The sequence below is a fragment of the Juglans microcarpa x Juglans regia genome, chromosome 6D, assembly GCF_004785595.1.
Source record: "Juglans microcarpa x Juglans regia isolate MS1-56 chromosome 6D, Jm3101_v1.0, whole genome shotgun sequence".
NCBI lineage: Eukaryota > Viridiplantae > Streptophyta > Magnoliopsida > Fagales > Juglandaceae > Juglans > Juglans microcarpa x Juglans regia.
The window spans coordinates 35,438,748-35,509,447 of record NC_054604.1 but is presented as its reverse complement, the minus strand read 5'-3'; the positions used below and the strand labels follow the sequence as shown (position 1 = coordinate 35,509,447).

At 34.5% G+C, this 70,700-nt stretch overlaps 10 protein-coding genes across 12 annotated transcripts in view; 5 read left to right on the top strand and 5 right to left on the bottom strand.

The window, feature by feature from the left end:
• LOC121235581 (nucleoside diphosphate kinase-like) overlaps positions 1-749 on the bottom strand; it is a gene marked incomplete at its 5' end in the record, with an annotated part of 1,854 nt that extends 1,105 nt beyond the window's left edge. The window contains one exon of the mRNA XM_041131923.1: positions 540-749. Within this exon, the coding sequence (XP_040987857.1) occupies positions 540-749 (210 nt within the window). The remainder of the gene's footprint in view (positions 1-539) is intronic.
• A 1,902-nt stretch (positions 750-2,651) lies between these two features.
• LOC121268899 (transcription factor MYB41-like) lies at positions 2,652-4,843 on the bottom strand. Its single transcript, XM_041173168.1, has 3 exons — positions 4,574-4,843; positions 4,233-4,362; positions 2,652-3,665 (listed from the first exon to the last, which is right to left on the bottom strand). The coding sequence occupies exons 1-3, from the start codon at positions 4,704-4,706 to the stop codon at positions 2,801-2,803; spliced, it is 1,128 nt and encodes a 375-aa protein (XP_041029102.1). The 5' UTR covers positions 4,707-4,843; the 3' UTR covers positions 2,652-2,800.
• A 14,919-nt stretch (positions 4,844-19,762) lies between these two features.
• On the top strand, positions 19,763-26,432 carry LOC121235941 (diacylglycerol kinase 5-like). 2 transcript variants are annotated; one of them, XM_041132387.1, is made up of 13 exons: positions 19,763-20,063; positions 21,326-21,533; positions 21,659-21,781; positions 21,917-22,045; positions 22,395-22,480; positions 22,581-22,704; positions 24,043-24,091; positions 24,648-24,730; positions 25,036-25,103; positions 25,193-25,264; positions 25,574-25,661; positions 25,801-25,917; positions 26,050-26,432. In XM_041132387.1, exons 2-13 carry the CDS (start codon positions 21,339-21,341, stop codon positions 26,374-26,376), a joined length of 1,461 nt encoding a protein of 486 aa, XP_040988321.1. In that variant the 5' UTR covers positions 19,763-20,063; positions 21,326-21,338; the 3' UTR covers positions 26,377-26,432. The 2 variants fall into 2 exon arrangements, with proteins under 2 accessions (XP_040988321.1, XP_040988322.1); XM_041132388.1 differs by lacking the exon at positions 19,763-20,063 and adding an exon at positions 20,170-20,191.
• A 1,521-nt stretch (positions 26,433-27,953) lies between these two features.
• LOC121236205 lies at positions 27,954-28,471 on the top strand. Its single transcript, XM_041132741.1, has one exon. The coding sequence runs from the start codon at positions 28,149-28,151 to the stop codon at positions 28,413-28,415; it is 267 nt and encodes an 88-aa protein (XP_040988675.1). The 5' UTR covers positions 27,954-28,148; the 3' UTR covers positions 28,416-28,471.
• A 3,708-nt stretch (positions 28,472-32,179) lies between these two features.
• On the top strand, positions 32,180-32,771 carry LOC121234430. Its single transcript, XM_041130364.1, has one exon. The coding sequence runs from the start codon at positions 32,428-32,430 to the stop codon at positions 32,689-32,691; it is 264 nt and encodes an 87-aa protein (XP_040986298.1). The 5' UTR covers positions 32,180-32,427; the 3' UTR covers positions 32,692-32,771.
• A 2,832-nt stretch (positions 32,772-35,603) lies between these two features.
• LOC121234429 (vesicle-associated protein 4-1-like) lies at positions 35,604-38,843 on the top strand. Its single transcript, XM_041130363.1, has 7 exons — positions 35,604-36,045; positions 36,552-36,622; positions 36,872-36,953; positions 37,121-37,239; positions 38,035-38,112; positions 38,200-38,319; positions 38,414-38,843. Exons 1-7 carry the CDS (start codon positions 35,784-35,786, stop codon positions 38,471-38,473), a joined length of 792 nt encoding a protein of 263 aa, XP_040986297.1. The 5' UTR covers positions 35,604-35,783; the 3' UTR covers positions 38,474-38,843.
• A 236-nt stretch (positions 38,844-39,079) lies between these two features.
• LOC121234428 lies at positions 39,080-41,700 on the bottom strand. The gene is made up of 2 exons (XM_041130362.1): positions 40,825-41,700; positions 39,080-39,936 (listed from the first exon to the last, which is right to left on the bottom strand). Exons 1-2 carry the CDS (start codon positions 41,281-41,283, stop codon positions 39,577-39,579), a joined length of 819 nt encoding a protein of 272 aa, XP_040986296.1. The 5' UTR covers positions 41,284-41,700; the 3' UTR covers positions 39,080-39,576.
• A 1,864-nt stretch (positions 41,701-43,564) lies between these two features.
• On the top strand, positions 43,565-44,633 carry LOC121233973 (dynein light chain 2, cytoplasmic-like). The gene is made up of 2 exons (XM_041129757.1): positions 43,565-44,001; positions 44,331-44,633. Exons 1-2 carry the CDS (start codon positions 43,738-43,740, stop codon positions 44,520-44,522), a joined length of 456 nt encoding a protein of 151 aa, XP_040985691.1. The 5' UTR covers positions 43,565-43,737; the 3' UTR covers positions 44,523-44,633.
• A 1,817-nt stretch (positions 44,634-46,450) lies between these two features.
• Positions 46,451-60,605, bottom strand: LOC121234837 (cyclic nucleotide-gated ion channel 4). Of its 2 annotated transcripts, XM_041130954.1 has the most exons (8): positions 60,594-60,605; positions 55,629-56,221; positions 51,995-52,210; positions 50,619-50,932; positions 49,935-50,043; positions 47,489-47,725; positions 47,257-47,343; positions 46,451-47,167 (listed from the first exon to the last, which is right to left on the bottom strand). In XM_041130954.1, exons 2-8 carry the CDS (start codon positions 56,196-56,198, stop codon positions 46,649-46,651), a joined length of 2,052 nt encoding a protein of 683 aa, XP_040986888.1. In that variant the 5' UTR covers positions 56,199-56,221; positions 60,594-60,605; the 3' UTR covers positions 46,451-46,648. The 2 variants fall into 2 exon arrangements, with proteins under 2 accessions (XP_040986888.1, XP_040986887.1); XM_041130953.1 differs by lacking the exon at positions 60,594-60,605 and having other exon boundaries at positions 55,629-56,308.
• A 5,380-nt stretch (positions 60,606-65,985) lies between these two features.
• Positions 65,986-68,246, bottom strand: LOC121234095 (transcription factor ORG2-like). The gene is made up of 3 exons (XM_041129909.1): positions 67,866-68,246; positions 66,796-67,158; positions 65,986-66,339 (listed from the first exon to the last, which is right to left on the bottom strand). The coding sequence occupies exons 1-3, from the start codon at positions 68,160-68,162 to the stop codon at positions 66,211-66,213; spliced, it is 789 nt and encodes a 262-aa protein (XP_040985843.1). The 5' UTR covers positions 68,163-68,246; the 3' UTR covers positions 65,986-66,210.
• Between the last annotated feature and the right edge of the window lie 2,454 nt (positions 68,247-70,700).

Below are 70,700 nucleotides of genomic sequence, written 5' to 3'. Positions count from 1 at the left end.
ATAAAGTAGAACCATGAATGAAGGCTATTCAGATGAAGAAAAATAGGGAAAATCTAAGGGAACACAGGTAAAACCAAAACTAAGTTTACCTAGTATTTACACTTCAGACAGTTATATACAAATGGCTAGATGAAAACTGATTTTGACGATAAGTTTATTATGTATGTCTTGATTTTTCAGTACTCTAGCATGTCACAAAATGATAAATGTAACTAAATTGAATTTACATAGGAAAGGGAAAGAACAGGGGCTGATTAGAGACCCACGGCCCACCACCGCTGCTCCCTTTGGAACAACATCAACAAATTAAAACCCAGATAAAAAAGAAAATTGCATCTAACTAACGCTTGGAGGGAGAATAACCTTGGCAAGATTAATACAAAAGCACTATATCGGTACTCGGGGGTGGAAGCTGTCTGGCCACATCATCATGGGTCTAGATGCTTGAAGAGTCGCGAATGAAATAGAAGAGGAAGACTTAGAAGACCATAAAATGGCAAGAAGAAGATGATTTGGAAATAAGGGTTTGGAAATCTTACCTTGGGGAAGTTGGAATATGTCGCGGAGATCAGTGGAAGGAGAGACGGAGAGGGCACTACAAGAAACAGGGTCTTTCCCGACGTGGGTTGTGCTCGAGGTGAGGTGGCGTGGTGGGGTTGCGGGCGACAGACTGTGCTTACCGGCGTGGGTTGTGCTCGAGAAGGAAGAGTTGGGGAGAGAGAAGGGGAGGGAGCAGGGGAGCGGGGCAATTAGGGCTGGAGGGAAATGACAGGAGAACAAGCGGGCATTTGAATTTTATTAGCTTTTTGCGGCGTCTCCATATCACCGCAAATGCCTAAACCTCGCCAGAAATATGAAAAAGTCATGGTCAACGAAAACAATATCGCTCCAAAAATGCATTTGTGGTGACTAAAAATCGTTGTACATAACCACTTTCACAATCGTAGCGATTAAGTAAGCGTCGCAGAAAAAAATTTAATATTTTGGTAAATTTTTCGTCACAAAAATTGAAAAGTCGTTGTAAAAGACTAATTTTGCATTTGCGGCGATTTGATCCGTCGTAAAAAATATAAAAATCGCCACAAAAAACTATTTTTCAACGTGATGTAAAAAATCCACAACGACGTGAAAAATTGCTACAAATAATAGCTTTTTACAACGATTTTATTTACAATAGACATAAAATCGTTATAAAAAACCTTATTTCTTATAACGAGTGGACATCAATACACACTTAAGGAGATGGCAATGAGACGCAGAGGTATTGGAGGTTGACGACCAGACCATACTTCAAATTGGACAATGAAAGTTCTGCGATGTGGCCCAATAGCGTCGAGTATTCGTGGGCTTACAATTTACTTTTTGTCTTCCTCGACATTTGTGGGCCTTATTCAAAGGATATAATGTAGGCTGTGCAAATTAATTAATTGTTCAATAAATATTATATGACTAATTTTATATATTTATAAATCTTTCTTCGGCTTGAATTTGTTACGTTTAAATAAATAAAACTTGAAAAAAGCTCAATTCAATAGATACATATATCCGAATTAATTATTCACATGATCAACGGATACTTTTTCATTTCGGATATTTTGGATGGTATTAGGTTAGCTTGATCATCTTCCTAGCTAGCTAGCTCTTTGAATTAAGTGTTTGTCAAAATCTTAGATCCATAGAAACCATAGTTATAGCCATGGTAGCAAACCAAACCTAGGCCACGGTCTGATCACGCAACCATAATAATCACCTCAGTCGTAGGAAACGTGCCAGCCGCCCTATATATATATATATATATATATATATATATATAATCCAATATAATATAGGCCCGGCTATATATAGCAGCGGCTCCGGGAACTCACATGTACATTGTCGTCGGGCCTTCGGGTTTGCTTAAGTTTGTCAGCATTAATGTGAGCAAACAAGCGTAGAGGTTAAACCGTGGACGGAACTCCAATACTTTTTCAAACTTCCTTTTCATAATTATGAGTTGACTCTTGGGCACTTTCGCCTCATTTAGTACATGGTATCAATATAAGTTCTTTTTTCAATCTCTTCAAGCTTTTAGACCTTTTGGACTGACAATAAATTAATAATGATACATTTCTCACTCAAAACATAATGTAATAACATTCCTGCATGGATGATTAAATTATCATACATAGTTGAGTAATGGAAATATATTAATTTAATTTTTTAATTTATATTTTAATACTCTCTTTACGTGAATATATCCGATTACTCTTCCCTTAATATATAATTTGATCCGGCCAATAAATATAATAATCAATTGAAATTGAGGATCAGGTGGAAGTTAGGGTCGAAAAACTCAAAATCTCAACTCTAATATATGCATGTTAGGCACCAATTATTCTAAAGGTTTATCTTAAATTATATAAGTTTCAAACTTTTATTCTACCAGAACTTATGTTGCAAAGGCAATCTTTGACACTGATGCTAATTTCTACAGTGAAGTTTCGCCCAAATGCATGCAACATGAACCACGCACCAACGTGTATAATATATGCATGGTTCTGCATTGAAAAGAAAGATAGGAAGAATAAAATACAAGCCTACAAGACAAACTAAAATGATTTTATATATGAAACTCCAAGGATGGAGAAAGAATGCATATTCATTAGTATCGATCGTATGTTGAAGCTGTCATGCAGATTACAACTAAGATCCCAACCAAAACATGCACTAGAAGCAGAATATATTATATATATATATGAAAATGTGATCAGGTTGATGCAGTTGCAAAGTACTGCAGCTTCAAGTACGTAAGCCTGTTGTCTTACATACGCAGTCCACTGGCATTTAAGCTATTTGGTATATTATACATCAAAGAATTGCTGCAGTAACTATCCTCATATTCAGTGCTGCAGTTGGCATAGGTGGTAGCAGCCGATGAATTTAAGGGAGTGGAACTAGATGAAGGTGTTGTTATGAATGAGTCAAAACTGAAACTTGGTACCCGCTCTATATTCTCTGAGTGTAAAACATGGTTTTCTGAGTTAGGGTCAATAATGGAGTCGAACTCTGGAAAATTAGGAATATCACCCATAGCTAAATGATCAGGACGCTCTCCAATATTTGGCCACAAATTTGGTAGAGAGTTTTGGGAGCCAAAATAAGCAAGGTTTGGTGAGAGTTGCTCCATTTTGGCTTGTGTGAGCTGGGGTACTTCGCTTTGAAATGGAGCAAGAGTGCTTGATGATGCAGAGTGTTGAATTTCTTGGATTGGTCGGCTGTGGAGCTGGTTTGCTTGTCCAGAATAAATTGTGCTTGGCTGAATTGGTTGGGAGGACTGGAACTGATGATTTCCAACTAGGGTATTGTCAAATTGGTTTTGCTGGAGATATTGACAAGTATTCATGTCCGTTGTTTTGCGTTGGGATGACAAGCTGAAAGCTGTGACTAGATTTTGAATATTCGGGTTCACAAAAGGTCCGATCCCAAGCAAACTTGGTAGATTGAGTTGAGATGAGTGGTAGAGAGATGAGCTCAGAATCGAGGAGAGTTCGAGAAGATCAAGGCGTGGGGTATGAGTAACTGGATCGATTCCCATTCTCGCCAGCCTCTTTCTGATGTGGGTGTTCCAATAGTTCTTTATCTCGTTATCCGTTCTTCCCGGCAAGTGGGCAGCAATGGCGGACCACCTTCAATAGAGCGCAGAAAGAAACGTTAATTAGAAAACATGGAAGAACACGATTATTGGATGAAAATTACAAGAACCAAGGAAATTACAAAAGTTTTAAATTTGTATACTAAACCATAATTAATTAAGTTTTATTTTACGCTTTCAAGTTAAGATTCGACCATTAAAGTGAACAGTATAATTATACCCTAATTTAAAACTCCAAGAAAGTAAACTTATCCCTTTAAAAAAATTAAAATAATAAAAAGAAAAAGAAAAAAGAAAGTCATATATACGAAACTCATATTTGAGCGCACTAAAACTTTAAATACTTGCCACGAATTCTGGCCTCATGTTGTCATCATTGACGAGCTTGTACACATGATCTAAAGCTCATACAATTTAAAAGCTACCCAAAACAAGAAGTCCAAGAGGTAGGTATTTTTATTTTTTAATAAGCATTTATCGATTGCATAGTTAGCATCTTAAAATCTTCTGTACTTTTATTGCTTATTATAATAAGCAAATAAATGAGCGTGGAAACACAGAAAGTTTGTTGAAATTAAAGCGAGCGAATGAATGTACTCACTTGTTTCCCAAAACACAGTGCAGTTGTATTATGGTCTCTTCTTCTTCAAATGAAAACCTCCCTCTCTTGATGTCAGGTCTCAAATAGTTTGTCCAGCGAAGCCGGCAACTCTTTCCACATCTTTTTAGACCTGATACACAAATGACGACAAACGAAAAACCCACATTTTATCATCGTAAACTGAAAGAAGCAATAATTCAGCCATGAAACCAACAGATGGAGTTAAAAGCAGAAGAAAGCTACAAATTAAACAACTGGGAATTAAATTATCTTTTCACTTAATTTCAATAATATTATTCATGAGTTTCTAATAAAAATGGAGAATTCAGTATTATTTACACCTGCATTCTTCGGAAGGATTCGCCATCTACCGTGCCCATGCTTCTGAATATAATCAATCAGTTTCTGATCTTCTTCTGCAGTCCATGGGCCTTTCTTCAGTCCATCTTTGTCACAACAAGGAGGTTTTCCCATTGTATCTTCACAAAAGTTTGTGATAAATACTTGCACAGATCTAAGAGTGTGTTTCCGTCTATATTTGGAGAGAGACACCGAGGGAGCTAAGAGATTATGAGCTCTAACTGGAAAACAAGTGTTGCTGTAGGTAACCTGTGTTGCGTATGTATAAATACTAAAGGAGGAAGGTGAGGTAAGAAAAGTCAATGGGATTCGGTACCAGCTTTTATACTCTTTAGGAGACGTGTCTTGTTCTGTGGAAAAAATTCCAGGCGCAGTCACGATTTCTTATCTCACTTTCTCTTCCTCTCATCTAAATTATATTAAATGCCAAGCAAGTTCTACTCTCGTAATCAGTGAGATCAGAGAAGAACATTTTTGACCTTAAGGTAACGCAATTATGGTAATTAACCATCGTAAATTGTCATTTATGTGTATCATGATGTGGCAATATGCTATTGGCTGTAGTGGGAAAACATTGAAACCCGTATGGCATGCTGCAGATGTTAGCTCCTCATCTGGTCTGCCTCCATTCTTCTGGACCGGGTCCGTCTGTCTCAGTTTGTAGAACAGTGGATGGCATACACAGGAAATTGTTTAAAAAACGTTGTTGCTATTTGCAGTCACCAAAATCAAATCGTTTCGTACCTGTTTCACATTTTTTGTTTTTTTTTTTTTTTTGTAATTGGATTAGCTGGCACCAACAGTATTTCGCCACGTGAGTACCCGACTGACGTCCCCGTTGACCTCGTAACAGGAACCTCTCTGGCGTCGACCATACCATGCATGCATGCATGGAATCCACGCAATCCGCCCCCCCGCGCCGATCAAGTTGCGTGCTTTAATATGCAGAGGCGGCTCGCTAATTGTCCTCTTGGCTCTTCCTTTTGATTTGATCTTAACTTGCTATGTTTAACTGTTTAAGATTTTAAATAAAAGCCGAGATTTTCTGTTTTCCAAGTGTTGCTTTTTTCTTATCTTCGGAGGGAATAGGGAATATACAAGAGCATGCCGGCCAGTCAATTATGGCCACAAAATCCATTGTTTTTTAATCCATTACGAAACCTTAAGTTATTATTTCAGTTAAAAAAAAATCAATCCAGGACCCCAATCCAACCCAATGGTTTCAACTTTCCCATATATAGGCTACTGATACTTTGATCGAAACCAAACCGAACACTACATGCTAGCTAGCTAGTCCTCCCTACATATAGCACGATGCTGATTGTAGGGTTTCGTCACAATGTGCAATATTAAGCCAATCCTATATTAATGATCTCTTGATAAAGAAATGCAGAAAATATATATAATTTGCACCAATAATCTCTGTATTTTTGAATGGTGGAGAGCTTTCATTTTCTTAAGCACGCAGATCTTTTGTTGATCTTTTCACATCCCAATGATCATGACTTGTATGGGAGGAATTCGAAGCTAATTATATATGCAAGAGCATGCCCCAGTCAATTATATGACTACAAATTAGTGCAACGTCATGTTTTGGTCCATTACGAAACCCAAAATTTCAGTCAAAGATAAATATAAATTCAATTCAATCAAGGGCCCAGGCCAATCCAACCCAATGCATGGTTTCCATCATATATATGCTAATGCTAGTAGTACTGCTACGCTTCAAACCTAATATTACTGAGCACATGCTAGTACTGGTAGTATTAGTACTGCTCCCTAGCTACTTAGAGCGTGATCGATGCTTATCGAAGGCTTTCATCAGCATAATGTGCAGAAATTACTAGGCCTATTGCACTTGCATCAACAATCTCTGAATTTTTCAAAAGTGGAGAGCATAAGATTGAAGGAAGGTAATGATCTACATGCGTGCTAATGACTGGTTATTATATTAATTAATAATAACTAGTTGATCTATAAAAAAATATCATTAATTACTTGATCTCATATATGTTATTATTATGTAATATATCATTAAGTTCAAATTATCAACTAATTAATTAATTAATTAATTAATACATCGAATTAAATTATATGCCTTTGACTAAATGTTTTATATTATTTTCGCACATCACGCATGACGCGCGCGCAACAATATTATTTCTACGACTAATAATTATAGAAGCTGGGCTAGCTTTTACATAGTGATCATCTTATTATAAGAGCATTGGGTTAGTCTAAAAGTTTGGCCAGAATCTTAATTTTTGACTATAATATTAGTTTTTGACTAGGTGAGTCCACATTAGACTAGTCATTATAAAGTTAAAATAATAATATAATATAATTTTTTTTATTTTTTTATTTTTATTTTTTTTGTAAATATAATTTATATATTTCTTAAATCTTCATGCTTTGTAGAAATAATGTGTCTACTCTATCAATTAGTAGAAATAATGTGCATGTTATGCATGTTTTACCATTTAAAGAGAGAGTGAAGTGATGAAATAATTAAATATTACTTTCCATTGTTAATAGTAGCTAGTCATGTTTGGAATGGATTTAAGATTTACTATTCATAAAATCTTAAACTTTAGATCATTAACTAGTCCAATATAAAAGTTTTTTTTTAACATCTAACTAAAATTTAGACTTACATTAACATTTAACTAATCTTTACCAATGCTCTTAGAACAAGTCATTAGGTTCCCATTTAATCATGTCATGTTAGCGTGAAGAAACCACAGTTCATCCTATGCATTGGATCGGTACGTAAAGGGTTTTATCATAAATTTTCATTCAGAGATATTAATACAGAAAATGAAAGATCCATTCCAGGAGTAATAAAAGCCATATTTTCTTGGCGTATATGGGATTGATTTGGACAGAGTTGTCGGCGAGTCTTGCGCTGCTAGAACTCTAGTATTAATGACTTCAGAGCAAAGAAAAGGAATGGCCGGGATTGGCAGGAGGCGGCTTTCATCTTATAAATTAATCATAGTGACCAATGACCATAGTTATCCGAACTCCCCCAACCACAAAATGAATGCCATGCTATAAATTTTTCATTAGTATGGATGGGACATGAAAGGTACCTTGCATGAGACAACTATCTACCATGCACATGACTAACAAATCTCTCATGACCATCAAAGTCATCTGTCCTTTCCATGAATTCTTGTATTTGACCCTCCTCTGAGTGCAATTTCCATGGTTGCTTTTCACTATATATCTGAAGTTTTACGCTTCCCTGTTCAAATTGCATAAAAAATGCAGAGCATCCACTAAAGATTGCAGACTGCTAGCTGATGAATTGAAGAAACTCGCGCGAGGGGAAGTTTATTATATGCATGATCAGAAACAAGAACAAGAGTTGAAAGAGAGTACTCATCATGTTTTTTATTCTACTTAACTGAATTTTATTGTCGGTTGAATTCATGTGCAGGTTACAATTACTATATATCTTGAATCAATCGTAAAAATTAAGCCCTGTAAACTAAAGACCGTTAAATTAGTTACAAGAAGTAGAACTGTCAGCTATATATATAGGACAAGTACTAAGCTGTCTACCTGCCTAACTTCAGTCTTTTTTATGCTAACTTGGCTGCATATTATATAATGACTGTCCAAAATTAGCTGTCCAAGTGATCTATATATCCAAGTATGTTACTTCTAATAGAAGTGTTAACGAAAAGGATAGAGATTCGACATAAGACCGAAAAATTCAAATCCGCATGAAGTACGTACCAGTTAATTATCTGAACCTAGCTCCAGCGATCAGATGGTCTTTTTGGACATATATATAATTAGGGTGCGGCTACTATGCCGCCCCATCTTGACCGCTGGGCAGTATGTTCAGCGTAAAAAAGTTTTTTTTTTTTCAGATTTTCTTAACATATTTAAATATATTTAAAAATTAAAAAATACATAAATACATTTAAAATTACTTTCTTAATCATTAAGTAAAAATAAAAATAAAAATTTTGACCAACAGTCAAATAGATTAAAGTATAATTATTACGGTATTTAACAACTCCTAGCTAGAGATCATGAGTTGTTATAATGTAATATTGGTCATGTATTAATAAATTAAAGTTCAATGCTACGGTAATTTGCTAGCTATTTTTGCGCAATCATAATTATTAATTTATTTGAGATCAAATGCTAGTCTTTTCAATATATTAAGCATCAATATATCATATATCTTTTACATGACATCAAAATTATTACAAAATTATTCGTTATTTTTTATTTATTGACAGCTGTTTGATGTCACATCAATGATTAATGATACTTCATGGAGTGATACATGCATAGAATATATATATATATATATATATACTATTTTTCTATATAATTTTATTTTTTTTAAACTTTCGTTTCTAACAAGATCATGTCATCATGAGAGCCGTATATATATATATATATACATACACAGTCTAACACCTAAAAAAGGCTCATAAAAAAATTTGCTCATCTTCATGCACAGACATGATCATCTGTTATCTTATTGATCAATTAGTTTCTTAAAATTAACCTCTGTATCTGGAACTGATATCTTGAATAAATTAAATAGAAATATTTTGGAATTCGAATTTGGGTCTTGAATGAATTTTTTTTATAATTTTTTTACTTAATAATTAAAGAAGTATTTTTTTAATAATATTGTAAATTTTTATATTTTTAAAAAATATTTATGACTGTTAAAAAATATATAAAAAAAAAAAAACTCTTTTTACCTGTTCGGTGGGTTCTCGGGCTACATCTTTAGGGAGATGTAGCACTGCTCTAGACTAAAAGCCGAGGGCAAACAGTACCATGACTTGGTCAAGTGCCCAATGACAAGATATCAGGTTTCTTTCGTATCTACTGTAGTAACCTCTTTCATAGTACTGTAGCACCCATTAACCTACCAATCATTTCTAAGTCCTATCACATTCTTCTTCCTGCAGGTTCCCATTATATTTTCCATCACTATTGTACAGATTTTTCACGATTTCTCGTCAACAAAAGTTTGGGAGAAGTTTGAAACATTTCATGGAACGTAATATGGTCGTGATCGATGGAGATGTCACCCATATATAATAGATCCTGCATGTTATCTTTTGCTCTTGCCATCTGTCAGTTCTTTTGTCTTTTTGGCCAGCTTGACATGTCTCTTCCCTAAGAGACATGTGAATCTGGATTTTTGCTGAACCTTTAGTGGCTTCTTTATAGCTAGGATTGCTACATCGACATCTGCTCGCCAGCAGTGCTCATCCCTTTTACAGATAATTTTGACCATCCACATCTACAGAGCAATTTGGTCAAGCGATGTATGCGGTGCTCTCGTAATACATCTCTTCTGTAAATTAAGCTGAATTTAGTAACTTTCATGGCTAAATTTTATGCCGGTAGGCTGACATTGACTGCCTTTTCCGCACAGTACTTGTATCTGCATATTGCATAGACACGAGAAATAGATACACATAAAATGATCACATGACAGACACATGCATTCTAAGACAATGGCTTATTGTTAATTCTCCTTGCCAACTAATGATGTCAACCTTTACAGCTAGTTTTAAAAGTTTTCAAGTGCATATGCATGCATGGAACCTCATTAGAATCGAAAATGGAAGTTTTTTGGTTCACAAACTAATTGTCTAGGCATGTAGGATAGAAGGGTACTGGCCTGATCAACAAAATGTCAATATTTCATTACTTGAGGAAAGAATTTGGATGCATTTTCTGATGGTTTTGGCACTTTTCATTTCCAAGTTCTAAGATGTCCAATTGCCATGTCAGATTATGGGCTATATATATATATATTCTGGCTACTAAATATTCACTCATGAAACTAACTCGAGTTATGGGGCTAGAAATGATAACTTACGAAACTGTCACTGTTAGTAAGAGCATATATAATCGATCCAGAGGTGGACAACTGGACACACCCGGCCTTCTGACCAGATCATGTTAGCTTTGTGGGTATTCTGCGACTAAACTGGAACGACAGGGGGATGTATATACCGAGCATCGAGCAACTATCGAAAGATCTATTTGATCAAAAGTCTACGTGGTTGGTTAGCAATTTACTATTTTCCTCTGTAATTTCTATGGCTGTGGCCCTCTGGCAGTCTTTTTGTCCATTAGGCCAGATTGACAGATATGTCTTATTCAAACATGTGGTTCTTTCGAAGGTTCTACTTAATTTCCATTCGATCTCTATGATAAATATTCCGTTGGAGTTCATATCTTTTTTATGAAAACCTGAATGAGATCAGATGTTATTTTTCATAGAATTGCCGAAAGAAACTGACCGCAGATATAAAAAATGAACAAGTTTTCGCACCGTTTATCCACCAAGTCATGAGGATTTTAATTTGAGAACGTCGGGAAATAAAATTGAGAAGTTTCACGTACTTTTTTTTTTTTTTTTTAAAGTGAAGTTCGTCGTTAAAAAAAATTATTTTTTGATATGAATCTTAAATTTATCAATTTTTCTAAAAAAAATAACCAGTCTTTGTACTGTCTAATTAAATATGTAAATATCATTTATTTTTTATTTTTTATGTTTTATCTTTTATTAGTTGCGTGGACGCAGTTTTCCTAAAGCTAATGCATATAGGGCGGGGCCCACATTTTACTTTGTTATAAATAATGGACTCGTCATCATCAAAATGAATCCAATGACTAGAATGTATGTTAATTTGTTGACTGCTTTGAATATGTCATAAATGGATGGTTATAAATTATATATTAGGTCAGCACGTGCTAATTAGCATGTTCATACTTCATATGGAAGATGCAATGTTTCTGAGAATACAAATACAGTAATGTTTTTCATATTAGTTTAGCATATTTTATGGTGCAAAAAAGTATAGCATATTTTAAGTGAAAGTCGTTTAATTTACTTAATTAATTTATATTTAAAATTATTTAAAATATGTCATCTCGATAAATATAATTAAATATAACAAAATCCATGATTAAAGAAATCATTTATTCTTTAGAGAAAAATATTATTGGTTTTCTTTTCTTTATATCTCAATTCCTTTAAGTACTTATATAATAAAGAAGTACGGCAGAAAATTAGAAAAAAAAAAAAAAAAAAGGAAGAAGAAGAAGAAGAATGCATTGTTGATCTCATAAATTTCAAAAAAATATAATTTATACAGTTTCATGGCTTAAGTACAGCTAGAAGCCTAGAAGCTCCAGCTAATTGGCTTACGTGGCCGCCTTCAATCTCGCTTTAATGAAATTATATTTAACTGTAACATGTCCTATATATTACATATATACTTTGTGACGTGGTACATGATGGTCAATTCTTAATAGACAAAATCATGTGTTTCGATCGTGTTTCACTGAATTATGGCGATGTGAACCATATATGCAGATTGGTACTTTGATCGATTGAGATATTGTTTGATCTACCTAAACTTCGGGCAACATTATTATAATCAAGATCCTGTGACGATGTCATGTAGAGACTTTGAATATTCCAAACTATTATTTCCAAATTAAATATTTCATGAGATTTTGAAACCTTAACATTTATCAAATTTATAAGATTAAAAATGATCAGATTCCCTAATTAAAAACAACCATGTTCAATTAATGATCTAATAGTTGGATCCCCTGATGATCATATCCTCAGTACTCTGTCTGAATGGTGGTGATTGAATTTATGCAACAACAACAACAACAAAATGGTAATTTAATTGCATTTTAATAAGACACGAGGGACCTGGCTTATTTTCCCATGCATTGTGAGTAATTGAGTGTGATCAGTACGTACTTGCACCTTTTCTAATTTTTATATATATATATATATATATATATATATATATATATATATATATATATATATATATATATATGGATGTATACGGGTCTTTCCAAGTGTCTAGCTAGATTGGATACTTCGATTCAATTACCAAAATTAATAGATCACGGTTCATGTAAGTCTACGTACAATTAATATTAATTCGTGTTGTCTAAAGTTTTTGATCAATAAAATGCACTGCCTTTAGCATTAATTAAAGTTGTTTATTTCTCTCTGAAATGGTATGAAACTATGGTAAGAAATTGGAGAATAATTCAATTAATGCATGCCCCATTTCTATTTTATTAAAAATAAAAAGAAAACTCTGCAAATTACATTCTTATCTTAATTTCATGACACTCATGTGATGATGTAGCTATCAACTTTTGAATTTATTTAAAAAATAAATAAAAAATATGCAAGGATTATAAAAATGACATATTTTAAATAATGGGATGAAAGTGATATGAGATATGGTATGTTGCATTACTAAAAAAAACCTCTCACCCAACTTACATAATTGATTATATTATTAACTTATAAGTTGTTAAGAACCACAAACTAATTGGCATCATATCTTTAAATTTGGTGGCACAGAGATCTTATAAACGGCTGCAGATTGATGATTTGAAGTACGTACGTGCATGCATGCTTCAAGATCAGACGTTATAAGGTGGCTTAGGCCATATACTAATTTATATATAAAATTTAATCTTGATGAGGTTCTAAATTTCTAATATATATATATACACACTTAAAACCACTAAAGGCTGATCAGATGATCTATATATACTCGTTGGTTAGCAGTACGTACTAATTGGCTTAAAATCTAACCACTAAAGTTTTTTTTTTTTTTGTTGTTGTTGAAATTAGAATATTGCGTGTAGCTTTTGAGCATGACTCGACATATATATATTCAACTGAATCACAGTACTCAATCGTTTTGAGCATGACTCGACACATATATTATCTATATATGTGTGTATATATAATATTATAGAGTACTACTACTATTTTAAGACTTCTACACCATGCATGACTGCTTAAATGTTATAATTTGATTTAAAATTTAAATTTTACAAATCAAATATTACTATTTAAAGTATGTGAATGGCCTGTGTATTCTACATTACATGACCGGCTTGAGAATAGAATAACTCTATATCATACAGTATTTTTTCAAAAAAATACATACACGAGGACATGACAGGATAGAATATACAACATTCAATTATTTATGTAATTACTTTAAAAAAAATATATAATATAAAAGATGATCAGCGTGCTTCGTAGTACTATATATATATATATATATATATATATATATATATATAGAAAATCATGTAGAGAATATTAATAATGAATTCGAAAAGTCCAATAACGCGCGTATAGAGACGTATTATATGCATGCATTCCTGTTTATTTTTTGGGATGGGGAGGAGATCATGAGTTGTTTATGATACATGAAATTCTTAATTACCAACATTTAATTATATATAACCAATGTGCTCTGAAAGGAGAGGACGGTACCAACGGCCTGATTATCACGACTCTTTAAGAACTAATTTCTGAACTACGCACTAAAGACTCTGGTGCAGACAAGTTTAAAGGATTTTGTATTTGTGTTTTAGTTGACTTGCTGATGATGCAGATCGACAAGTTAAGGTCTTGTTTGGATTGAAAAGTGATCTCAACTCATTTAATCTCATCTCATATCATTATTATAATTTTTTAAAATTTTCACACAAAATATAATAAATAATTTAACTTTTTAAAATTTTAAAACAATAATATTAGAAAATAATATTCTAAAATATTAATTTATTCAACTAATCTAAAATCATCTCAACTCATTTCATCTCAACTCTCAATCCAAACGAGGCCTTAATTAATTTTGTTCGACACTTGTGAAGTTTTTAAGGTAATTTCCGTACTTAGTATCCTTGACAAACATAGATTATTATGTTTTATGGGCATTAATTAGGCAGGCATGTAATTTTGCAATCCTTAGTATCCTTGATATAATATTGCATATATTATTTTAAAGCGCAGATTTATTGTATATAGCACTATCATCCTAACTATTAAGTAATATCAATTCAAGAAATATCCCCAACCTTCCTAATTAAAATACTCCCCCTCGGGCCTCCAACCACCCCCGCAAAAGAAATAGAAAATTAATTAATAATATAGAAATAAAATAACTCACGGAATATATTTTGTTTTGAATAATAATAAGTCTCAAATGTATAAGTTTTGCATAAGATTTTTGTATAAAAGCAAAAATTTTGTATTAGATTATACATTTAGAATTTTGTATCGGGTCTTTTTTATAAAAATTTTGTATAAAATTTATACATTTAGAACTTATATATATCATTATTATTTTGCATTAGATTAGCTGCATGATGCTTTAGGTCTCATTTGGATAGTAAAAATGTAAGACCCAGCCATTGCCAGACCATGCACGTGGAAAACGTTTCCAGAATCCGTCGCACGGGTTCACGGGTTCACACCATTTTCTTTTTTTTTCATTTTCATGCACGTTCCTTCTTCCCTTTTATTTAGGTTTGATCTATTTTCTATTTTAATCTATATATATATGTTAAGCAACCTCAACTCTAGACTAAGTGTCGCTCGTTCTCCTCTTCACAGAAGGCCAAACCAAGATCTCCTCTCCACTGTGCTAGCAAGGAGCTTTGTCAGCAACCACAGCTTCCATCACCCATTGTACCGCCCGTTGCTACCGCACCATTTCATCCATGCTCCACGGTGAACCTCTGTCTAGACCTCACCACCGTGCCCAGCCGCACGAAGCTGCCGCCCAACGCCCCATAGCCTCTGTTTGCAAGTCTTGAAATCCCCTATTTTTGTTATCCAAAACAGAGAATCATTCGGCCACCTTAAGCTGCCACTATCATCCTCCACCAAAAGCTCATTCGCGTGGTGACGCCTATAGAAACTGCCGCGCGAAGACTCCCCATCACCCCAGTCTGCCGCACGCCACCTCAGGTCTCCCAGTAAGCTCATGTTTTTTTTTTTTGGTTGGTGGTTTTTCCCTCTCGGTCTCTCCCTCATTTCTATCACCGTGCGTCACTCTCTCACTCTTGCCGTCCAGCGCAAGTAGCTCCACCACCGTACACCTCCGTTACACTCCAGTCGCACCACCGTAGCTCCTCCAGCCAGCCCACCACGCCTTGCCCCTCCACGCATACACACGGTTTGGTCGTAAGCTCCTACACTTCCTCTCTCTATTTTCTTGTCATGTTTTTAATTTTAAATAGTTGTATATATATATATATATCTATATATGTTTATATAGATATTCAAAAGCCATTGCATAGTCAGTCTAATGAAATTAAAAAAAAAAAAATTCATTATTACCTACGAGTTACAAGTTTCATCACTGTGCTTTAAACCTTTAATAGTATTTGTAAACTTTAAGTTTTCCCATGTTTATTTTTGGTAAGTTAAAATTTATTTTTAGTAAAACTTCTTTTAAAGGTAAACGATAACGTTGTAATTTTATTATGATCTAGTTTATTAAATAACTGTTGTTATATAATTTAAAATATTTTGGTATGATTATTCTATTTAGTATTAAATTTGATAGTTTGATTCTTCAATAGTAAATAAGTTAGAATTTAATATTTTAGTCAAAGGTCAAGTTGGATACTGAAGAATTTGGGAAATGATGATATTTTAGGGATTGGAAATTTAAGTTTTTGAGGAATTAAAATAGTTTATCCTAACATTTTAGGCTTAAATATTGAAGTACGTGATCGATTGAAAATTTACGAAAATTATGTGATTATTTTATAGGTGACGATTAATTTTTATTTGGCACTTTTGATGAAATTTTCAAAAAACTAAAAAGTCCAAGTAAGCAATGTTCCTATACTAGATTTGCATAAAAAGAAATGAAATGAGATTGGTTTGTAAAATTGTGCATGTTATTTTAAAAAGAAAATGTGAAAAACAACCTCAGTATATGTTTTGCATTCACTCATTAAATATGTAGGAAAGATTAAAGAAATGTTTTTGACATGAAAAGTGTAGACATGAACAATATTTGACATGTTTCTGAAATGTGCAAAAGAGCAAATATGAAAAATTAAGATTTTTATACATGTGATATGAAATATTTTGGAACTGTTATTGATCATCTGAAAATGATATGAATGTGTTCAGCACGTGGTTTGATATGATATGGATATGAAAATCTTTGGTATACTTATCTGTTTTGATTCTGATTCTGAATATGGTTCTAATATGATGATATTGGTTCACGTGATATAGTTAGTACCAACATGATATGATATGATATGAGTGCACCTACTTTGAAAATTAAGTGGTCTTTTATGTGTTCTTTCCTGTGTGCACACTCGGGACTCTAAGATTGAAAAAGGAGAAGTTTCACAACATGATACTGCCTGGTTTGGCCACCGGAGATAGTACAACCCTACCACTGGGGTTAAACATGGTATATGACATGATACGATACGATATGATATAATAAGATGAAGATGTGCAGTTTTGTTATGCCAAAGCGGTTTTTGAATATGAAAATGGTTTATGAGTATGAAAAAATTGAAAAGTCGCTCTGATTTTTCTGATAACACGTTTTGAGATGTGCATATGAAAATGAAATGTTTTATTTCTGCATATCAAACTTTTTAAAAATGGCTCATGTTTACATACTAGTATATATTCTATGCTTATTGAGTTGTGGATAACTTACCCATTTATCTTCTTATATTTTCAGATGACATTGATTGCTCAGCTGGGGGTCAGGATTATAAATTGGAGTTTGACTAGATATGGATAGAAGGCCGAGTTCCATTGTTAGTAGAATGGTATAACTTGAGTAATTGAAGTACTTTGAGTTGTTTGAACCTATTGAGATTTAAAGATGTATCGTTCTGTTTCGTTGAGATTATTGGAAAATTGTGAACCCCTTTGGTTTATGTTATTTTGTAATGATGACTTATGGAGTTTGTATTATGGTTATTTGGAAAATATGAGATTGTGTGCTATTTATGAAATTCTTTGGGTTTTAGGTGCTTGGAGAGATAGGTTGGTAAGTGACAGGTAGTAATTCTCCAACCCTTCCAGGTATGGAGTGTTACAAAAAATATTTCATATTATCTCATCTTATTATTATAATTTTTCTAAATTTTCATACAAAATATAATAAACAAATCAATCTTTTCAAATCTCAAAATAATAATAATATTAAAAAATAATATTTTATTTAACTTTTAACTTTTATCTAAACTCATTTTATTTCAATTCATTGTCCAAATAGAATCTTAGTCTAATCCATTGCAAATCCAGGATTGAACAGGATATTAGGATGTAGATATCAGATAAAAACCTGACTACAAATCTTCATTTTATGGGCCGAAAAGAGGGATTTTGGATTGGATTTGGAAGCCGAGTTCCCAACCCAAAACACAAGCCGATCGAGGTCGGTCTCTTCTGTTCCCATTAATATCCAGAACAATCCAAAATGTTACATACCCAAGTCCACGGCGGACAGGTCCGACTTTTTCTAAGTTGCAAATCATAGCTGCATACACGTGATGTTGGCGCAAAATGTCCGTGACCAAAAGGCCCATGCATGCATGCATGCCAGGTCAGTATGCGTAGCCAACAAGGCAAATAAGCAATTTCTTGTACGTACGTCACCTCCCTGGCCGGAGTACGATTAGGCCCTCACCCTCTTTCGAGTTTCGTGGGTTCAAAACTTAAAATGTGATCAAATTTAAAGAAGTTGCCGCGTGCTTTCCTACATCATGTTCCCTTTACTTCTGATCTGGTGCGTTTATACACGTACCTAATCATGACGTTAATTGTTTATTGAATTGAATGGTTTAATATAGCGACAGATATACACCACATCAAATGCTCATCACGTATCATTTTTTAAGAACTGAACCATTAAATTTGATGGATATAATCATAATTAATGCTAACAATCATAAAAAAATATAAATATAAATCCTCTCAAATTATCTAATTAATTGGCCTTTTAAAAAAATTGATCAAGACTTGCATGAGGATCGTATCATTCAAATTTGATTAAAAAATAAAAATAGCCGAAGAGTAAACACATCATTAAATGTATTGCATGATGTTGATATATAAGACGCATATGTGATCTGAAATTAAGGTCACTTCAATTTAGAAAATAATAACTTTATTCTAAGGCTACGTAACACATTATTTAATTTAGAAGATAAATCTTAAAATCAGAATTTTATAAATCAAATTATAAAATGTGGATAGTATGTGATATAGAGATATTAGAATCACATTGCTCTTGAGAAAAAGATAAATTCTATATGAAAGCCAGTTTATACCACACGCATGTATCTACTTAATCAATATATAATTTATCATTTTTATTTTTTTACCTCAATACTTAAATATACATGTATTTAAATAAAATAAAAATAAAAACTTACATACTGATTAGATAGTGGTGTCGTATGCTAGAGGCTTATTTATAACGTTTCACCGAAAGAAATAAACATATACGTACAATAGTGGTTGTAAGAGGCAACTTTATTATGGCACAATTATTTAAGAAGCAAATTGATTACGCTTTGCATGCTCGGGCATCTGTGTAAAAGGTTAAAAAACATTAATCATAAAAAATTAAATAGATATAATGGATTATGTAAAATATAATTTTTATTTTTATAGTTTTTTACAATCTTACATTTATCTTGACAGTTAATACTAATCATATATTTAATCTCCATATATTACCATTAAATTCAATTGATCTAATATTTATTTTTCTTTTTCTTTTTGGTCAAAGAATATTTATTTTTCTTGAAAAATATCAAAATTACTAAAACGCGTACTATTTAAAAAGTCACATTTGGTGTTATGCATTAAATAAATAACACTCTTACGCACGCGCTTGCCGCGTATTAGGTAAGTTTCTATCCAAATGCGTGTCAAAACTTAGTGTTGAAAATAGTAAGATAGGATGATATGTAAGGAGATGGTTTTAAATGAGTTGAATAAAATATTATTAAAATATTATTTTTAATATTATTATTATTTTAAAATTTTAAAAGTTAAATTTTTTATTATATTTTATTTTAAAATTTTGAAAAATTATAATAATAAGATAAGATAAATGATATTCTTGGATTATCCAAATGAACGTAATAAATGACCTCGCTCCAGGTTGGACCGCGACGCTCTTCCACCGTAGTATGTACATGGTAAAAGCTCACGCGCCAGTCGCCCTTTCCAATTTCCAAATGTTAATTGATGGTGTACTGTACCAATTCTTCTCCTTTGTTTAGGGGCAAAAACCAACATAAATTAAAAATCTCTCCCCCGAACGAATCCCGCGGAAACAGACTCACGCATAAACACAACACAACGCAAAAGGCCAAGTCCCTCTCTCGTCGGACCATACTCTCAAGGCTAAAGAGCCAGGCGATCAGCACCTTCCTTCTGCTTTCTCTCTTTCCCACCTTCTTTCTCAAACCGCCGCGCCAATATATAGCCAAATTGAAACAAAGAATATTCAGACTTTTACATATTTATATGTGATCCCTTGCGATTCCGTGCTCTGTTTTCATCGCTTTGAATCGAATCTCTCCTTCTCTTTTCGTCTCGTGAGTATATCTCTACAGGTAAAGGATCTTCTTCTTTCAATTCTTACTACCTTTTTCGACGATGTTTTCTGCCTCCTTTGAATTACTAACTAAACGACCTGTTTGGTTGCCGGGAACGAAATTCAAGCAAATCGTACGCAAAAGAGGTTCCGGGAAATTGTTTGTTTGTCTGGTCGTTCCTTTTTTTTTTTCATTTTTTGTAAGTTGTCTTGTGATTTTATTTTCCGATCGTTTTGACGGAACGTAGATGGGAAATCGAATTTTTGTACAGGATTGCGTTCCGTTCGGGAGCCGTTTGCGTGAGTTGTCACTGGCTTCTCAAATCGTTTCCAGATATATTAGGGGTTACATTCGTAGTTTTCTTGCTATGTGTGGGATTGTGGCATAAAGAGCCGCAATGCTTCTCAAGTAAATCACATTCCCACTCGAAAGCATCCTCAATTCGTTCCACGTTCCACAATGGCAAAGACCCGCCCTAGTCTTGTACTCTGTTTTTACCATCTGCTACTCCCTTTTTTCTTCAAAAGATAATTGTGTGGGATGGTGGCAGCCATATCTCCATGTTTTTCATCATCTGTGTATTATTCCTGGTCTTATGAAGATCAGGTCCGCAAAGTAGAACATGTGTGATATGGATGGAGTAGTGAATAGGCGATTTGATTAATTTTGTGCTTTCTTCGTCGCATATATAATGTAGAGTTTTGCTCGTTGGCTTATCAAATACGAGTTGTTTGACTATATTGTTCATCAAGGACACGATTTGGTTCGCCCATGAATTGATCCACATTTGAATCTGCACCGTTAGTTTGCAATGCACATCTTTCTACTATGTTGGTTGAAGTCTAAAGTTTATCTTTAAATGTATTTACAGTTTAAATCTAACATTGAAAAGTGCATCATAAACTATACAAGTTTGTGTTTAAGGTTAGGTTTTAGAGTCATACATTTTCTTATTTCATTTCATTTTTCTCCTTTTCTTCGCCCCCTCCCACCACTACAGGTGAAAAGAAAGGGTTTAAAAAACGCTGAACTAAACAGATTGTGTCAACAGTAACATACGTATGATGATAAGCATATAGCACTTTTGGTGCCCATTTTTTAAGGTAGTCAGTTAGTCGCCCAAGGGAGGAATTTGATCAAGGGTATACTTGCTGTTTGCATTAGAACCTGTTGCTAAAGAATAATTGCTACTCTAAATTGCATCAACATTTTTTTAATTAAATTACAAATGGATTGGTAGTTACTAATCTTTAAATTGGATTGTCCTGTTTAATCTGCAGTGTGGAAGCGGTAATGGGGGACGCCATATCTGATAAAACTTTGAAGGATTTCTACATTCCTGATTACATACTTACACCTGGGTCAGAGGTTAGCAATGCTTCCCATATACCTACTTGTCCTGTGATAGTCTTCATTAATTCCAAAAGCGGAGGCCAGCTGGGAGGGGAACTTCTTGTTACATATCGTGCTCTCCTAAATAAAAACCAGGTAATTCTATTACTCAACCACAAGTTAGATTCTTGGTGAAAGACATCTTAATAACAGGATATGCGGTCAAGGTTATAAAATTTCAAGCCACTAATGGGATTGACATTGCGTGTCTGATTTTTCAGGTTTTTGATTTGGGAGAAATGGCTCCTGATAAGGTACTACACCAGCTCTACCTCACCCTAGAAGCTCTTAAGTGCAGTAAAGATTATTTGGCAGCTGAAATCCAAAAGAGGTTGAAAATAATTGTGAGTTTACTTTCAAGTATGGCTCGTGTTATTTCTTTCCCAGTTTCCATGCATAAATGCACAAGTCCTTCCAAATAATCATATCCTAACCTTGATTTCTTTTCTTTTGTTTCTATTATACGCATTTATCATTAGGTTGCTGGTGGAGATGGGACTGCCAGCTGGCTGCTTGGAGTAGTATGCGATCTCAAACTACCACAGCCTCCCCCCATTGCAACAGTCCCATTGGGAACCGGAAACAACCTACCATTTTCTTTTGGCTGGGTAAGACATAATGTTTCTTGATCTTGTATAAAGGAAACGTTTGAATGTCAATATAATGATGGTTTTTTGTGGTTTAATTTCCTCATGTAATTTATGTTTTCCCTGATAGACTGAAACATTTATAGATCAGGAACTGCTATTAACGATGTGAATTTTCTTGCCTATAACCCTAGCTACAATTGATGTTGGTCATAGAAGAAAACTTGGTGTCATACAGATACCTATAAAAAAAATCTAATATGGATTTGTATCAGTTGTCTGCATCTTGAGAATAATGCTTCATATTTGCGGTCACCATTCAAAGCTTGTTGAGCTTAGAAGTTTTGCATGACATGGTGGTAATTTACAGGGAAAGAAAAATCCAGGCACAGATCCGCATTCCGTGGAATCATTCTTGAACCAAGTAAAGACGGCAAAGGAAATGAAAATTGACAGGTAATATGTCCTTTTACTTCAAGCTTTTTGACATAATAAAGCGGGCATTCTGTCAGCTTGAAACTTTTTTCGGTCTCTGAGTTATTTTTATACTTTTCAGCTGGCATATCATCATGAGGATGAAGGCTCCAAAAGAAGGAGCATGTGACCCTATTGCACCTCTTGAATTACCGCATTCTTTGCATGCATTTCATCGAGTATTACAGACAGATAAACTGAATATGGTAAATCTTCTCTTTTTTTCAGTAGTTATTCTATGTGTGTATACCAAGAAGAAATGCAGATTTGCACAACACTAACTTACCATCCGATCAAGATTGGAATCTCTGTTCCTAAATTTTTCTAGATAATATTATTACTGGTAAGTACAAAGAAGAAAAAAATACATAGAGGAAAAGATGACCTTCATGCTGGAAAGCATTATAGAATCGGCAATTACAGCAACGATGATGCAGACACTTGAGCTTAAAGGGGATACAACGGGCCTTATATATTTCTCCTTCGTAGTAATTTTCTCATCTGATTTAAGAATGCAAGTTAGGTCACCTCTGCATTCATTTTATCTTTCCACTATTGATTCTTTAGTACATCACATAAGCTCACTTGAGATTTCTGAAATTAAGACTGGCCTCTCTTGTGGAAAAGTGAAGGCATTCTGACCTCCCTTACTGGTAACAATATTACTACTGAGGGCTGTAATTAATAACCTTATCTTCCTAACTATTATTTCCTTTGAACTATAGAAAAAAATGATCTAAAGTTTTTTTCAATTAATAACATTTACTAGAGATTTGTCTGTATCATCAAAGCTTCAAGGGGATGGCAGTGAGTTTCAGTACAAAAAGGAGATCTCTGTATTTTTGCCTTGATTATCTTGTTTGGATGGTGCATTTATTGACTGAAGAGAACTGTGATAACAACATTTAGCATGAAATCAATATGTACAAATTCTAGTTTAGACATGACTTCTTTTACATTTCATACTGAAGGGCTTGAACTCTCAGCTAGTATATAATCTATCAGATGATGTTTTGTTTGAAACTTAGGCATGGTGCATGCATCTTATTTGTTTACATGCAAGTTGATGGGACGAGTGGGCGGCTGGTGCTTGCAAAATCCATCATAGCTGTATCTTGTCAGTAGAGATTTGGTACTCTAAATATCATGTAATTTGATTTTCAATCGGACATGTGTTAATTTCATATTAGGTGCATCATCCGGTTAGGGATTATTGTTATCCTGCATCCTGAATCTCTTATAATGCGACCTTCAAAGTTCTAAAAGACATTTAATTAATTACATATTTAAATAAAATGCTTGGGCTCTCATGTACAAGATAGTACCAGACCATTCTACTATAGATACCATTGTGTATGGTTCAACTCCAGGTATCTGTATTGGGTAACATTTACAACTCAAACTACACATAGTTTATCGTCAATCTGGGAACTTGAACAATCTTTCTTTACTGTTCCATGATTTCCCTTGTGTTCTAAATTTTGCTCTATTTGGATTTGGTGTCAACTTGCATGCTGAGTAGGAAATTTGTTTACTGTTCTCAGGAGGGTTACCACACATTTCGAGGGGGATTCTGGAACTACTTCAGCATGGGTAAGAAATTTAAGAATGTGTATTGGTTTCTCATAATCTTTCAGAGGCCTGTGTCGACAAAGTACAATTTTATAAACACCTAGCATTGCAGCTCAGGAAAATTAAAGAATACAGAACTAATGAAAAAGATGACCAAATTAAGCAAATTTTCCTCAAGCATATAATATCATACCAAGTCTAAAATATAGTTTTCTGATTGTTTTGTTGGCAGTGCAAATTTCTTCTACGTCTGAACTTATTTTAGGTATAAAGACTGTTTATATAGAGCTTAAAAAGATCTTGTACACTATGTCAGAGGTTATTAGTCATTGCTTAAAACAAGAAGAAAAAGGGTAGTCATGACAATCTGGTTAGTGTATAACATACACAACCAAGGGAGATAGAATACTGTTGTTATTCGTCATTTCACTTCATTGTAAATGGTTTTTATATCTATAATACTTGGGATGAAACAACTGAAAAGGATAAATGTACAATAAATTTCCACATTTCTATGCCTCCAAACTATTAATGGCACTGCCTAGTTCCTCAATGATACGTTTGTTTTTGTGTTCAGGAATGGATGCTCAAGTATCATATGCCTTTCACTCTGAGAGAAAGTTACACCCTGAGAAATTTAAAAACCAGTTAGCTAATCAGGTATTATTCTTTAGTTTGCTATTAACAATCACTTGTAATTGGACCTTAATTACATAGAAGCATATAGGCGGGTCAGGAATAAATAAAGCATGCCATGTTTCTTTTTTTTTTTCCAAACTTTTGCCGCATAGACAAAATAACGTTTGTCCATGACTTAATTTTGGTGTCTTGGACCACCCTTGGTGACATGTCTGTACCAGCTGCATCTTCTAGATTTTAGAAATGGATGATTATTTTTATATTTATTTATTTAGGAAAAAAGCCACTAATTATTTCTATTCCTTTTCTTTTTTGGGGTGGACCAGAGCACCTATTTGAAACTTGGATGCACTCAAGGATGGTTTTGTGCTTCACTATTTCATCCTTCTTCACGGTGAGTATTCGTGGAGGTGATTGGAAGTTGCATGACATCACATGAGTGAAGGCTTATATTTCTTGAAAATTTTATTATTTTTCTCACAGGAACATAGCACAGCTGACAAAGGTTAAAATCATGAAACAAGGTGAATGGGAGGATCTTTGCATAGCTCGCAGGTGATATACTAATTTTCCTTTTTTCACTCTTTTGTATCCAACATGTGTGTTTTTGTAATTTTCAACAAAGTTAACCTCGTCTGTACTTTCACCGTGTTGTAATTTCATAGAATTCATGCAGCATGTTCTGTTTCATTGCAACCCCAGTGATTAAGAAGTCTTTATATTTGCTTTCTTAAAGAATTGCCATGTTCACAAAATTTTAGTTTGTCCAAAGTATGCTTCTTATCTGTTGCTTTCCATAATTTCACTCAACACTTGATGAATTATTTTACTTCACAATTCTAATTCACCCTCTGTGATTTGCAGCATCCGGTCTATTGTTTGCCTCAACTTGCCCAGTTTTTCTGGAGGACTTAATCCTTGGGGAACACCAAATAAGAAGAAATTGCATGATGTTAGTTCTTTTTAATCTCTATTATATCCATGACTAAGCTACTTACTAAACAGAGGCTGTCCCGAAAAACAGCAGTAAATTTGAAGAAATATTTGTCACTGGCACACATATAAACTGCTATTTCTGGATAAATTTGCAGAGGGACCTCACTCCTCCATATGTTGATGACGGCCAAATTGAGATTGTCGGTTTTAGAAATGCTTGGCATGGGCTTGTTTTGCTCTCTCCGAGTGGCCATGGGACTCGTCTTGCACAGGTATGAAATTGAGTAACTTGAATATCAAGGTGACATTGCATTCATTCTTTTATTCTGCTGTTCTTTTGTTCAGACAAATCCAATTCCCACTAAATTTCTCTCTTAAGTTTTATGCTTGATTGTTCTATGTAGGCAAATAGAATCCGTTTCGAGTTCCATAAGGGTGCAGCTGACCATACATTCATGAGGCTAGATGGGGAGCCATGGAAACAACCCCTACCGGTTGATGATGACACCGTTGTGGTAGAAATCTCTCACTTTGGTCAAGTTAGCATGCTTGCAACACCACATTGCCGATCTAAAAGTATATACGACCCCTCCTCGCCTGTCAGTCACCAAGAGGAAGGAGAGGACAGTAGTATTGAAGAAACCATGGAAGATTTTGAAGAACGAAAGAAGTTAGGTGCAGCCGATACTTTTAAATTTCCCGATGAGTTTGACGTAGCTCATCTCAGCTAAGTACTTAAAGATCTGACCCATTCGTCTTTTGCAAATAAATCCTGCCTTTCCTCCTCCTTCATCGGCCTTCAAATTTTTATTGCTTCTGAGTTAGTTGTAGTTGCCGTGGTCCAATTACTTGTACTGCAGCCCCGTGCCGATATTCTGATGGAGTGGGCTACTATGCCGGCCACTCTTATCGCTCAGCGTATCGTCTAGTAATTTTTTTTAATAAATTTAAATATTTTTAAAAAATAAAAAAATACATCAATATATTTAAAATTACTTCTTTAATCATTAAATAAAAAAATAAAATAAAATTTGGTCAAAATGAGGAAGTAAAGTAATTTTATTAATTCTGATGGCAGTGAAAATACTATCTAATTAGTAGAAATTGTAGAATTTGAAATCTTTTTACATGCATATAATGGATAAATCTGGGAAAAGTGAAAATACTCCAGCGCACCTGAATGTTCATGGAGACTTCTCTCTCACTGTCTTTCACAGCTGCGCGCCCCCATTTTACAGCCACCTAAACGAAGTGTTCATCGCCAAAAAAGTGTTGATCGAAAGTGGAAGCACACAGAATCAGCACACAGGCATTCAAACAAGCTAATGCGCCTTCACCAAACGTTAATAATCATTTAGGAAACAATCGCAAAAGCTTAATAAATTATCTCTAAATATCGTTTCAATGGATGGAATCACTTTTTTCAATCTATGGTAAAAATATATCTAAAAAATGTACTCACTCCAAATAAATTTACTTTCCATAGATTTAAAAAATCTTATAAAAGTCTCTCTCTAGAGATTTTTATAATTTTTGTCAAAAAAATATGATATCGAAACGACTTCTAGTTTCAGATGGACATGATAGCAACCCTTAAGCAGTTGATACGACCACTGGATTGACTAATAGGAAATTTCGTTGAAACACTTCTCTTAATTTTAGCACCTTGTATTTTTTGTAAGTGCTGGGCAAGACCGTCTTCGGTGACCCATTTGAAACACTCTTGTACATGTAATGGTTTTGTTAACGTAAACAATAAAAAATCGATATATATTTGAAATTATCCTTATATATTTTATTAAATATTTATTATTATTTAACAACCTCATTTAAAAAATATTAAATATTATGGAATCTATTCAATACGGATGAAAATTCTTCAGTTGCACCCCGTTTAAAAAAAATATATATCAGATTTTTTATGCATAAACTAATATTCACTCTCATATTTCATATCTATAATTTTTTCATAAAATGAGTGGTAATTAATGACTGGTGAAAAGAATTTTTTAAAATATATAAATCCAATTGATAATTCTCTATTTCGTGTTCAAGTTTTTCATTTTCTCCTTGTGCAAGTGATTTTAAAAATATAAATATTGTAATTATAAATAAATCTTATAAAAATAATTATAAAATTAAATCAATTTATAAATTTATAACATTTATTTCAGACTACAGCAGTTCTACTGTTCTACTTTAATAATAGCAATACATCCGGGACTTCCGCGTCCGAATCAATAAAGCTAGGCTCACCGGGAAGCTAAGCACGCGGTTTTGCCAACAAACAGGGCCACTTTCCAAATACAATTGGAGCGACTACCTGTGGTTTTATTGCCTGCCAAGTTTACGGTTTCGAAGATTTTAACCTGACCTGCCTATATAAGAAAGACCACCATTCTTCAACACCTCCATCAAAATCAAAAAGCTCAGAGCTCTCTTTTTCACAAATACAAAGAAACGAAAAAAACTCTCAACACAAATTCCAGAAGATCAAACAAAAATGAGTTCAGCTTGCAGAGCTTGGGTAGTGGCAGCAAGCATAGCAGCTGTGGAGACCCTGAAAGACCAAGGAGTTTGCAGGTGGAACTTTGTCATAAGGTCAATGCAGCAGCATGCCAAGAACAACATCAGATCCTACTATCAGGCCAAGAAACTCTCTGCTCAGACTTCTTCTGCTATTTCTAATCAGATGAAGCGGTCTAAGGAGGAGTCAGTGAGAAAAGTCATGGACTTGAGCTGCTGGGGTCCCAGCACAATCAGATTTTAGTATATTATTCTATGAAGATGTAATCCTCTATCCTCCAAGAAATGATTTCTTGTTTCGTGAGAGCTTGTATTCTCTTTGCTTCCCTTTATTGTCACTTTTATGGGTTTATCTCCCTACAACTTGAGCCCAAAACATAATTGCCGAAAATTCTTTATGCATTTCACAAAGTTTGCCTCCCATTATTTTTCGCTCTTGATGGAGAAATTGGGTTTTCCTTCGCGAGTGGCAGCTCCTTCAATTCGGTTATATTTCTGAAGATGTCAGGAAAAGATCATATGATTTATGAAAAACATTTCCTGATCAATCTGGTAAACTTTCTGCAGAGACAGACCACTGGCCTTAATGAAGCAAGATAGGCTATAAATACTGCGTTTTGTAACGAAGAGTTCGGTTTTTAAAATTATGGGTTCGAAGAAATTCAAATGTATCATTTTGTTATGGATCGGGTGCCCAATTCCCTTGTAATCAAATACAAAATCTTGATTTTAGTTAACAGAGCCGGAATTTCAAAACTCAGCAAACGTTGATTGGCGATGTACCTACCAACAGTTGAAGGACGAGATGCATTACCTACCAACTGTTCATCTCCACACCCCCACATCACATCAGCATTTATTTTTCAGTAGAGAACAGAAAATTGAGAGAGAGACCCCTTGCAGATTACATTAATTAAAAAAGTTTTATTTTTGAACTGTTTTTAAAAATATCTTTCTACATTATGTGTACTGAAAATGGTCTTCTCCTCTAGTATTCTTGAGTTTATTTTAATAGACCACTTATATAAAAGTAACAAATAAAAACAAACAAAATGAATCCAAGTAAGATATTAAGAATGCACACTTGGGTAGATCGAAACCCAAAAAGCAGTTTATTTTCTTTGTTTATTCTAGCTTTATTGTATCTTTGCCCAGATAAATTAAACAGAGAAAAAGGAAATCCAGAGGGTCGGCACCTACTTGATTCCAACTTTGTATTCAACCCAGCATGTCTTTGTGTATGCTCTTTTTAATACTAGTTGTGGAGTCATGTGCCATGCACTTTTCCCTAGTTAAGAGAAAAAAAATTAGAGATAACTAATATTCACAAAATATAAAAATAATATGTTTTTTTAAATAAAATTAATTAGTCAATAATTTAATGCATAGAACAGAAAAATAAATTTTAACAAGTATCATAATGATAATAAAAATGTTACAGTAATATGAGTAATATGAAAATTAAAAGATTTTGGATATTTTAGCAATAATTTTCTTAGCAAAATATATGAATTGTAGAATTTAACCATACTACTCGATGATCGAGAGAGCACTGAAAAAATACAGAATCTTTTATTTCTATGTTACTCTCACGTTTTTTTCATCATTAAAGTAAGTCTCTTCTATTTTGAAAACTCAACAAATATTATAATAGTAGAAAATCATTTTATCTAAATAATTTTAGTTAATTAAGAATATTATGAGATTTAAATTATGTTATAAACTCTAATTATTTTTATGGTTTTACTCTCTTAAAAATATTTAGCAAAACTCTATCATTTATTTAATGATGAAAGATTAGTATTTTATAAATTAAAGTTGAATTTATATTTTAATTATTTATTTTAAGTTAGTTTATTTTCGGTGTTTTAATCTCTACTGTTAGATCAATTTTGAAGATTCAAGATGAAGGGTTGAGATTTAAAGCCTCAAACTCTAACTTTTCCCTGTTCCCTCTTTCTCCTCCCGCCCTCCAGCCGCACGCCCCTCTCCCTCTTGATCTCTCTTCTTGTTGGCTCCTCCTAGCGTCGTTTGCCACAGTTACAGCGCCACGACCAAACCCAGTCACTGGCAACCTTCCCCGCGCGATCTCTCCCCCCTCCACACACACACAGACCTCTCTCTCTCTCTCCCTGCAACAGGTCGAAGTCCATAGCCCTCTCTCTTCCTCTCCCTTTGATTTCGGTTTAATAAAGATGATGCATGAGAGAAAATCTTGGTGTTCTTCATATTTTGAGTGATCACCAACTTTGTTTATTTTCTTCTAGATTATATGTAAATAATAGTTGTTCTTATTTATTACTATTTTTTTTGTTGTCTTTTTCGTACATTCATATACAAACGGCTATGGTCTTTTCAGTGTTTTAATTGTCTAATTTTCATAAGTGAGATAGATGATGCTATATATTTGCTTTTATATATTTCCTGGTTTTTCATGTTTGTATATGAATTTTTGAGTTTGACCGTTGTACATACGGAGGAAATTAGATGATCAGAGGGAATTACATCCCCATCAAACAATGTTCATCTTCCTCGTACCTTCTCTTCTGATATTTCCATCTTATCTGAAATGAAGAAGCATGATTTCTCTACAACTCGCCAAATTTCTCTGCAGGTCTCAATTCTTTCAGTATCTATCTCCCAAATTTCTCAGTAATTTATTTAATTTGTTTTCAATTTTTAATCATTTAAAAAATCTTTATGATATCTGGGAGTGATTGGCGGTGAGATTTGGAGAGTCGTAAGTAAGATTGGTGTTGATCTGGGAAATCGATAGGAGGTCGACGGAGGCGAAATAGAGAGTGAAGGAGGGAGAGCAGATGAAAGAGAATATGAGACAAAAAAGAAAAGATCGAGTACAAGGGATAGAAGTGGAATATAAAAGTGTCAAACAAAGACCCTGTTTATTCTTGTTCATTTCTCGATCGGCTCTTTTAAGTATAATGAGACATTTACCATTTTCTCACTTTAAAAAAATCAAGGGTGGGGACTTGTAAGATTTTGAAGAAAATCTAATAATAAAAGAATCGTTAAAACATTTATCTTTGGTACTCATTAATCAAATATTCGAAAGAACCGATTATTTTTGGATTGCAAATCTGCACAAATTTCCATATAGAGAGTATTAGGTAGAGGCATCAGCCCATCTTTATTTACGTTAATGTATGTAACTGATGGAGAATTATAGGCTTTTATACATAAATAGGCCAAAACCTTTATCCACAACTTTCTAAGTATTACTTCATTTCATCAAAGAATGTAAGTATTCGTTTTCCAATAAATAATATCTTTATTTTAATTATTCAGAGTTTTAATTCAAATATGAAATTATTAAAATAAATAAATATATATATTATATTAAAAATATGGGACACATAAATCTCTCACCAGGAGACGTGTTATTTCCGGAGTCCCCCGTATGTCGCAGCCACCATGGAAGGGTGGCCACGCCACTATTGACCAAGGGCGGAACTTTCACCATTTTTTTTTTTTTTTTTTTTTTTTTTTCTGAAAAAATTATTTGACATGGATATATATAGAGCTGATTTGCCTTTATTTTAAACACCCACCGAACATTTTAAAAGTCATAATAGAGTTTTTTTTTTTGATAAAATGGATATAAATTTCATTAAGAGAGGACTTACAAAGTTGATTTGAAAAATAAATCAATTACAATCGATAGTAACCTCTCAGTATACTTTTATGACTGACATAGTCTAGTCCAGACGGTAAACCTATAAAGACCTAGATCTTAGAGAAAATACTATCTCTATCCACGACAGAGGTTACAAAGTCTCATATCCCGACTAAGCAGGGTAGGGTACACCAAACCCCACCAAATCCCGACAAACGCGGATGGGAAACTACATCTCCATTCAGACCAGAGTTAATTAGACGGAATGACTTTCTAATTTCTTCGCAAAATACAAAGCTCAAGTACTCGGAAGACTCGTTAAAATTGAATGACCCATTTTATTTTATTATTAACCCTGTAACGTCCAGGTTCAAAGGAAATAACAAAGGAAGTGGTTTTGGAAAAATTGGAACCCCAAATACCAGGGGTTCTCACTTCTCTCCCAAACAGCAGGCGTAACACCGCCACTAGTTTTGCAACGCCCACCATCTCTTTCCACACACTCTTTTATATAAGAAAGACAGCTTCCTCAACTGACACCATCAAATATCAATACACAAACCCTTTTACATCTACAACACTTCCCAATTCCAATTTCGTCTCAGTAATAACAAAGAAAGCAATGAGTACAGCAAGAAGAGGTTGGATAGTGGCAGCAAGTATTGGAGCAGTGGAGGCCTTGAAAGACCAAGGGATTTGCAGATGGAACCAGCCTCTAAGATCACTTCAACAGCATGCCAAGAACAATATCAGATCCAATTCTCAGGCCAAGACACTCTCCTCTCAGTCTTCCTCTGCTATATCCAGCAGTAAAGTGACAAATCATGACAAGTCCGAAGAGTCTTTGAGAAAAGTCATGTACTTGAGCTGTTGGGGTCCTAATTGATCTCCCCCCACCCTCCAATTCTTGTAAATATTGTTCCAATTTTTTGAATGGATATGAAAATACTAATGGTTTCTAGCAAATTGTTCTCTCCATCCTTAACTTTAACGCTCTTTCACTTTTAAAGCCGTTTAGCTTAATTTTATTTAGAAGTATTATAACATAAATTGAAAATCAAGGTGAAGCTGCCAATAATTTCACGACGGTATAATGCTATGATGGTTATCTCAGTAATGCTTCTCTACACGGAATATGCCAGCGATTCAGTAATGGTTATCTCAGTATTTAAGGTCCGATCATCCATCTTATCTCAGTAATCGCTGCAATACCGAAGAAAAGCAGAGCACATCATCCCAACATAGATGACAGAACCTTAAAAACAGCCGTACTCTCGGAACTACATCCCTTTCATCGTACAACGTGAAGTTACGCTCACTTGCATATTCCGTATAGATTTTATGATTTTCGGATTTAATTTTTTTACAACAATTTAAGGAGTGATTGATTCTGTGCATCATATAATATTAGATGCTGGGTATAAATAAGGTATATATCACCCTTAAATATATCAAAGACCCAATGTTATATCTCCAATTTAATATAGAGAAATATTTTAACCTATTATAAAAATAAGATAAATGATAGTTACAGTCGTGAGTACGCACGCACAATCGTTTTGAAAAAATTGAATATATACAAAATTAATCTTTTAATAGTAAACTTTATTTTTTTTTAAAACGACTATACAATACTTGTACACTCGTATTACTTTAAAAATAAATATACAAAATTGAATTGATAAATTAAATTGTAAAACTATTTAACATATCATATAAAGTCATATTATAAATTTAATTTGATAAAATACTAGTCTTTCACTTCTATATTAACCTATAAAGTTTGAGGACATTTCTGATATTTCGAACAGACAGCGAAACTAATCGACACGTCTCATTTTCTTTTTTGCCTTTCGTTCACGAGTCAATAACCGCGTTTAGGTTTAGAAATACCGATTACCAAACCAACAGCCTCTTCATCACGTGCTTCAATTAATTAATTACAAAACCAAGCAAATCACCCATGGGATTTGAGAAACCAGTGTCACAAAATCTGGGAGCTGTGAGAAATCCAACCACTTTAACCCCAGATTCTCGCGAAACCACTTTCCCAGAAAACTCTTGATAAAGTACTTCATTTCCAGCCAGCCCACTTTATTGCTTGCCCAATGCCCAGTATATATTTATGGGCCAACCTGTCAATTTTTGCTTGCTAACTGAACCTCTGCTGAAAGCCTATCAACTTTCAAGCACTACCTTCTTAAAACGAGCTTTCATATCATTCTCTACCTCTCTGCGAATTTCCAAGATAGAAAGACAAAAAAAGAAGATGGATGGTAATGGGAAGGTCTGCAAATTTGAGATGGCATTGAAGAACATTCAGCAGAATAGAAATGCTGTGGCAGAATCTGTAGGCAATAAGGGAAACAATGTGTGGCGCAGTGCTGGGACCGTGACTCAGCCACAGAGCCCTGATGAGAAGAAGGAGAGGAGGGGAAAGAAAGAAGAGAAGGCTGAGAACCTCTTTCACATAGTTTACTGGGGACCCAATTAGGTCTTTTTATTTTTTGTAACCATTGAGTGTAGATTACGGAGAGATCTGTTGAAAAGATTTATATATGTTTGCCAGACTAGTCCACTACATGAGGATTATGCTCAAGTCTTTTTACTTTTTCCCTTCTTTTTTCAAATCTTTATTTATTTTCAATTTTCCCGATTTTTGAATAAATAAAATAAACAAGGTATTGTCATTTTATGTAGAAAATTAGTTATATAAAAATAATATTTGATTCGTAAATTATAAAATTATTTTCATTATAAAATAAATCTAATTGATAAGATGAAATCTTAAGATTATTTTTATATAATTGTATGACTCGTTATGTTTCAAGTTGACACTAATTTCCTTCGTGGCAATGTCAACGGAGGAGCTTATTCAATCGGCCCCGCTCATTAGCAAAACATGTAGGCTTTGTATTCACCGTTTTATTTACGGGTGGTTACTATTCTATTATTACCTATTTATTATTTTAATTTTAATTTTAATTTTTTATCATTTTTTTAAAAAGATTTTTTAATATCTTGAGTCATTAAAAAAATTTAAAAAATATATAATTTTATTAATAGTAACTTTCTTAATCATTAAATAAAATAAAAAACTTAAAAAATTAAATATAAAAAAATAATAAATAAATAGTAAGAGGAGACTAACCTTATTATTTTCCTTTATTTACATATTCCTGTGATGCGAAACTATAAACCTCAAATTTGATTAGGAAATTAGGAATTGCATATATATATATATATATATATTTTTTTTTTTTGAAGAGATTTGCTTTCTATTTTCGCAAGTTGAACAGTCTTAGGACTCTGGGCTGGGGCATTTTCCCCTAATATTTACTGACACGCAGTTTTTTTTTAATTGAAAAAAAAAAGGCGAACCGTCAATTCGTTTCAAATCAACTGATTCACACAGGAAAGAGCATAATTCACCAAATTAATTCCCAACTAAAACTCGAAAAGATCCAAATACACAGCTGCCATTATAAATTCCGTACAATCACTCCTTACCTAAAAATCTCTAAAAATCATCATGGCCTCTCCCCCTTCAGAAAAGAATGCCGTTACATCTTCGACCAACTCTATCTACTCCGAACTGAGTAACTAAATTCCCTTTGCAATGTCTTTCACGCTCTCGGGCTCTCACGTGACACCACGTTACATCTTACACAATATATAATCATAGATGATGCTTCCACTGGAAGTGGATTCGACGCGCCTGTGCGAGAGTGGGTAATTTCACCGCGTCGTGGAACACGCTGTCTGTGCAATCCAGGTCTCAATAAAACGGAGTTATGACAATTATTCGCCTTTTAAATAACTAACTTAATGACTTCCAAGTTCCAAGTCCCACAATATTGCAACCTGGAGTAGCATCATCATCTTTAAATTCTCCGATCGGCACGTAGGCAATCGCACCGACGGACGGACCTAGCTGACCCAATAGCAGCTCGCCGCGTCTCAAGTTCCGGCGATACGATGGCCCTCGCGGACCACCACAGGTCGCAGACCGACGTTAAGCTTTTCAGACTCTGCCCGTTTTGGCAATCGGGAAATACGTCGTCGTCTTCCTCCTCTACGCAGAACCTTACGCATAGTAACCACGGGAGCCTAAGCAACCGACACGTAGCGATGCCCAATTCGAAGCCGTCCTCCAAAACTGTGTCGTCTGTGGCCCGATCGCTGCTCCCTCCTCGGCGTAGGCTCCGGCTCGACCCCACGAACAACCTCTACTTCCCAAGTACGTCGTCGTTTTGTTCGAGCTCTTTGCTTTGACCTTTTGATCAATTTCAAAGAACTTGCTGTTTCATGGTCTGCTCAATTAGATGATAAGCGTTTCGTTTTCCTTGTCGGAGGTTTCTTTAAGCATCTCTGTGCGTGCTTTGCTCGCCTTTTCTAAAACATGCCTGCAAATTGAGTTTTTTTTCATTACCCTTTTAAGGTGAGATCTTTACGGTAAAGCTAAAAAAAAAGTACTTTTCCAAAATTGACTTTTTCAAGGTTTTGGAATTTTGAGCGATATAAAAAAAATGAGCGACATGAAAAGATGAAAAGTGCTTTCTAGATGTCAATCAGGCACCGCCCTTAGCTTCTGTTTAGCCCAGTGGAACTCTGATCGGATGATTACATGAGAAGCCATCGAGTTTATGTGTTATGTTCGCGCACACATCTGCACATCCTTTATCTTTCAAATTCGAGATTAGTTTTGTTCTCATTGCCGTACATTGCGTTGTGTGTATCGCGAAGATGAGCCTGGTAAACAGGTTAAGAGCGCGATCAGGTTGAAGAACACAAGCAGGTCTCATGTTGCTTTCAAGGTATTGATATCTTCTCTATGCTTCTCTTTTAACGTTGTTTCCTGATTCACTGCTAGTTTGTAGCATTCTGAAAAGTCCGTGTTAGTTGTTGTAGGCCCGAGCATAATTGACCACTGTTTTAATTTATACGGGAGTTTGAGACAGCTATTTTTTTTTTTTTTAAAAAAAAAAAAAAAAAAAAAAAAACCTTTTATCTGTGCTTACAATAATTTACGAGAAAAATCTAAGGGTTTGTTTGTCCTGCTTCAGTTTCAAACTACAGCACCAAAGAGCTGTTATATGCGCCCTCCTGGTGGTATCCTTGCTCCCGGAGAAAGTATTATTGCAACTGGTATAACTCTTGTGTTTAGGATGTTCCAATTTCAAATTTTTATTGTTAGGGGAAGTGGGATTCGACTTGTGTTTTGCTGTGTTTGTTTGCTTTTCCCAACGTACGATCTCTCTAATTCTCTCCCTCCATCCCCTCTCCCCTTTTCTCTGTCATGATTGAATGGTCAGTGTTCAAGTTTGTGGAGCATACTGAGAACAATGAAAAACAATTGGACCAGAAGAGTAAGATTAAGTTCAAGATCATGAGTCTGAAGGTGAAAGCAGGAATGGAGTATGTACCTGAGCTGGTAAGTTCTATAGCCTTTGTACCAATATGCTAGTTTATCCATGCTACTCTCATGAGTTTGAAACTCATTTTATTTTGATGGATGAGAAACAAAAGCAAATAAGGAAATCAATGTGTAAATTGGTTAGGTTGGAGATCGGTACTCAAATATTTCAGCGGAATTTATGCTCAAGTCTTGTAACTTGTGTTGAGCATAAGTGTTGATTGATAGCTTATTCTGCATTTATCTTTCAAGAGTACTAATGGCCACGATACTTTTCAAGACAGAGTAGTGCGAGGGAGTTTTTTATTTTTATTTTTATTTTTAACATTAGTTAGTAGTTGACAAGGCTCAAATATTTAAAGTTATTTTTGCTTGCGATAAGAACCAAAAAAAGCCAATAATTGAGGTTCATTTGTGCTGTATCAGACGTTTTTCATGGATGGCACTGCTAATTCAGTTCTTGTATAGTTGTATTTATCATTTTGTGTTTTTTTTTTCTGCATTTATGTTTTGTTTCATGACCCTTTGTGATGCACAATGTTTATTGCTTGTCTATGGGAAATTGAGACGTTTACACTTTACATTTTCATTTTGAAATAAATGTAGAAGTGGTGGGGTCTAACGACTCTAACCGCTTCACAGTTTTAAGCTAAACAACTGTGGTAAATAAGTTTGTAGTGCTAAAATAATCCATTCCAAAACTGATGCACATGTTGCTCTAACTTCCCCAGCCCACCACCCCTTGTGTGTTTTTGGTTTGTGGGATATTTGCCAGTGCTGACCCAATATTTGTTATTGAACCTTTTCTCACAGTTTGATGAACAAAAGGATCAAGCAACGGTTGAGCGAATTTTGCGGGTTGTCTTTTTAGACATGGAGCGTCCTAGTCCTGTAAGTTGAATTTCTGACAGTTTTTAATTACCGCAGGGTCTTTTGTTAACAAGTGTCATTATGTGAGTTTTTTCCCCTACTTCCTAGGCTTTGGATAAACTGAAGCGTCAACTAGCCGAAGCTGAGGCTGCACTGGAAACACGCAAGAAACCTCCTGTAGATACAGGACCTAGGGTTGTGGGAGAAGGGCTTGTAATAGATGAATGGGTATGGGTTTCATGTATTTTCTGATGTAATTTTTATCCTAAAACTCTCCTCTTCCTTTCCTTGTTTTATAGCTGTTAACACTTCCGTATTTCAGAAAGAGCGGAGGGAGAAATATTTGGCTCGACAACAGGTTGAAGCAATAGAGTCGGCATAGCGTGCGATTTTTCTCCTGGTGTGACTACTTTTGCCAGGAGAATGAATATCAATTCACCCATCACTCATTAGGTAGTAATCTGTTGTGGGAAGATGCGGAGTAGTTGGCAAGTCCAGTGCTTTATGTAGAGAGAAACAACACATTATGTCATGACCAACCTCCAGATGAGCAGTATGAGGGTAAAGATTCCTGATTTTGGACTTGGCCTTCTACTCGTAGGTATTGGATTTTGCTTTGTATGAAGAATAAGTGCATGTAAATCTTTGTGGCTAGGCTGCCCAATTTATGTCAGGCTTTTAGTCTTTGTTTCTTGTAGTCTACATTGTTATTGATAAACTAGAATTTGGTATCTTATGCATTTTGTTGGATATCTTGTGCTTGAGTCATCATTTTGATGGTAATAATTCATAAGAGGGTGCGAGCTTTGTCTCTAATTTGAATGGGGGGCAATATATCATGCCATTATATAGGACTGGACAAGAAAGCAAGCCTCTCTTCTCCACTAGGGGCTGCTACGTTTTTGCCTGTGGCTTTCAGTTATTGTTTTAGTCGCTGGCCTTCATATGCTTATCATGTAAGAAGTGTCTACAACCAAGCACAGGACAGTGAATAAAAGAGTTTACGATTACTCAAAAATGCAATGAAAATTTAACAAAATACAAATATAGCAATTAAAGTTGCTCACCACACCACACCACACCACACCCCCACCCACAGAATGCAATACGCAGGAATTCAACTCCAAATATAAAAAGAAGAATTATATAGCAATGCAACTCTCTCCCTCTCTTTATCTCCTACGTATAAAATCCAACCAGTACTTGGAAAGACGGACAAAGAAAGAAAGAAAGAAAAACAATACCCTCTAAAACAGAACATATCCTGTACATTATTGCCTGCAATTAGGTCCCGGTGACTCGTGGAGTGAGAAAGAGGGAGAGAGGTACATTCTCGGGAGCTTCTCAGAAACCAGCATTGGACAGGTGGGATTCATCCTCTGTTTCTCTTTCCCATAAAATCACCTGTATCCAATCCAGACTGGCCTAAACTTCATGCTCTGAATATGATTTATGGTAAAGAACAGACAGAGCTATTGTGTCTCATCATATGTTATCGGGCAACTGAAAGTTCTGTGAACCAAAAATTTGATGAGAGCTATCTTGAACAAAGACCACGACCCCGCATTTGCTGCCATTGAATCCTTGCCATAGGGAGAAACTAACAGTTCCTGATACAGTCTTCTTGGCAGAAATGTCTTTGACGGTGCAGAGCTTTTCAAGCTTTCTAACAACGAAATCATTGGATAGAACCCGCCCTTTGTTCTCCCCCTTGGGACAGTCAGTCACCAACCCACTTTCGTACAATGCCACCATGACATTGGCACCACGATTATCCACTTTGCTCCTTAGAGCTCCTGTTAGGGAGACTTGCAAGGAGTCCGTCGTCGGACTTCGGAAGGTTGCCTGTTGGAATTAAATCGTGCAGAGTGATCAAAGTTTCACACATAAAAAGATGGTTATTCATTATTCCATACGGGATTGGAGGCGAAAGTACTCCAACATGTATTTATCAAGAATGTATATTTTGTTGTTGTGCAGCCAAGTAGATTTAAGTCAATATAAGCAGTTCATATAATCATAATTTATCTTGAAGCCATCTACTATCAACTCACTCAACAAGCTATCTAGCTCGACAAGGGTAGCAAATGAAAGCGTCAATGCAGTCATAATATCATTTATAGATGATTGTTAACAGGTGGCTTCCACTCATTAAGTGAGGAAGTCGCTTTCCAACTTTGGTATTGCGCAACAATCATGGTGGCCTAGTGTCTACATTTCTTTCAGATCTACTAGGAAAAAAAAACACAAAGTGAAATATGTTCAGTTCAAGTTCAAGTTCAACATCACGATGCACAGCCTGCACTTCTAACTTGAAACCCCACCGGCCTACCTATAATTGCGCACCACCCTACACCATATACCACAGCTGGAAAACTCTTTGTTCCACAAGTCTTCCATCTGACATGTTGACAACGAACTCAGCTTAACCATCTGACTCTCATAACTATTTCCATCTATGTATTTTCCGTGAAGTATAATACGTTCCTAGAAGATAATATAATGAATTGCGTGTGTTCTACCAGATGTTTTTGATAAATGCAAGTGCGATCTTGGAGAAATGATTCCTAGCCCACCTAAAATACAACATACCGGCACGCACACAACTCACATAAATAAATCATAACTCCAACCCAATTCCACAAAATTTGGATTCAGATTTTGTGAATCCCAAAATTTAAAAAAAAAAAAAAAAAAAAAAAAAAAAAACAATAAAAGATCAATAGTACCAACCTGGAACGTGGGGGCAGGGAATCGGGGTGCGTCCTTGATGGCGGCCAACAGAGCATTCTCATCATTGGCTATACATTGGGCTCTACCCTGGACCACCACCTGGGGCGTGAACATGGTGTCAAGCTTGAGGGCCTCCACGTAGGCCTTTTGCCTTACGGTCCACTGGCTGGATCCAAACGGGTCCTTCCAGCCCATATAGTCCCAGTAGTCCACGTGGAAGCCCAGAACCACCACGGGCGGCAGGTCCGGCCCATCGAAGTCCCCCCTATCCAGCCTAGACATCACCAGCTCAGCCTCGGGCGACGTGGCACAGCCCTGCGACGAGAACAGTTCCACCAGCACCGGCCCGCCATGCCGCTGCTCCTCCGCCGATACGTCCGCCGTCGCGTTGTTCCGCTCCCCAGACGACGTCTTAGAAGCGCTTTCTCTGCCGAAGCAGGCGAAGAAACGACGCGGCATTTTGTGTCGTCTCGTCGCCTAATTGACAAACGGTGGCGGTGGAGGAGGCTGTGGCGGTGAATAAGATCACAAAAGGGAAGATAGAGATAACTCTTATTCAAAAGAATGTGTTGCGTATATCAGAGATAGAAATGTGGAGAGGTAAGGTTCGAGAGGAATTGAGGAAACGTAATATTAGGGAATATGTGAAAAAAAATAGACTGGTGGTGGTGGGGAGAGAAAAGTGGCTAAGAAGGTGCTGCGAAGGTTTTAATTTGAGGTTTTCGAAGTTTTTTTTTGGGCATTTGCCTAATTTGTCTGCGGGACAGGACAAGGTGTTGTGATTTGGTTCGGTTTGGTAGCTTTGCGTTGCCGACACGGAAGTGTCGGTGCCACGTTGTTTGTCAGGGGTGGGTTGGATCTATGTCAGTGAGGACCAGCAGTCGCCACCGCATTTTACGTGGAAGCTTAGAGAGCTTGACAGGGAATCTTCGACCATAAATCATAAAGAAAATCTTGGAAGGTTGGCTTTAACGTCAATGGGGTGGCTCGACCACCCAACGGCCACGTTGTGTGTGATAGATATTATTCATGATAGTGATACAATGGAGATTTTTATTTTTATTTTTTTAACAAATCATATATATATATATATATATATATAATGGGTATTCTCTTGTTACGCTGTCGCTTATATTTTTCTTGTTTTTGTTGTTGCTTTCTTTCAGGCTTGTTTGGTATTTTTTTTTTTGAGTTTTGTTAGTTGTTTGGCTTAGACTTGTTAGATTTTGTTTTGATTTTTTGGTTTATTTTATCATTTAGTTTTGGATTAGTTTATAACATTTATCATGTAAGCTTCTAAGTGTTATGATGTTATCACAGTATACCTCCACTATAAATGAGGGCTTACTAATAAACTTGAGACGAAACTGCTATATGTGTGACTACCGGCTATTTATTAAAAAAATATATATATATATTAAATTTCGACACTCTAATTATTTCTCTTTAACTAATGGTTGATATTATTGCAGTTATTTTTGGAATGTAATGGGTGACAATGATGGGAAAAGTACTCAATGCACCCATTTTTTGAGATATAATATTTATAATTATAGATTGTACAGTAAATATTGTGTATTTTAAAAAAATAAATATAAATTTTATATTAAAAAAAATTAATTTTTAATAACAGACCTTACTATTTAAAAAAACAAATGCAAAACTTACCCAACTTATATGACAATACCTAACATTACTTGAGATACATGAAAATTCCAAATGAAGGCTGATGCGCACTTCATGTTATCTTGAACAAAGCGGTGTTTTGTTGCCCTCCAGCTTTCTGGCCAAGAACAGAGTATTGCCTCTACTAGCGTAATAAACTAGTCTACGTCATTATTCATTCTTTAAATTACTTGGTAACAACAGATTTACGTATTGCTGCTCGGTACTCGCTCAGACTTTGCTAGCTTCTCGTCCCCCTTCTTGTCATTTGACGCGTATGCGTGAATGCATTCGCGATGCATCCTCAGCCATTTATTCATATGGGCTTCAATTGGCCCAAATATGTTTGACGAGGCCCAACCACCTTAGGTTATATTTGAGTAGTGATATTTTAGGTATCTTGTGAATAATAATAAATTATTAAATAATAATAAATAGTAAATAAAAATAAAAAAATAAAAAATAGTAAGGATGTAACTACCAAGTCCAAAAGGCCTGTCTTTCTTATCCTTTTTCTTTTTTAAAAATGAAAACTGCCCTCTCTCTCAACTTTTGAAGTAGCTGTTTGATTGCGAACTACGCCACCAGATGGATATTTGTTGTTACTTGGTGATTGATATCTTCCAGAGAAGAATAGACAGCACAATTTGACATGGTATACTTTGAAAAGCATCCAAAGAATTTCAGCCAAGCGTTATTTTTCTCCCATAACTTCAAGACTTGAACCATTTTGAAGATCACACTATGTACATTCTCTCAATTTTAGAATCTATTTTTAGACTTTTAGCGATTCAAGTTCTTGAAAAAACTTGCTTGTTAGGGGGCACAATTTGGCTGACATGTTTGCAAGTATCAGAGTTCAGAGACAGACAACAACAGAAGTTGACAAAATATTACGGTTCAATCATATCTTGCCAAGACACTTGGCAAAATCTTACTGATCATAAGCCACAAAGAAAGAATGAAGAGTCCAAAATAAAGCAGGACCAGAAAATTCGCGGTTAATTTTCGTTTCTCGAGTCTACCGACTAGCAAGCCCTCCTCCCCTGCACATCTACTCCATGTGCTGCTGACCATAACGGAGGCAAGCTAAGGTAGAGCCAATTCCACAGCATACTTTGGTGACCACAAACAAAGGATCGAAATACGTGGTTAACCCTTTTGCTTTTTTGGAAAGAATATGCGTGGCTGGCTCATTTGTACCGGCCCTTTCTTTCCGTGCTCTATATAATCTCCACCACTCCGTGCATGCCATCTTACCCTCATCCACAAATCCAGTTTGCTTCTGTCGCTTTTCTGCGAAGAGTACCACCACCAGGTCCGAGTACTGTCTTAGAGAAAGTAATTAGTTTTCTTATTTCTACTGTATTAACCATGCTAGAAGGAAAAGCAGTTATTGGAGAGACTGATATGCTCCAAACCATGCAGCAGGATGCCCTTGATCTAGCAGCAAAAGCGCTCGACTTTTTCGATGTCACCGATGCCACTGAGATTGCCCGCTTCATAAAAAAGGTACAGTATCACTTTTTTAAGACTTCAACATGTTAATTAAAAAGATGGAATTGCACGGAATCTTGCCTAGCACCTTAGCCTGTATATGTAACAACAACTTAGTCAAAATTTAAATGAGGTACCCCAAAGGTCAGCTTTTTACTTACCTCAAAATCGACATATGAATGCAGCCTTACACTTATGAACATGAATGCATGATCAGTTCATACTTGCTGGCCAAACGAATGAATCAAGGATGCAACTTCCCAGAAGGTCCATGCATCTATGCAAAAGTGAGACATTGGAATGACTAGTCTTCTGGATTATTGATTGGGATTGTCATTTTGCAGGATTTTGATGGGGCATATGGACCTGGGTGGCAATGCATTGTCGGGACAGATTTTGGTTCGTTTGTGACGCATTGCTCTGGCTGCTTCAACTATTTTTGCATAGGCAGCCTTGCCATTTTGCTCTTCAGGGGCTCTGCGGGTCCAGAAGTTGAGACAAGTCACTTTGCAGCCCTAGAGACAGTGAAAGCTTGATTTTTTTTCTTCTCCATTACTCATCTTCTCGATCGAATCCTGTCTTACTTGTGTTCGTAGACCTGAAAGATCTTTTTTTTTTTTGGCAAAATCCTAAATCCATTATCCACCCATCAATATCTTTATTTTCGTATTCCAATCATTTTTTGGTCCCGGAACTGGAAGTATGTACGTTCTCAGCCCAAGGCGCTGCCCCTGATACTTGCTGCTGATTACCATTTGGAGAAACATATAGTTATATAACAGTTTCATGATCAGTGCAAGCACATAGAATATAGGCATGTGAAGCGAGGAAGTCAACATGATTTGATGTCTACGTTCGCAAGGACCAAGCCATTTGTTGTCCCTTATAATTGAAGACTGTGATAATAATATAACTATAGTCAATGAGAATACAAAGCCCTGTTCACAAAATCACAAGTTCTAGTTGAAAAGTGGGGTAAACCAGTCGCACATAAAAAATTAGAAAAAGTTCCTGATAAGGGGGTAAAAAATCATAAACTAATGGGTCTTTAATTTACTGGGACGACGCTAGTTTAATTACCACAGAACGAGGACTTAAAAAAAAAAAAAAACTCTACAACTACAATATGCACGTACCACTAGCATTGTATGAGTAGGGCTAGCTAGCTATTAAAGCAGAAATTTATCTAGTAGAAGGGCAGTGTATCAGTGGCTCCCGACACTGCATGCCCATCGAGAAGGCCGCTAAATGCTTCTCTCTTTTTTTCATGATTTTTTTATATTCTTAAATATTTAAAAAAAAATCATAATATTATTAAAAAATACTTATTTAATTATTAAATAAAAATAAAATAAAAAATAAAAAATAAAGAAAAATGATATCGGAAGAAATGCTCGGACCAAAATGGGGCCCAAGCATTTCTCATATAAATGGACGATAGGGCCGGTTAATTACCTCGACTACTGGGGAAATCACCCATCAATTGAGCAAACGATCCACTTCATCAATTCTTCATATCTTATGATCAAGAACCTTTTTTTTTATTTTTCTTGTGGTTTTCGTCAAGTCAAGGTTCTCATGGACACTGTGAATTACCAAACCAGGTAATAATTTACACATTTCATTTGAAAAAAAAAAAAACAACAGGAGACGCGACCTGATCTTCTTGGTGTTTCTAAGCTTGACCCTTGTGGGGTCACCCAAGGATCTGGCCATCCCTTATAAGTGGCTGTTGAGGTCCACCCAAGTCCCAACCCCCCTTCGGGTCAGCCATGGAAGCCCGATCTAGGTTACTCTCCCCTTGAGTGGGCCAACTGGGATAGTTTTTTTTTTTTAATAAAAAAAATAATATTTTTTGTTACTTTTTAGAAACTCATATTTTTGATTTGAATAGAATTTGTTATTTTGATGAAGTTTAGAATATGATATTTGTATATTATTGGTTATTTCCATTTTTTTTTAAAGAAATAAATTAAACACCCGGCATGCCAGGTGTAATTTCACACAGTAGCCAATTTAATGGTTTAAGAACAGAATTTTTATATAATAATTAATTTGATCAATTTTAAAAACACGGAGCAAAACCCATAATTTAAAGGCACGGAGTAGCTTTATTTTTAAGGCCAAGCAGATCAGGAGCCAATTTAGTAGTTAATCCAAAATTAAACAATAATCAGAAAGATGTGGTATTTGTCCCAAAACTCTCTCCGCTTCAACTTGATTAAACATTCTTTGTTTAAGCATGGTGGGTACGGTATTAGCCGTTCTCAAAGCCATTGATGATCATGAACAATTAGGCTAATTGCGTTCAGGTAAAAGTACTATATATGTTACACCACATATATATCAGGTAATCCATGATCTCGAGGGAATGAACGTGCACTAGTTTCGAAGAAGAACATCATTCATGCACCTCGACCAAATTGTAAAGGTGGCCTCAAGAAATTGTCTCTCAAGCAGTTACTATATTTCGAACCTCCCTTTATTTTTAACCTAAAATTCATTTTAGGAATCAAGAACAAGCTAGGAGGAGCCATGTTTTCCCATCCTCTATCGAAGTAATGGAAACATAGAAGTGTAAAGTACTTATTGCCAAATCAAGCAAATTAAGTGAAATATTCACGAAGCCTGCATACATGAGCTAGCTAGCTTTTGATTAATTTCAATAGTTGAAGAAATCATCTTGATCGGGCTTTGGTGAAGTTAACAAAGCCGTATAAAGCCGGAGCCTGTCCTCTCCCATTGAAGAACACCGAGAAACGGGCCTCCTTGGCCTAATAAATGACAAAGAAGTCAGCGTCAACCGGTGCCTATACCTCCTCCATGCCAATTGAATCGCCACGGCCGCCCATGTTCTCCACCCAGGCGAGTAATATCTGGCGCTCCTCTTAACCTTCTCGTTCACAAATGTGTAACGAAAGTGCTGTGTAACATACTTCACATCGTCCGCTTCTAGCCCAAACGCTTCCGTTGTTTCAATAGTCACTAATGTCGATGAAGATGGCGGCAGCCTCTCGATAAAAGGTCGTCTCAGGCACCATGAAAGAAGTTCATCACCACTGAAGTTTCCGGGGCCTAACATGCAGCAACTCTTAACGCCATCTCGAAGAACTTGGCTGCTTTGAAGATGACCCCTCACTATAAATAGCATTCTCTGAACTGGGTCGCCCTCTCTAGTTATCTGCATGCATGGAACACAACTTCATGGTTAACCTTTACTACTTGGGCGTAGTGATGTTGCGATGAAAATATTAGAATTTTGCTACTTACTGTTTCTCCCTTGGTGAATATGAGGGACTTGACACGGTCACAGATGTTCTCTAGGACCAGATCATCCATGTGCTGGAACAATGGAACCTGAAACGGATTCGACTAAGTTAGCTTATTAATTAATAGACTGCCATTTGAAAATTCATTTGGTGAGAGATATTGATAACGTATGGTGTTAATTAATCACCTATCTCTGTCTAGCAAAAAACAATAAAAATGAAAAATTAATTACCTGTCTAACCAAGTCCAAACAGAGATGGTACTTTATATCCCTCCTAAGGCCTTCAGGGAGGTTACTTATCATCTCGCATTCATCAACTCCTCGCATTGCAGCCCATCTTTGCCTCTCATAGTTACGCACTCGCTGCCTGAACCCTGGAGGCAGCCGCCTATTCTTCATCCACCACTCTAGATTCCTCATTTTCAATTGCATTGCTTGTTTCTTTGACGTAGTTGCGTGCAAGAACACCTGCATGTATACAAATGGCCACAGGATTAATGATAACATTTGTTATTAGGAAACAAAAAACGAAGGAAAAAAAAAGCAACTATCTAGCTAGCAATCATTACGGTATGGAAAATACTCAAAAGATTACACAAAAGCAATCCCACAAATTGACGTGGTTTGATGTGTTATACACGTCAGAATGTAAAATTATTTTTATTGTAAAGTAAATCTAACGGATCAGATGAATTTTGCAAAGATCTTGAAAGGATGATGTCAAAGTTCTGGTGGGTACAGAAAAATGAGGAAAACAAAATTTATTGGGTTAGTTGGAGCAAAATGTGTAAACCTAAGATATAAGGGGGAATGAGATTCAAAGATCTCAAAACTTTCAATATGGCTCTACTAGCTAAACAAGATTGGAGAATTATGTGTGAGGAATCCACTCTGTTGCGCAAGATTTACAAAGCAAAATTTTTCCCCAATACATGTTTTCTTGAAGCAAAACTGGGTTACTTGCCGTCTTATGCATGGAGAGGTATTTGGGAGGCTAAGAAAGGCCTGAAATATGGATGTGGATGGAGGGTGAGAAATGGAAGAAATATTAAACTTTGGACAGACTATTGAGTAACTAACCATAGACTTCTGAAACAAAGTGTTAATGAGATTGGCATGGATGTTAATCAAAAGTTGGAAGACCTCACTGATAAGAATACACACTAGTGGGATGTAGAGAAAGTTAACCAGCTTCTTCCAGTTCAAGCAACAGTAGAGGTGTTCAAAATTATATTGAGTCGAGGTGATTAAATGGATAAGTTAATTTGTGAACCAGAGAAAAGTGGTGTTTATAGTGTGAAAAGTGCATACAAACTATTTCGATCAATGGTGACAGAAGATAAACAAGGTGAAAGTTCTAATGCAAAAGAGCAAAAGCAGATATGGAAAGTGCTGTGGAAACTACAAATACCAAACAAGGTGAAAGTTTTTGCTTAGAGAGCTTGTAAGAATGGCCTAACAACAAAAGTTAACTTGAAGAACAGGCAGGTTCTGATGGAAGAAAACCTTCTATGGTGATGGGGTAGAAGATGTTTTACATGCACTATATTATTGCCCTATTTTGAGACAGTGTTGGGAGAATCAAAACTTATTCATACAACCTGAGGTAAGATCCATTTATTTTGGTGAGCTAGCTAGACATGTGCAGGCTAGAGGTAATAAAGAGGAGCTGGAAAAGCTTTTTCTTATTGCCTGGAGCTTTTGGTATAGACGAAATCAAAGAATGTATGAGAATTAAAAGATTCAGCCCGATGAAGTAGTGCACTATGGGCTATCCTCATGGTCTGATCATAAAAATGTAAGGTCTGTGGAAAAGAAGAGCAAACGGACTTGGACACCTTCTCCACAAGCAGCTTTGAAGCTTAATGTAGATGGGGCTATATTTCATGATCAGTAAAGAGCAGGGGTGGGAACACTTCCTAGAGATGAGAAGGGAGAAGTTCTGTTAGCAGCAAGCAAGGAGGAGTTTGCAGTCAATGACCCAACAGAAATAGAATTGTTGGCTTTTTTCAGAAGTCTGCAGCTATGTCTTCATAGGGGGATTCCTAATCTGATTATTGAAAGTGATTCAGTGTTAGTGGACGTTAAAGCACTTCAAGACAATGGAGCATCAATGTCTGTGCTCGCAATGTGATTAAAGAGATAGATTCAAGAGCTGATGAAGACTTTCCCGCATTGCAACATACAGCACGTAGGACTTATGGGAAAATGAACGGGCACATAAACTTAGTGTGTGGGAAGGGTTATATCCTGATTTTATAGCATCTGTCGTTATCATGGGGTAGACAAAAATTGTTTGTAATGGCTTACAGTATTAATGGAAAGTTTGTTATATATATATATAAATCTAACAGATCAGATAAAATCACGTCAGTTTGTAAGATTATATTTATGTAATTTGTCTTTAGATGTAGCACTCCTCTTACAGTATATATATGCCTCAATACAAGCAAAAAGTGAACTATTATTTTCCGTCTTACTAACGGAAAATCACCTTTTCAATTCATTTATTAGATTAATATAATGATTTGCCAAATATAATATCCACTTATGCCATAAACTCAATTGTCTCAAACTGTTGGGAAAAAAAAAATTATGAACATAGGTTTTTTATTTTTTTTCTATATGATAATATGCAGAGCTTACTGTGCAGTTAAATTTTGGCATGAAGCATTACCTTGATATTTCCAATCAACATGGTGACCAAAAGGAGTCCACTGGTTAGAACGATGATATTGAAAACAACTTCTAACCATTCTGTAGTGCTCTCCAAGTTCCCAAAGGTGCTGCTCATAACAAGAAACGATTAGCAATATCAAACTGTACGGAAAAGAACTGATTTGACCGAGCCTATTTATCCACATGCAACTGAAAAAGACACGCATGCGTCAAAGACACGGATGATTTGAAAGGGCAGAAGGCGATCGATGCGCATAAGCCAAAAATCTTTAGGCATATAAAGTACTCTTGTTTTTAATATTCCCAGATGATCTTTAGGCAAATAATGATTGATTAGCAATATCATAATGCCAAAAAAGAACTGCTTTGACGAATATATATATATATATATATACCCGTCAAAGATATATGATTTGAGAGGTGGCCGGTAAAAAGCGATGTGCATGCACAAGACATAATACCTTTAGGCATATAATTAAAGCACTTGTAAGAACTGTTTAAATAACTTTTTATGCTCCATTTTTTCTCACCCCAATGTCCACTCCATCTGTTTAATTATTAACTACCAAACAAAACATGCTGGGAAAGAAAAAAATTAAGAAAACGCGTAGAAATTACTTAACGCTTACGGTTGAAGGATGAAGCAAAATTAACGTTGTAGGGGGAGGAAAATATATAGTACCTAAGAGTCATTAGACCCCAAAAGATGGGAAAAAGTATCTTCTCCAAGCGGCTATCGTTTGTAACAATTTGAACAGTCCATTTATAGGCTCCATACTGATAATTCTCAGAGCTTTCTAAGCAGGTAGACCTTGCTTGCTTGTTCTCTGCCCATAACAATCTAGCTCCATCTCTCACCATGCTTCTTGTTCCGTAATATATAGGTTCTTTACAAGATAGCATTCTGAAACCACAACTATTAGTTGCTCTGCATTGCTCTTTCAGGCATTGTGTAGCTCTTTGGATTCCTAGCAAGTACCAACATGCTCCCGCCGCCTGACGCGTACGTACACATGATATATAGTTAAAGGAAAAAACAGCGAAACATATATAATCTCAAAAACTTGAGCGTCAGAGGCCAACTTCTAAACAAGAATTATTTGATTATGGAGTTCATATTCATAAAAATTAGAGTTATTTTTCAGTAAAAAGCCATTCTTTATTTATTTTAGAGAAATTAAAGGATGATCAATCAATCTCGAAAATATTCTTTTCCAAGTAATTAGCAGTCCTATATATAGATCCTGTAGTAATAGACGATTTTTGTTACTCATTGATGAGCTTCTAGCTAGGTCTAGTACTGCCTAGTGCCTGCTACGTACCAAGATTTCAAAAGAAGAATCACAAGCTCGTGACCGTTTGAATTTGACATAGAACTTCTGTACGTATCATGCGAATAAACATTTGTAAGTCTTTTGGCTTAATTATATATATATATATATATATATATATATATATATATTACCTTTCGGGATCGAGCTGGTACCATGATCACATGGATCACGATGCCCCTGCATGCACTACAATTCCTGTATTTTCACCCCTTGAAAGATTCTCTCACATTTGCTTTGCGAAAGGCTTTTTCTTTTGGTTACTTTCTCTACCTATTAAAGCCTAAAGGCAAGACATTTTTCGCTTCCAGATCAACCCCAAAATCAACGCAAGACTTGAACAGTTTGAACTGTAATACTATAGACTATAGTACTCAACCGCATATATAATTAACATGAAGATTCTAGCTAGTCTCTATAACTTAAGTTACAACGTTATTCTCGTTTATTTCTTCTTTTATTAAAAAGGTACAAGCTGGATGATATCTTTTTTTTTTTTTTTTGGTTCACATGATGGCGCATAATTATTAGTTTATGGTTTAGCTTTGTACGAACATGCATTCGTAATGTTCCCCAATCTTTTCATCTTTTATATTTTTACTGCTAGCTGATCTTTAATTATTTGAATTGGTACTCGTTAAAGCCTAAGCGACAAATTATTTAAGGGATCATAACTTTCACAGGAAAGGAACTAATTAAATAATGCACCGGAAAAAGGGAAACTTACATGCGAGGCTACAAAATATGCAATCAAGTTGAGGGCTATTCCCCACCAAACTGTTCCAAAGATGTAGCCAGAGAGGTTTTGCATGCGACGCAAGAGGCGGACAGAATGGTAGATCTTTGGTAGATATTGGAAAAGAAATATGATTAAGTAAACCGTCATCACAATGGTTACTTGTCCTCTTTCCAGAAGAGAGGGAATAGCTACCCATAAAACAACCTGCATTATGTTTCATTTTGTTAGCAGTATTATAGTATATAATTAAATAATAAAAGCTCTATATATATGTGTGTATTCGAAATTATTACCCCAAATTTCATTAAGGCATTTATTACTAGCAAGTTCCAAATGTGGGATATAGCACGTACATTCGGCTTCATCTTGCACGTCAACGTTCTATATCCATGGAAACAGATCAATAAGGCATATATATATATATATAGATATATACACGCACGCATACGTGCAAGGTCAAGATATCCCAATTCATGTTGTGAATGCAGAAAGGATATCTTCATGGAAGCGTAATATACGAATATTATATATTATGCATTAGTTACTATTTATTCTCACATTTTATATTTATAAATTTTTCGTAAGACAATTGATATTTTTCATTGAGTATGAAAATACTAATGAGAAACGTGGAGTACTGATAAATAGAGAGTACTGACGAGAATTCTTCTCGTTAATATATAGCTAGCCCGGACCCGATAAGAGCAAAAACTATTCTGACATTTTCTTTCTTTGAAAATGACACTTTCTGTAATTAATGGAAGTATTACTATTTCCCCAGTTGTTATCTACTAGTGGAAAACTATAAATTCGAGCACCTAGTTAATTAGCTAGGTAATTACGTACGCCAAAAAAACCCCAATATCTGTATTCACTGATCACCAAACGTACGTACGTGCCTGCCCCTAGACTCCTATAAGTATTTAAAAGACTTCCAGCTGTGTGAGAAATGATATTATGTAGAATCAAATCAACCTTAGCTGGATTCATCCATTAATAGGTTTTTGGGCCCGGAACAAGAAAAATATTAGACATGACGCCTAATCTGGAAAAATGTATATAGCTAGCTAGTCTCTTCTGTAAAGCTGAGTTAGATATATAATTTGTGGAGTACTAGTGGCTTATATTAGGGGAGTGAGATCAGTATCCCACGTATGTAAGGGTATAAATTTAAATTGAAAAATCGGTCTGAATTGGACTGAACCAAACTGGATCAATTTTATCAATTTTAAATTGGTCTGGTCTGGAACCGACTCTTAAAATGTGAAAACTGGCCAATTTCGATCCGGTTCTGGTTTTAAGATTTTTCAGACCGGACCGGATCAGACCGGTTGATAAAAAATATATATAAAAAATAATATTTGTATTATTGTATATATAAGTTTTATACAAAATATTATATATATATTAATATATATAAGTTTTATATATTATATATAATTATAAATTTTTATGTGAAATTTTTATATATAATATATATAATTATATATATTCATATATGAAATAATTTTTTATTATAATTTATAAATTATTACATAAAATGTTAATACTAAATCAATAAAAATTTATAACTAATACTAATAGTCTCATATAGACTAATGACTATAGTTATAATTAATACTACAAGTTTTTACTAAAAGTTTATAACTAATACTAATATTAAATATATAGTTTATAACTAATACTAATATATAACTTATAACTATACCAATAGTCTAATATTAATACTATTATATAGTCTAATATATTAATAAAAGTATAAAACAGTATTTTTTTTAAATCAGGTTTTTTTTTTTATAAACAAATTTTTAATGATAAATTGTGAAACTTACATTATAAAAAAACTGAAAAATCGGACCGGATTGGACCAGAAACCGGTAAAACCGAAAGTACCGATTTATGAGAGTAATCGGTGCGTAATCGGTTTTGAAAAATACAAAACCGGTACATACCGGTTTGGTCCTAGATTTTGTCCAAAACCGGACCGGACCGGTTACACCCCTACATGCATGCATGTGCTTCTATGATAACATAGTTTTTTTCCGGTCAAACTTGCGTACATTCGCATGTTAATTGCTTATGGTAAATTTTAGTTTTCTGTCGTTGATCTACTTTAATTTATCAAGGACCTGATGCTGCCCACATCATTAAATTCTTTGTATAGAAAATTATTATTGATCAATTTTTTTTGCATAAAAAAGGCCGATCGAGTCATGCATGTGCCAATTACATTATAATCATGCATATATCTTATTCCCAAAGTACAAGATCAGTCGCTACTATCGAATATTGGGGAGCACTACGTACGCACACTTACGTACACTTCTCATAGTTGAGTTAGAAAGAGGAAGTCTCAAGTTCAAAAATTGCGTACACTTCATGAAAAGAGGCCAGGGTAACTCTTTGAAAAGACCAGAGGCTGCTTTTAATTCTCTGAACATTTAAGTCAATTAAACACATGCACATGATGCAGTAGTACTACTTGTGCAAGCTCATCAAAACGAGCTAAAGATCACTACTTAAAAGCCGAAGATATTTCCATGTTAAGAAAAGCTAAAATAAGGGCTGAATATATAACTCAGTAACAAGGGAATCATGAGGAAAGGTATGGCGGAGTTTATAAGTAGGTATTGGGATTCTTTTAAAGAATGTTAAGCTTTAAGCTTGCACGAGTTCTTTATTCTAAGGTTATATTCTAATTGTGAATACGGATGTTCTAGTTATAGTTTCCAGGCATACAAGTCTCCAAAATTTCATCAAATACTTTCGGATTACCATTAAGTTTTTGGTAACTTCACGATAGATTTCTTAAAATTCTATTAGTATTTTTAATTAGATCATGAATAGATAACTCAAAACTTGTTATATCAGTTTACCATTCTTTTATCAAGATAATATTTACTAATAAAATTAAAGATAAGAGAGGTATATCAACATAAAAGTTGGTAAAAAAAAAAAAAATGAAAACTTAGTAAGATACACTAATGATCAATGAAGAAAAAGTTAAAAGAGATAGCTAGCTAGTACGTAACTATTTAACTTGAGAAAATTAAGATTTAATTAGAACTTTTTTTTTTTTTTTTTGAAGATAAGATTTAATTAGAACTTAACATAAAGTTATCCCAATTAATAGACTAAATGATCAAAGCAAATTACTTTTTTACCGTCATGAAAGTTAACGCACACATAATATTTAAGAAACATGTGAATAATAAATAAAAATTGTGCAGAATTATTGCCCATAATATTATTACTTAAAATGAGAAATTATATGAGTGGAACTTTAAAACATGAATATACACCCCTTCTAAAACACGAGGAAAGGACATGGGTACATCACATGTTCTGAATGCAAGATGATGAGTTGGGGGGGGGGGGGGGGGGGGGGGGGGGGGGGGGGGGGGGGGGGGGGGGGGGGTAAATCTGCATGGATAAAACAACTAATGTCATGCACTTGTCATCGCCTCAAACACTAGCTGACAAAATGGCATGATATGTTTGTGTGGCTATAACTGGAATCCTCCTGGTAATGACATTTATAATAAATAATATTGATGAGGACACGACAACTATGACAAGTTATCATTAATGAGGTTAATTAATATGTAAAGAAAATTCTCACCTGTGGAAGTGGAAGAATCACAAAGAGATCAAAGACAAAACCCTTCTTGGCCTTCAAGTACCGGAGAGCCACAGAGCGAGCAGTGGTATCCGGCCTGAGATGCCCACTCATCCCCCCGGCGGCAAAGGACCGTTCGGCCATCTTGAGCTGCAACCACATGTTCCAGACGTGCAAGGCGTCGGTCATGCACCGGAGCACCGTGACCGTGATGGCGAACCACCCATCTATGAAGAGGCACATGCAGGTGTCGCTTATGGACAGCGCGTAGAAGAAGAGAGGGTCGACGAAGAGTCCCGTGGCGCACACCAAGAGGAACACCCTGTTCCATTCTTGAACCCACTTGGCCCTCGGGTCCAAGACCTGCCCTAGGGACCACCCTCCCGGCCTCCGGCGAGGCACGCACATGAAATACATATTGTTTTTACAATCATTAATATGCGTGCTTTCATTTTCGTCTCCATGATCTTCTTCTTCTGCTACTTCTTCCTCTTCACTACTAGTATCGCTGGGGTCGTCATCGGTCATGTAGTGCATGCGCGAAGCATTTGAGATTTCCTGCTCACTAGCCATGGAGAGGGAGAGAGAGAGAGAGACAGAGAGCTTATTTAATTTGTAAGTAAATACGGAGCAAGCACAGATATTTACAGGGTGGGATTGAAAGCCCATGCCATGAAAAAGAAACAATAATTGGAGAGGTGGAACTTGGGAGAGATAAGAGTACTAGGAAAATGACAAATTTTGTTGAATGTACCAGATTGTCCTCCGGTTCTGATCCGCTGGCGATTAATTATTTTTCCACTTAAATAATTTATACGAATATAATGTATAGGCCGTTATGAGAACCTCCTATACGTCTGAGAACACATTTACCTGAGGGTCCAACGGTAAGAAACATCGATGTCTAAAGTCAGCAAATTAAGAAAATACCTGATCTCCTTTATAATTACTCTTGGCATGGGGGAGATCATGTGCGTGGTACTCTTTGTCGTTAATCTTGTACCATATATGGAGGTTGTGAGCTTCTGAATAGTACTTTGTTGAGGGTTTAGAGACGTTTATTTACGTATGGCTTGCGCATGTCCCCTCCTGGATTATTGTGAAGAGGAATGACTTCTAATATCAGAGGGGTCCACATACATGCATGTGATGACATTATTGCTTGTGCTTGATATCATCGGAGGGCAGTAGCTGGCTGTCTAGGTTGTATGTGTCAGTAGATTTTCTGTCTTAGTTAATTATTTCTTGATACTTTTTCACGAGCAACATATCTACAGGCCAGGATACACAAAGTGCCATGCTCAAATGTAACTGTACGTACGTTGCCTAGCTAGCTAGTGTTGGGAAAGCTTCCACGTGAACTATTGGAAGCTAGCTGCGGCCCATTTTATAAGATTGTGCGCAATGCGCGAATTAGTTGTTACTTTTATATCTGAATCTTAATAGATTAATGCTAATATAATATGATGAATGGTGTAAGAGGAAGATCACGAGCGGATCGAATTAGATTTATATAGCGGGGAAATATTGATGAAAATAAAAATAATCCCTACGTAATGAAATTTTTCTGTGACTAGATTTTTTAATTTTTTTTATAGAAATTATAAAAACAAAATATTAATTTTATTTATATCATGTACATATACAAGCGAATTAATTTTATCCGAGTCAGATCATATTCGCATCTCTTAATATTTAGAAAAATACTAATATGCCATCTTAACTTTTCACTTTGACTGTTCATATATTTATTTATTTTTTTATTTAATAATAAAAAATAATTTTTAATATATTAGTATATTTTTTTAAAAAAATTATATTTAAATATGTTAAAAAATATGAAAAAAAATATAAATATAAATTTGTACTAAACGGCACGCCTAGCATGCGGTCATTATTAGACGGCAGCCTAACACTACTCTAATATTTATTTATCTAATTAACTTAATTGTTTGTGCGTCTACGTTAAGTGTATATACGCAGATTTTTCACCTACTTATTAACTAACTGCGCGCAAGTCCAACTAATTAATTATGAACTATATATATGCCCACACAAGCATATTTCACCATATATATATATATATATAAATATTCTCAACGAAATGGTCAAGATCATAAAGATTTTGAACCTTAAAAAAAAAAAAGAGATTCGATTTTTGAACGCCCTAATCATGAAGCCCTTGTACGATGCCGAAATATATATAGAATCATAGGAAATCATGATTTTATCGGTGTGATCTTGCAAATTATCGTACTTCTATGATTAAAAAAAAAAAAAAAAAGGAGATTTGATTTTTGAACGCCCTAATCATGAAGCCTTTGTACGATGCCGAAATATAGGATCATAAGAAATCATGATTTTATCGGTGTGATCTAGCAAATTATCGTATTTCTATGATAAATCGTCGTGATTGTATTCTATCAGACAATATTTTTCAATATCTGCAAGATACTTTAATGTAGAGAATCAAGGATTAAGCTCATGAATCCCAAAAGTGATCAGCATGGCATAAAAATCGTTGGATTTATCTTGCTACAAAGCGTTTTATTTGAGAGCAAACTAATTAGGAGCACCAGATCATGAAGTCCCAAATGACAACTCAGCAAAGAATATTTCAGACACAACAAACCAGAATTATTCAGAATAATTTTTTGTTTCATACGTGTCATGCTTCTATTGTATTGTTGAAAATCTGTTATAAAAAAATATTCCCTCTTTTGTTATATATATATATATATAGCACCTCTATACCAGTCTAATCATCCCTGCACGTTCATTCTCTACCTTGCATATATGTGAACAGCTTTAATTGATTGAGATTGTTAATACATCTCATTTTATTTAATTATTATATTTTTTAAAATTTTTATATAAAATATAATAAATAATTTAAATTTTTTAAATTTTAAAATAAAAATAATATTTTTATATTCAACTTTCGTCTATCTCGTTTCATTTCAACTTCTTATCCAAATCTTTCTTATATCTTTCTTTAATGTATATATATAATATAATTATCATATAAAGTTTTTTAATTGCTATTATGCGCCTCCAATTATGCACTTTATTTTACTCTATTGACGTGGCACCAGTACCACATGATACGTAGTTTATTAAAAGACAAATAATAAAATATATTCAAAATGCAAAATGGTAAATACTGTAACGTCCTAGGTTTTTTTTAGCTTTTAACATTTTTATTTTTTTTTAATAAATCTCGTACGTAGGATAAAATGAGAAGTATAACTAGATCACTGCATAATGGCATTTCTCTTAAAAAAAAAAACTAGATTTTTTAGAGCAACTAATAATATTTTATTGATCTTTATTTTCATCTTTATATTTATATAATATGTCTTTAAATTCATTTGCATTGACTTATACATATCTAAATTTTTACATAGATAGTTTAAAGAAGCAGTACTGTTCACTCTTCAAATATTATTTTTAATATTTTTTCTCTCTCCTACTCATTAAAATTAACTTTATGAAATTTGTATTAAGATGATTTTGATATATGAAATTTGTATTAACTTGATGATACAAAGTGTTTTTTTAGTACATATTAATATTTATTGATAAAATTGGTCATTTTGATATATGAAATTGGTAATATTTAGATATATGAAATTAATATTTTTGAGCATGTTGTGCTAATTGTAAAATATATAAAAAATAATAATTTTAAGAAAAAATATAAGAAATATAGAATAATAATATTTGGTTCAAAAATACATAATCCAAAGTAAGAGTTTTTTTTTATATGCAAAATCAACCTTTAAATAAAGATATAATTTTAAAGATGCATATAAAGAAACTAATGCTATCTCTTACTCGTATTTCAGTCAAAGTATGCCTGGCAGAGCCTGCATACATCTACGGACGTATTCTGTGGGGACTTATATATAATAAGTGGGGCTACTATGCCGCCCCACTCTTACCGCTGGGCGTGCCGCCCAGTGGTTTTGTTTTGTTTTTTTTTTTCACATTTTTTTAATACATTTAAATATTTTTAAAAAATAAAAAAATATACCAATACATTTAAAATCACTTCCTTAACCATTAAGTAAAAATAAATAAAATTTTTGACCGGCGGTCATAGTGGGATGGTATAGTAGACTTTCTCTATATATAATATATGGTCGACTAAAATGAGCCTTTTGAGATTTTGAAATTGGTTTTACATTTGGGGATCATATTCTTAACTAAATTAAAATGAATGATTTTTCTTCAAGAACTTACCCAGATTTTGTCTCTAAATTAAACCTGATCAACAGTCAAATTTCATATAAAGGCCAGACCACATCTAGGATCAGGAAGAAACACATTTTTCAACCATATAGGCATGTACCACGACTATTTTGGAGGGGCCCTAACAGTGCATTTTGTATCTCTTTTTTATTCTTCCTTTTTCAGGCCCATGTTACCAATGATCCTAAGATAAGAAATAAAAACCAGATGTGCCACGATCTGGGAGGGCCCCAAACCACGGATTGTCCTTTAGATCAGGGCCCCTCCTAAAGGGTGATTTGGCTCCATTTTGTCAGACATGATTAAAGACTCAAGCTGATCATGGAAAACATACAAAATTGCTGATAATTCTTAAAATCTAAAAGAGAGTTTCCAGTCGTTTGATCGATATCTTAATCTCATTCTCAGTACCACCATCGGCAGAAACTATATATGCATATGTACGGAAGATTCTAAGCAAGGTTCATGATAAGTACACGTACAATAATTCCTCTTTATAATTTTTTACCCAACTATGCATTAAATAAAAAGTATTTTTATAAAATATCTTATAAAAATATTATCATTTTATAGAATACCCACATTTTAAAGTACGTTCGTAATAATTTGCTTTTAGAAAAAAAAAAATAGCAGCCAAAATTCTTGATAGGTAGAAAATCTCATCATGCCATAAACTTTATATTACAATAAATTAAGGGTATTTCGGGAACGTGAGAGAGAGAGAGAGTGAGACATTAATACGAGCATGGGTAGGCCCGCAAGGAGGGTAAGGAAAAGGACTAAGGATGTGATGAGTTGGTTCGCAAATAAGTTCGAAAAGGTCAGGTTCGATGCAGCTTCGTTATCTTGTTTGTTTCTTCATCAATTATCATAAATGCATGCATTTCTAGCTTGACCTTATATCAAGTTTTCCTGTAGATTGATTGAGACCGGAGTACCTTTAGCCATTGGAACTCATCAACTAGTACTACTATGTACCTTCTATTTTGTAATTAACCTCTCTCTCTCTCTCTCTCTCTCTCATTCATATCAACGGCACCATGACATATATGTATTACCGTACGTGGAAGAAATAACTAAAAAGAAATCGAGCAATATTCATTATAATTAATATGATCTGTGTAGTTGTTGTTCATGTCATGCATTTTGGAAAGGAAGGCCTCGAATAGTGATCAATTAATATTCCTTGATCTGCATGCTGATCTGTTTGTCTATATTAATATGATGCATCCACCACTTTGAAATTTGCCGATAAAAAGTAAATAAATAAAAATTAACCTAGCTTTATGAGAAACGTGAGGGTAAAATTAATGAGCCCAATGACAATGAAAGATTAATTAGTGTCATCAATTTGATAGGTATAGATATGTGATCTGGCAGATTTAGACATCACAACTTCTTTGTTTTCTGGTCTAATTCAGTACCAAGGAGAGAGAAAGCTGAGAGATCATGATGAGCTATATAATTAGACACTGCCGAGTCGGCGTAGTTATATATATAGAAAGTTGTAAGTACTGCCATATATAGTAGCACTATCCTAATTGAATATATATATATATATATATATATATATATATAGCACTACGGTTTGGCTATATATATTCCTCATAATTCGTGAAGTGATATGATTAGAAAACGGATCACGTTCCTTTCTACTTCAATATCTATTGGGTTTTGAAGAATATTTTGACAATGAAAATAAAGCAATACTTTATGACGGGGCATTATTATTTTGCAAACAGTAACAATAAAAATTACGTAAACATTAAGTTAGACATTTTGAAATTAAGAGACATTTTGAGCCAACAATCACTTGTGTCCTTAAGCTAATAGAAAGAGAAATATTTAATTATTTATATTTGTCTTCATACCCTCCTTATATGTGTATCATACTCTCGCTCAATATATAATTGAGCATAATATATGAAATATTTAATTAAATGGATAAAGTATATGATCAATTAATCTTAAGACATTTGTTCTAATAGATTGATACTATATAAAATCATCAATTTTTTCAAAAATTTAAATTAAGAGCACTGCTACATAATCGCACTCCTCCCTTTTTTATCTGTCAAGACCCCATCCACATCTCTATCTCTTCTCGAAATCTATTTCCATTATGTGAATCTCTCCATCCTCAATCTCTCTCTCATCGATCTATCTCTCTTTCCTCAAGCTCGTTCTATCTTCTCAAGCTCTCTTTCACCAAGCCCCATTCTCTCTCTCTCCTCGAGCTCTTTCTTGATCTCACAGTCCCCTCTCTCTTCAAGTTTTGGGTTGGCTTTATTTTCACTTTTTTTTTTTAAATCAAATTTTCAACATACAAAGGCGCAAAAAACAAATTAACAAAGAGAGAATTTAGAGTTTATTTTTGTGTTTTTATATTATAATCGATGATTAATCCAGTTTGTTATGTTAAGTATGTGGTGTAGATTATATAAACTGGCTGATGAGAACTTTTTTTTTAAAAAATTAATAAAAAGATATAGATTTAATGATTTATATTTATTTAACTATTTTCTTAACTATGTAAAGAAATTAGAAAACAAATTAAAGAATCAAGGTTTGCTTGTCCCAAGCCAATGAAGCCAATATTCTCGCTGTTTTACCGATCACAGACATGATTTGATTCGTGACATGTCTTGCCACAATGTGAACATAAAAGCCCACTCATGGATAGTCGATCTTCTAGTAAGGCTGTAACACCACTGTTTATTAGGAATAATGATATACATATAATAAATTATATAATAATATTATAAAAGGAAGTTATTTTTATAAAATTATATTATTTTTATAAAAAATTTTATAAAAATATTACTTATTTAAAATATTATTATATAATATATTATACAAAATATTGTGTACAAATTATTTTCATCTATTATTATTGTTTCAGCTGCTTCCGCATTGAAGACTCATGACTGACCAGCTTCTGCATTATGATTTTTAATGATTGATTTCAAGACAAAATTATTAAAAAAAAAAAACACTATTATTTGATTGATGGTCAGGAATGCTTCCCCGGGGCCACAATGTCCCTCTTTTAATTTGGTATTGGACCATTCTCGATCATGAAAAATAATTGGTCAGAAAAAAAAAATTGAAAATTTAGACTTGCATAATAATTTAAGATCTCCAAATTATTTTAATTGTATATATAACAAATATGATATATTAAGACTGTATTTAGATATTGAGTTGAGTTCAATTATTTATGAAGAGTAGTAAGTTGAGTAATGGAAAGCATTATGTAGGATCCATTTAAACTGAATTTAAAGTGTCTATGAATGTTAAGATGAATTTAATATTTTTTATAAGAAATTGAAAAAGATTATAGTCTCACATATAAATATGTATTAAGTTAAAAAAAATTGTGAGTCTCACGTGTAAAGAATTTTTGAGTTGAGATGAGTTTAATAATTTAAGAGTTGAGTGTTTGGATGCTAGATTCAACTTAAAATTAACCTGAGTTCAGTTGAATTTTATAACTAAACGCAGTGTAAATTATATATTTAAAAAAAAAGATCAAATTATGATATTTTGTAACTTTTTTTTTTAATTTCTTTATTTATAATAATACTAGTACCTTTTAATATCCTTTGCAAACTTCGGCCTCACCTTTTAGTCTTCCATTCTAATTTACTCCAATTTCGAGAAAATGTTTCAATTAAACAGTATTGTTTCAAATAAAGGGCAGAAATGCATACCTCCAATGAACACTGATCACGAGAAACTGGTTTCGTTGCTAGGGTTTTTTGTTTGGGTCATGAATCATTTGATCAAGCTAGCTAGACATCACAGATGTGGTACTATTGGAATATAATTAATAAGGAATTAGAGGAAATGATGGGCTGGCACTGCATGCATGCCCAATAACCATTGAATTTTTCTTTACAAAAATAAAAAATAATTCAAAAATGATATAAAAGTGTTACATTTACAAGTGTATGTGTTGTATGCAGGAGCAATATCAGTCCAAGGAAAATGATACTTGAACCACCCTTCAAACAAATTAAATGTTTGAGATTTTTTTGTTTACTTATTTATTTTTCTTTTTTTCAGTTCTTGAATTTTATATCGAAAAAGTGAAAAAAAAAATAAAACCCGGTATAAGAGTGGCTGGGCTGTGTTTATTCTTCAGAGAGAGTCATGATTCTATATATGGAGCCGCTCCTTAATATTTAGTCTGATGGTCGAATCTTGAACAGGACCACATTTATTCGTACCATGCATGTAGACGATCATTGAGGTCACGAGGAAGAAAAAAAAAAAAAAGGACCACACGAAAAGCCGGGTTGAAGTTTCCTTCATAATTCAGCCATATTGTGTTTGGCCTCATTCAAAATATTGTTGTTTTCCGGGAAAAGCTGATCAATTTCTTTTGACTTATTTTGAAGGTATTCCAAGTTGATAAGTAGAGCTGTCAATTCCTCCGTACATCTTAGGTCGCGAAATTTCATCATTAATCTCTTCTTTCCCACCGCTCTAAGTTTTCTTCCACCAAACCAAAGCATCAGAAATTTTTAACCAATCTAATCTTTGATTATGGTCCATACGAATACTTCTGTCTGAATTAATAATAAGTTACGTTTGGATATTGAAGTGAATTGAGTTAATATAATATTATTAGAATATTATTTATTATTATTATTTTTTTAAAATTTAAAAAAATTAAATTATTTATTATATTTTATATTGAGATTTGAAAAAGTTATAATGATAAGTTGAGATGAGTTATGTTTCTAAACGAAACAAACTATACAATACTTTTTTTTTTCCTTGAGTTAAGGAAAAATAATAATGTTAGCTACAGTTTTAAAGATGTGCCAGTCTCGCATACTATGATCTATTGAAAAAAAGTGAAACTTACTATTAAAAAATAACTTTTTTAATGTAGATCTTAAATTTATTTACTTTTTTAATAAAAATGTGCGGCACTTACAAATTATGATATTATATCTAATATTACTGAAGAAAAAATTATAAAATATAGACGAAGTTATACGGGACATTTTACTTGTAAATTGGTGTGAATAACTCCAACAGTGACTATTACACTCACTTGCAAATAAGTTTTCGTAATAAACAATTTTCATTGTTCTCCGTACTATTCCGTTTAGATTAGAGTTCATATCAACTCATTTCATTTAATCATTACAATTTTTTTAAATGTTTACAAAAAATATAATAAATAATTTAACTTTTTCAAATTTTAAAATAATAATAATATTAAAAAATAATATTTTATTTAACTTTTAATTTTCATCTCAATTCACTATCCAAACTTTAACTAAAGCTTATCGTGGACACCTATATATCATGGGCCTTTGGACCCAGCACAGACACTGGATCAACTCGATGGAAACAGAAAAACCGGTCCAAGAAGAAAATATAGGCCCGTAGATTTTGATGTGGGCCTATTCTTTTTGCTAGCTGTGGTGCTGAATCTATGGCCCTGCCTTCTGGTATTAAGGAACGACATATGTACAACCCAGTTATTATGTGGGCTAGATAAGCCCGGGTTACCTATGGGCTTTGGCCTCCTTCTATGTAGTTTTTCTTTCTATTAAGTTAGGGATTCGGAGTCTCCATGGTCAAATACTGTCTCAAACTAAAATACAAAGTTATTTGTTTGGAATAAAATTATGATTACTTATTAAATTATAGTATGTATCAAAATTGACTCGAATCCAATCCTAGACGCTTCTATAAATCTGAATAATTTTGTATCTATTATTTTTTAGTATCATTTTTTACTCTACAATAAAAATATCGTAAATATTAAAAAATAGAATTTTGTTATATACAAGCAAGTTGGTGTACTAATCTGCGTACTAATATTGTTGTCTTCATATTTTAAATTCAAATTAGTACTGTTTTTAATAAAATCTACTTTTTAACCAATCATATTGAATGGGTACACATATTAGTACACAGAATCGCTTGCAATTAGATTTTTCTTAAAAAATATAAGACGATGTTACTTGAGAGTTCTTATAAATATAATTATTAATACACACACACACATATATATATATATATAAATATACAAACTATGTGGTGATATTTACTATAACCCAAACTTTATTTTTCAACATTTGTAGATAAACTTAAATGACAAATGAATATATTTTGTCATTATTAAATAGCTGTTCAAGCAATGCTCAAATATTAAATGAACTGTTCGAGAACATAACGTGTATAATAAGCTCAACCTCAACTCATATTCGAATAAAATTAAAAAACAAGACTTGATCAAATTCGAACTGGTTCCGCCTAATCATTTAAATAAGCGAAGGATCAATAAACATGATCCCATCAAGACTTAATTAATAGGTAAATCGTTGAAATGTATAGAGCCAATATATTCGTGATTGAACTCTTTTCCCTTTTCATATAATGACTTGAGCTTCTTATTCAAAACTTCACGCTCCAATCTACTAGTCCTTTCCACCTGTAGAATATTCCAAATATATGAAAACACATATAAACAAGTATCTCGTTTGGATAATAAGATAAGATGAGATGAGATGGTTTTAGATGAGTTGAATAAAATATTATTTTTTAATATTATTATTATTTTAGAATTTAAAAAAATTGAATTATTTATTATATTTTATATGAAAATTTGAGAAAATTATAATGATGAGATGAGATGAGATGGGTTGAGAGTGTTTCTGTATCCAAATGAGTCCTATATCATTGTTTAAGAAACAAGTGAATAGACTGAAAAGGTAAGTTAAAACATAGTTCTATTTTCTCAAAGTAAAAATGAAGTTGTATTAATTTCACATGATCTAGAGGTGGAAATTGCGCACAACTTACAAACTTTTTATTCGCATATAATTATCCATTTAATTTTGGTCGACAGAAGAACCAGTGAATAAACGATACATGAAAACATATATACCTGGAGGTGCAAATTATAAAAGACCCTTCCTGATCCGAAGGACTCAAAAGAAGAAGCATTTAGCAGTAGAAACCCATCTTCCTCTAAACTAAGCAAGATCTCAGCTAATGGACTCTTCTGAACTTTATATGTGGATATCTGTATCGTAACTTCGCTATCGTTAAGCCAACTTGTCGAAACAGCAGATAAAGAGCTGCGAGATGACATATGCCTTTGACATTCTTGCAGATGAATTTGTTCTCCCAGCCTAGAAATGCTTGATAAAAGCTCTTCCTTCTTTTGAATCAGTCCCTCTACTTGGTGTCGTAGTTCTGGTATTAATTTTACCACGCGTGAAACTGTGGCCGGAATACTTAATTTTTTCTGCAACAACATCAGCAATAATCATGATTACATGAAAACCACAAATAAACGGGATATAATATTGCTTGATAAGTTCTTGTGCTGAACACCAATTAGTACTGCAGTTTACCCAGCAGAGCAGTACCAGACCAGAGTCGTCGATCGAAGGCTACAACACAAAAGATGCTTAGAAAGAATCCGAATCGAATCTACTATCGTGTCTATACCGATTTGATTTTCTCAAAAATTTAGCTGGTGGAGAAATAATTTGTTTAAATCTCAAATAAACAAATCCTACACACGCTTTTATAAAAAAAAATATACTCCATTTTGAAAAATTATAAAAAAAAAAAAAACTGTTATTTATTAGACGTGGGATCCATTTTTTTTATATAAAGAAGTTGTCCTGAATTAATCTATTTGAAACTTGTATGTTACATTACTATTGTTAAAATAATTAAGCAGGTAGCATGACCAGCCGCTTCGCAAAAGAGAATCTCGACATGGGCCGTATTGGCAAGATATCAAGGGAAAAAAAGTTGCATCCCTAATTTCCTAGGAATAATAACTATATATGTTTTCCACTACTTAAATACTTCCCATGACAATGAAAGTAGGCCAGCATTGGAAACTCTTCTAGTGGCTGCTTGAGCTTTCTTCCTTTAATTTGTTCCCATGAAACTGATCTAAAGAAAACCAAAGCAAAAATAAAGAAAGATTTTGTGTACCGTTTGATCAGCCGAAGGATCAAGTAAAGAACGCAGAGTAAGATACAAATTGTTCATCTTCTTGCGACGATCTCGCTCGTTAGCATTGTGGTAAAGTTTCTTTATCATGGTGGGGTCGCTGCTAATTGACCTGCATGGTGTTGAGCGATTGAGCTCGGCGTTTGGCTCTGGTGGAGGGTAATGACCACCAAATATCTCTGAATAGGCGTAGCTTTTGATCTGCGCATGGCTTCTCAGATCCTCCTGATTTAAAGGACTTGCAATCATGCAAAGGGAAGTGGGCGGTGATGCAAACATGATAGATCAGTCTGTACGTCTGTCTCTGGCAGATGGGGCGTATCGATCTTCCAAGAAACTGAGCTCACTATGAATGGTATAAATATAGAAAAAATTCTGCAAATCACTGATTGACCGCAATGTATAAAAATAAAATAAAATAAAAGAGAGTTAAAAAGCATATTGATTTGGCAGACTTATACGTCAATGATATGTTTATTGTTTGATTAATAGAGAAAGATATTTCTTATATATATATATATATATATATATATATATATATATACAGCCATTATCTACCAAGAGTAAGATATATTATTGGAGCATACCATGCAATCTTCAACATCATCTCTGTTATTGAACAAGGGAAGGCGCTAACTAATGCTGGGAGCTAGTTTGTTATTTTTATTTGTTTATGCTGAGTTGTACATAAGGGTAACATTGTATTTTCATTTTATAGATTGTTAGAATATTCTTTTATGTACATATATACGGTCGATGTACAGAACGAAACACATAACAGAAAGACATTTCTTCTTTTTCCTCTTCAATTTCTGGGTTTCACTGCTCTATATTTCATTTTGTTACATGGTACCAGAGCTCCCTTCGATCCCAAATCCACGACATGTCAAGCAACTCTGATAAAGAAGTTTCTAACCCCTCCCCTCCACCCAAACCTTCGAATGAAAGGTATCTCAACTTTTCAGATCCTTTCAATCCCTTTCGCATAGACAATGGTGATAATCCAGCCGCTGCTTGTCGCTGCTTTGGTCTCGGACCTTTTAAACGCCGATAACTACGTTAGTTGGTCTCGTGCCGTCAGCCGTGCCCTTCGCGCTAAGAACAAGCTTGGTTTTATCAATGGCACTCTTCCAAAACCAACCGATGCTGCAAATCCCCTCCTTGAAGCCTGGGAACGATGCAACGATCTTGTAGTCTCTTAGCTTTAAAATTCGGTAAGTGCATCTGTTAAATTCAGCCTTGCTCTAGTCGATGATTCCAGAATTCTTTGGCTTGAACTTCAGCAAAATGGTCCTCGTATTTTTCAATTGAAACGCGACCTTGCTAGCCTCTCTCAAAATCAGGATTCTGTTAGCATTTATTTTGGCTGTTTGAAAGCTTTTTGGGATGAATTGGCTGTTTATGACCCTCTACCTGATTGCGATTGTGGCAAGCTGAAAATTCTTCACACTCGCTATGACAGAGACTGTGTTATACAGTTTCTCATGGGCCTCGACAATCCTTATTCCTCTTCACGAGATCAGATTATGCTTATTGAGCCCCTACCCCCTCTTAATCGAGTTTTCACCATGATTCAACAACAAGAACGTCAACACCTCATGCTTCACCAATCTCCCACCCCTGACCTTATGGCTATGTTGGCTAAAAATACCTTTTCATCCTCCAAAGCAAACCAAAAATCAGTCCTCCCGTACTGCAATCATTGTAAAATTCAGGGCCACTCTCTTGAGAATTGTTTTAAGGTAGAAAATGCTACCCCCTCTGTGTTCCCACTGCAACATGACTGGTCATTCCATTGACAAGTGTTATAAACTACACAGGTATCCACCTGGTCATAAACTCCATGGAAAGACTAAGAGCTCTACTGCTGTTGTTGCTTTATCTCTGCCCTGTTCCAATGAAGATATTGATGAGGAACCTACTGAGCCCATGGCTCTCACCAAGAGCCAATACAATCAACTCCTTGCGTTGCTGAATTCTAAAGACTCCAGTTTAGCCATGGCCTCCATCTCGATTGCTTAATCCTTAACATCTTCTCATCCTATTCACAACTCCAAAGTTTCTGGTGTGGTCACCTGTTTATCCACTCACACACACACACCTGTTTCATCACAAACTACCCATTGGATTATCGATACCGGAGCAACATATCACCCCTCTCTTTATACATCCATCACTGCCACTATTTCCTCTTTGGTTAAATTACCTAATGGTGCAGTTGTCCCTGTTACTCACATTGGTGTGATGTTGTGCGTCTCTCACTAACTCTAGTGCTTCAAAATGTGCTTTGTGTTCCCTCCTTTCAATTTAATTTAATTTCTACCAAAAAGCTTGCTCTTAACTCGGCTTGCTGTCTTATTTTCTTTTCTCATTCGTGTTTTATACAGGACTTAGCCTCATGGACAACGATTGGGATGGGTGAAGTGAGAGGAGGCCTATATCATTTGCTGCGATTTGGTGTGTCACCCTCATCTTTGGTTGATTTTTTTCCAGCTTTTCTTCATCAAGACCAACCTCTTAGTGGTTCTGTTACTTGCAAGGATTCCAATTTCCATGAATTCTATTAATCAATCACCTTGTTGTGTGTTGCCCTTTGGCTAAGCAACATCGTCTTCCTTTTCCAACTTCCACAGCTAAGTCTCTTCATGCTTTAGATATTGTTTCACTGTGACATATGGGGCCCTCACCCCCACTGTTGCAATTGATGGTTCTCGATTTTTCCTAACTCTTGTTGATGATTTCTTAAGGACCACATGGGTCTACATGCTCAAAACCAAGTCTAAAGTAAGACAATGTATTGAGAGTTTTTTTTCCTTA

Coding starts and splice junctions, on each gene's coding strand:
- LOC121268899 (XM_041173168.1), bottom strand. CDS start 4,706: ATGGGAAAACCTCCTTGTTGTGACAAAGATGGACTGAAGAAAGGCCCA. Junction 4,363..4,573: donor AATCCTTCCGAAGAATGCAG/GTGTAAATAATA, acceptor TTTGTGTATCAG/GTCTAAAAAGATGTGGAAAG. Junction 3,666..4,232: donor CACTGTGTTTTGGGAAACAA/GTGAGTACATTC, acceptor GCTCTATTGAAG/GTGGTCCGCCATTGCTGCCC.
- LOC121235941 (XM_041132387.1), top strand. CDS start 21,339: ATGGGGGACGCCATATCTGATAAAACTTTGAAGGATTTCTACATTCCT. Junction 24,092..24,647: donor CTGGAACTACTTCAGCATGG/GTAAGAAATTTA, acceptor TTTTGTGTTCAG/GAATGGATGCTCAAGTATCA. Junction 25,918..26,049: donor ATGGGACTCGTCTTGCACAG/GTATGAAATTGA, acceptor TGTTCTATGTAG/GCAAATAGAATCCGTTTCGA.
- LOC121236205 (XM_041132741.1), top strand. CDS start 28,149: ATGAGTTCAGCTTGCAGAGCTTGGGTAGTGGCAGCAAGCATAGCAGCT.
- LOC121234430 (XM_041130364.1), top strand. CDS start 32,428: ATGAGTACAGCAAGAAGAGGTTGGATAGTGGCAGCAAGTATTGGAGCA.
- LOC121234429 (XM_041130363.1), top strand. CDS start 35,784: ATGGCCCTCGCGGACCACCACAGGTCGCAGACCGACGTTAAGCTTTTC. Junction 36,954..37,120: donor AGAAAGTATTATTGCAACTG/GTATAACTCTTG, acceptor TTGAATGGTCAG/TGTTCAAGTTTGTGGAGCAT. Junction 37,240..38,034: donor TGGAGTATGTACCTGAGCTG/GTAAGTTCTATA, acceptor CTTTTCTCACAG/TTTGATGAACAAAAGGATCA.
- LOC121234428 (XM_041130362.1), bottom strand. CDS start 41,283: ATGCCGCGTCGTTTCTTCGCCTGCTTCGGCAGAGAAAGCGCTTCTAAG. Junction 39,937..40,824: donor TCCCTGCCCCCACGTTCCAG/GTTGGTACTATT, acceptor TAATTCCAACAG/GCAACCTTCCGAAGTCCGAC.
- LOC121233973 (XM_041129757.1), top strand. CDS start 43,738: ATGCCATCTTACCCTCATCCACAAATCCAGTTTGCTTCTGTCGCTTTT. Junction 44,002..44,330: donor TTGCCCGCTTCATAAAAAAG/GTACAGTATCAC, acceptor GTCATTTTGCAG/GATTTTGATGGGGCATATGG.
- LOC121234837 (XM_041130953.1), bottom strand. CDS start 56,294: ATGGGCTTTCAATCCCACCCTGTAAATATCTGTGCTTGCTCCGTATTT. Junction 47,344..47,488: donor GTTTGGACTTGGTTAGACAG/GTAATTAATTTT, acceptor AATCCGTTTCAG/GTTCCATTGTTCCAGCACAT. Junction 47,168..47,256: donor TATTCACCAAGGGAGAAACA/GTAAGTAGCAAA, acceptor CCATGCATGCAG/ATAACTAGAGAGGGCGACCC.
- LOC121234095 (XM_041129909.1), bottom strand. CDS start 68,162: ATGTTTGCATCACCGCCCACTTCCCTTTGCATGATTGCAAGTCCTTTA. Junction 67,159..67,865: donor ATCCTTCGGCTGATCAAACG/GTACACAAAATC, acceptor ATGTTGTTGCAG/AAAAAATTAAGTATTCCGGC. Junction 66,340..66,795: donor TTTATAATTTGCACCTCCAG/GTATATATGTTT, acceptor AATATTCTACAG/GTGGAAAGGACTAGTAGATT.